At 28.5% G+C, this 52300-nt stretch overlaps 3 protein-coding genes and 1 pseudogene across 6 annotated transcripts; all 4 read left to right on the top strand.

Moving 5' to 3' along the window:
• Positions 1–19911: 19911 nt before the first annotated feature.
• Positions 19912–24629, top strand: LOC8284751 (probable inactive receptor kinase At5g58300). 4 transcript variants are annotated; one of them, XM_048371130.1, is made up of 4 exons: positions 19912–19928; positions 20455–20526; positions 22203–23540; positions 23697–24629. In XM_048371130.1, exons 2-4 carry the CDS (start codon positions 20499–20501, stop codon positions 24323–24325), a joined length of 1995 nt encoding a protein of 664 aa, XP_048227087.1. In that variant the 5' UTR covers positions 19912–19928; positions 20455–20498; the 3' UTR covers positions 24326–24629. The 4 variants fall into 4 exon arrangements, with proteins under 4 accessions (XP_048227087.1, XP_015583628.2, XP_048227086.1 ...); XM_015728142.3 differs by lacking the exon at positions 19912–19928 and adding an exon at positions 19935–20324; XM_048371129.1 differs by lacking the exon at positions 19912–19928 and having other exon boundaries at positions 19935–20526.
• Positions 24630–25048: 419 nt separating this feature from the next.
• LOC8284750 lies at positions 25049–27103 on the top strand. The gene is made up of 2 exons (XM_002533790.3): positions 25049–26021; positions 26639–27103. Exons 1-2 carry the CDS (start codon positions 25162–25164, stop codon positions 26646–26648), a joined length of 870 nt encoding a protein of 289 aa, XP_002533836.2. The 5' UTR covers positions 25049–25161; the 3' UTR covers positions 26649–27103.
• Positions 27104–29142: 2039 nt separating this feature from the next.
• Positions 29143–40137, top strand: LOC125369262 (annotated as a pseudogene).
• Positions 40138–45518: 5381 nt separating this feature from the next.
• Positions 45519–46370, top strand: LOC125369263. The gene is made up of 3 exons (XM_048371273.1): positions 45519–45840; positions 45954–46000; positions 46132–46370. Exons 1-3 carry the CDS (start codon positions 45519–45521, stop codon positions 46327–46329), a joined length of 567 nt encoding a protein of 188 aa, XP_048227230.1. The 3' UTR covers positions 46330–46370.
• The last annotated feature ends 5930 nt before the right edge of the window (positions 46371–52300 follow it).

Genomic DNA, 52300 nt, shown 5'->3' on the forward strand with positions numbered 1-52300 from the left:
GACATTAAAAAGTCAATTTTTTATTTAAGATAATCAAGTTAGATCTTTTTTTATACTTTCTTGAACGTAGTTATTTTTATTTTTAATATTGACCAGTTGCAACCTTATTTTCTATTGAATGAAAATTCATAATTTCTCTTTTATAAAGAAATATAATTAATTATTCCGAAGAAAATATGAAAGGAGGAATGAGAACAATTAAGTCCATAGTAATTGATTAAAAAAGAGTAGGGGAAATGTAACTATCAAAGTTGAGCAAAGACTTAAAATTTGGGGGATAGAAGATTCGTATGGTATAGTTGAGGACAACACTTGGAGTTAAAAAGGAGGACAAGAAAGAATCGTCACCATACGCTTACAATTGGTTTTTGTCTTTTTGTTGTTGCATGCCTTGTACTCTTTTATCCAATAATATTATTTTAAAATTGTACTAATATATAATATATATATATATATATAAAAAATCTATGAGATGCTATTTTTGCTGACGTGTTTCTTGCTTTATTTTCCATTTTAGTACTAATTCAAAAACAATTTCCATTTTAGTACCAACAACTCGAGCTTAAGGTGTTCATTTTTCTATGGGCTAATGTGCCCTAAGATTTAAATAATTTAGTTTCTGACATTCCTTAACTTATATATTTGACTTATTATTATTATTATTATTATTATTATTTAATTTTCAAAAAAAAAAAATAAGTATGTCTCTGTTCTTTACAGTAAGCCTATAATGTCAGAACTAGTTTAATAGCAGCATACTACTGATAATTTTAATTTAAAAAAGAAAAACTTTTTCTTTTTACAACATTGAAGAACTTTTTAAAAAAGAGATAAATAATCGTTAAACTATTTAGCTAAAACTTCAAAATATGTTTAGTTTACTTTATTGCTACATATAATTTTATTTTATTTTCTTAAGAAAATTATATACTGATTTTATTGACAAGTCATGAAACTAACTTTTATTTATATTAGAATAAATTTTAAGAAAGCATATTAATTTATATTCTAATTTTAATCAATATATCAATTAATAAATACATTGTTTTTAATTAAATAAAATTATATCAATGAATAGTAACAAATTAATTATTTTTAGGATAATTATATTTTTGGTGTGTAAACTTGTCAAAAAATAACAATCAAGCGGTTAAATTTTTAAAACTAATAATTAATTATGGTAATTTATAAAAAATAATAAAATAGTACTTTTATGTAAATTTTTATATTAAATGAGATAAAAAAAAAGACATGTTGAAAAGATATGTTGTAAAAATAATAAAATGATAAACTTATCAATCGTATACAAACATTATCAAGTCATTAAAGTTTTATAGTACAATAAATATTAAAATCATGAATTGAAAATTGAAGATTAATAGATATTAGAAAAAGATAGTTATATAATCCTACGGGTATATCACTAATGAATCCACTTAGTTTTTCACGTGTTCAACAAATTTTACTCTTTCATCTATATTTATAAAAATTTAAGAAAAGCTTAAAAATTACTTGCTAAAATTATTATTTTATTATTCTTTTACAGGTTGTCCCACTCAATTATTCAATTGTCATTTCTTGAAAAGTTCAAATACTAAAAATATAATTATTCCATTATTTTCTTATATCAATTCAGAAATGTAATTAATATAATTAATAAATTATCTTTTTAATTAAATAATTTTAATTATAAACATAATAAGTATAATTTTAGTATTAATTAATAAATTATCAAAGTTAACAGTAAAGAATTGTAAGATATTAAGATTTCTACTAAATCTTTTATTAATATAAATTACATTATATATATATATATATATATATATATATATATATAATGAGAGCACAAGCAAACATTGAATTTCCATAGTGTCCTATTATGAGCCTCTATTAATTAAGATTATTGAAGTATTTTCAGTCGCTAATTTCTTTTTTTCTGTTTGGAAACAGAAAGCTGAGATATTTCATAAGCAGATATATAATCATATTTAAAAAAAGAAAAACAAAAATCTACATTTTATGGAAAAATATTAAATTTTCAAAAAAGCTGCGAAAACTACTTTAATTTCTTTGATAATCAAATAATACTAAAAAGGAAAAAGAATAACTCTTTTATTAAGCTAATTAAGTGGATGTCTTTTGTTTCTTATATGATAAAGTTTGAGAGTCAAAAAATAACAAAAAGAAAAAGAAAAATTATATCTTTAACAAGCTAATAAGAAAATTTCATTTTTAATAAACTCTTGTGTTTATTAAAAGATAATTACATTTTGTTTTTGAGATTTACCTTATTCACGTGTCATAATTTTTCTTGTTGGAACTTAAAATCCTCTTAAACATTTTTTAATTTAAGAAGATGAATTGAAAAAAAAAATTCATTAGGTAAAATAGTAAAATTAACTGCCACCCATATATATAATTTGAAGAAAGAGAAAATAAAAAGTTATTTACCAATCACTAAATTCTAACTCAACAACTAATAACAAACTAATGTTGACTCATCATTAGTCTAATTAACTAATAAAATATAATAAATATATCTCTTTATCTTCCCCTTCGAGGTTGATGAATGTCAACTAAACCCAATTTGAATAGTAAAAATGGGAATTGAAGAGCAACGATTTGGTTAACAAGTGAGCTAGTGTCAATTTGGATGAAATGTGTTGAGGAAACATGAAACCTTCTTTAAGCTTGTTTCTCACCAAATGGCAATCAATCTCTAGATGTTTCGCACGTTCATAAAACACATATTGCCTTTATATGAAGAGTTGTTCGATTATCACACCAAGGTGCTCGATTATCACACTAGAGAGTGATTAGCAAAGTGAGAGGAGTATGTAAGTCTTGAAGCACATAAGTCACTCATTGCGATTCACAAATTGTGGTAGCCATACTTTGATACTCTACTTCAGTAAATAATTGAGAAATTATAGCCTGCTTCTTGGTTTTCCAAGTCACCAAAGCACTACTAGGAGAGATGTAGTAACCAGTAAGAGAATGCCTTGTATCAATGCATGATGCCCAGTCAGCACCACAGAAAGCCTGGAGCTAGAAGTTATTGGAATTAGAAAGTAAATACCTTCAGGTGGACAACCTTTAAGGTGTTTGAGAAGATAAACTGCAGCATCCCAATGAGCATGAGTACACTAGTGCAAAAACTGACTAAGTTGTTGTACAAAATATATAATATTAAGGTGTGTGAGAGTTAAATACAACAACATGCCAATAAGTCTTCAAAACTTGTTTGGCTTGGTAAGTGGTTGGAATATATCTATAAACTTTGTACCTTTGGGCATGTGAGTGGCAGTAGGTTAAGCAGTAGTTAATCCAACATCCTAAAGTATATCTAAAACAAACTTGCATTGATTGATATAAAGACCAGAGGCATCTCTAATCCTAAAAAATACTTTACATATCCAAGATCCTTGATAGTAAAAATCTTATCCAAATATTGTTTGACTGTTGTTATCATCAATTCACTAGTGCTAGTGCTTGAAACATCATCAACAGGGCCAAAAGAGAAGAAGAATTATGTTTAATAAAAAGACAATGATCATGAAAAGATTTTTAAAATTCATAAGCCTTCAATTTGTTGCAAAATTCACTATTCCATTACTTTGAGGTTTGCTTCAAGCTATACAAACTTCTTTTTTATTAAACAATCCTTACTAGGTTTAGCCTTATTGTATCCTTAAGGAAGTAGCATGTAAACCTCGTTAGTTAGATAACTATGCAAAAAAAGCATTATCAATATCTAATTGGTGTAAGGAACTGCCAATAAAATTTTAGCAATAACTAACTATGCCACTGGTGTAAAACTACGTGTGTAATCATTTTCAACAAGTTGCCAATAACTTTTAGTCACAAGTCTGGTATTAAATCAATTTATAAATCCATCAGACTTTAATCTAACATAAACCTATTTGGAGCTAATTAGAGTCTTATTTGGTGGTAAATTAGCAAATTCCTAAATATGATTAGCTTTAAAGCTGATATCTCCATATCCATAGCCTGTATCCATCAAAAATATTTACTTGCTTGAGAATAAGATTATGGTTCTTGTATACTAGACATATTTGCTAGAAAAGACATATATGCACTAGATAAAAGAAGTGGGGTAATATAGGAAAAAGTTGGTAGAGTGTAAGTGGAATTATGATGAGTGAAGAAACATTAATTGTTGATTGTGAACTATCAGAAACTATGTTTATTATAAAATCTTGAAGCCAGGCTAGGGTGGATTTGGTTTTAGAGCATTTTCTAAGTGGTAAGGTGTAAGGGAACAATAGATGGAGGAACATCAGATATATCACTAGACTTGGGAAGATTAGAAGAGGATCGTTGAGATTCAACAACAGAAAATGAAGGATTAGAAAGAGAATAAAAAGAACTTGTATCAGAAGAAAGGTCATTATAAACAATAGGCAAAGATAAAGAATCAGGAAAAAAACTGTTAGAGACAAACGAAAAGATGTGTTCATAAAAGTGAAGATCTCTCGAAATAAAAATTTTATGAGTGTCAAATGTCATATTATTTATAAGCATTTGAAAGGTCTACTGTCAAAGTTATCTTCGTAAGTTTGAGTGTTAAAAGCAGATGCCAATCATCCAAAAGGTTTGATGATTGAAAAATTAGGTGTATGACCATGCAAATACTTAAAGGTATTTTCTAGTTTAGTACTAAGCTTGGTAATTTATTAAACAAGAAAGGTGGCTATTATAATTGAATAAGGTCAAAATTTGGTAAAGACATTAGACTAGAACATCAAGGCACGAGCAATTTGCAGCAAAAACTTATGTTTTCCTTCTACTACTCTATTCTATTGTGGAGTATAGATACAAGACCCTTAATGAAGTATGTCTTTATCTATGAATAATATTTGACATTCAAAGCTTGTAAACTCAATCCCATTATCCATTTTAATACTCTTTATTTATTTCCAAACTAGGTATAGGTAATATGGTAAAAAATATTTCTAAGGTTTTAGGTACCTATGACTTATGAACTAATAAAAAAAGTCCATGTAAGGTGTATCTATCATAGAAAATTTTCTATAAGGACCCCAAACATCCACACGAAGCAAATCAATGACACATTTAATATGTATGGAACTAATAGGAAAAGTCAATCTCTATTGTTTAGCCTTATAAAAGATTTCACAATTTTTTAATTTCTCAACATCTTTATCATTCATTACAACTTTCAAAAACTTCAAATGCTACCATACGATAAAAGAGACATATGACAATCAATAAAAAATGTATTACAATTATTTAAAACTATAAATATTACAATCGAAGTAGAATGATTAAGGTTTTGAGATCGAAGATTTGTTCAATGACAAACATGATTCATTAAGTACATAAAGCATTATAATCATTTTAAAAAGCATCCACGTGATCTTTTATTATCGGATTTAAAATCCAAGAGCTAACCATGTTGTTCGTTAATTTTTATTGATCGTAAGTTGGTAAATCATCATATGGTAGTTCACTCTATATCAATCTCTAATTTTTTATTTTTTATTTTTATCATTCGTTCCAATAATCGAATAGTGTTTCAAATCTTAGATTCGAAAATTTCAAACATAAATATAAAATGCTTATGCATGAGTTTAAGTTGACTTAATAATATTCCTTACCGCTGAAAATCATAGGCAAGATAAGTAATTTTTTACTAATACTCTTTTGAGACGATAAAATCAAAATTAATACTAACTTACATTATTAATATTAAAATAAAAAAAATTATTATTATATTTAAAAACCAATAGAAAGTATTAAGCCAAAAAGAAATAGTGTTCAACACAAAATTAACTGTTAATTAACATAGCATATTATAAAGAAGGGACTTATTATAATATAATAAAAGGCAAAAACGTTTTAATATATATATTTAAAGATAAAAATGCTAACTAGTGCAGTATAGATGAATTATAATAACCTTTTATTGAAATAATGAAATTTTATTTTTTTTAGAATAAGGGAATAATATTGAAAACTAGGGAACATAATTACATTATTCTTCAACTAACACAGCAATAAAAGGAGGAAAATCCTCAATAATAAAATTACTGAATGTGCAATCTTGTTGCAGTCCACAAAATAATTTTATTTTGTCTTAAAAGTTAAACCGAATCAGTCAGTTTATTCGAAAATAAATAATCACTTCGATCCAATTGATCTATAAAATCAAATTTATAATTGAACCGAATTGGAATAGGTTAAATTGATTAAACTAAAAAAACTGATATTTTTACATATATTTATAAAAAAATTAAAAATATATATATTATAACACCAAAAAGATCGAATGAACTAATATCAAAACTTAGATTTAAAATAAAAATAAAAATATTAACAAAAGTTGATATTTGTAGTTAATTTTAATACAAGTCATATGTATTATGTAATATAAGATATGATTTTATTAATATACTATACAATTAAATTTTTGTTTATATTATTTAAAATTCAATATGTAGACTTTAATTAGAACTATTAAAAACTAATAATTTACTATCAGTTTATTATAATTATTATTTTAAAACATAATAAATAAAATGTAATTAAACTTTTACTTGATGGATCTAATTGATAATCAAACCGGTTTGAACTAATAAAACACTGACTTCGCCATTCGTCTTTGTCGATCCTATTTTAAAATCCTGTCATACCATATGGATTTTCAAATTAAAAAAAAAAGAAAAGGCAGAGCAAAAAGTCAAAAGAAATAATAAAAGAGAAAAACAGAAAAAAAAAAAAAAAGAAACTGTAGCACTGGTCATTTTCATATAAGATTCATGATTACTATTGCAACACAAATTCAAATTCTTCATAATATCATAAAAAGAAGAAAACTCCCACACAGGATAAAATGTCAAATTTGATCTTGAAAAGTATAATCCCAAGTCAAACATTTGAAACCCACGTGGACCCTATTCTCTTTCTTTCTTTCTTTTTTTTTTTTCCTTTTTTGCAAAGATTTTTATCTTTCTCACATATATTTCTTTATATTATTTACTTTCTATAAAATCTACAGGTAAATTATAATATCTATATTGAAAATTATTAGTAGAAAAATAATAATTCATCCAACTATAAAGTTTCCACTTGTATAAATAATTAAAAATTATTTATAAATTTATTGACATTTAATATTAGTAAGAAAATAAATTATTTAAAATAATATTAATTAATAGTTATAATTAAAAAATAGACTTAAAATAGAAAAATATTATAATAATACTCTAATAAAACCTTATAATAGTATCTAAGAAAAGAAAGAGTGGGTTAAGATAAGTATAACAATATTTAAACAATTAGAAAAGAGACGAAACATTCTTCTGCTACAATTCGGGAGCCATGCAGAATCCACTATCTGTTAAATATATATATATTTACACCATAATAACTAAAAAATATATATATTTTATATATATAATTATTATTTTAAAATTAAATAATTAAAATATATTTAATTATTTAAAAAAATTATAAATATATATTAATAATTTATTAATTTAATATATAAATAAAAACATTCACTTAGATTAGATAATAACTTTCGCCAAACATATAGTGTTTCGTGAGGTTTGCCCAACATGGCAAATATTTTATTAAGAGTCCTGGATTCTGGTTGATATAGCTTTGTGAATTTAGAGATCCATTCGACACTGTTTTATTTGTATAAAAATTTAAGTCAATATCTGATACAAGTGACAGATATTGACGCGCGTCAGACACTATGCAATGTTTTTTTTAAAAAAAATAATTTATATTTATTGATTTTGTAATAAATATTTATTAAATATGTGTTGAATGTTCATTATTTAAACATAAATGCTTATTATTTGTTAATTTAATTTTGTTAAAAAGATATGTACTACAATATAAATATCTAAAATATAACTTTAGCTTGATGAATATCTATTGACTAACTAATGAATATTAAGCCTATAAAATGATGAATATTTATATCAATCATAAATTTTTTTTCAATATGCATCACAAAAATAATAAAAGCTTTCATAAATATTCAATATTTTTATTTGAGAATATTGATAAAACATAATATATACAGATAATGAATATTGATGAATAATACATTAAACAAAATGAACATGAACATTAACTATAATGAATATCAAATTCACTAATAATGAGTATTTCAATGCAAAAGAAAAAATTAATTATTATGGAACATTACATGAACATTATACATATAGAAAATGAATATTTTAGTACATGTAAATGAACAAAGAATATTAATATATATATATAGTCTAATAAAATTTTGTTGACATATGTTATTATATTTTGATATATATATTTTTTAATTTTAACATGTGTACTTATTATTGATACGTAAAATTTAAGTTTATATATAATTTTTAATAAATATTAATTTTTATAAATTTATTTTATTATAATTTAAAATTTTAAAAAATAATGAAGAAGAGTGAACAAAAGTTCATGCATTATACACTTTAGAAGTGTAACGCACCATACATCTTAAAAAGAAAATGCACCATATGCAAATTATAATATAGATCCCTATTCACGTAGTATTATAAACCTAGAGATCCATCCGGTATCGTTTTATTTGTACAAAAAACTGTTTTATAAATTTTACATGTGGTTAGGCACTAACGTACCTCAGATGTTGATGCAAATTTTTTGAAAAATAATTTATAGTCATCATTTATTTATTTAATTTTATTGAAAATGTTAAATATTTATTATTTATTAATTTAATTTTATTGAAAAGATATGTATACCACAATATAAATATTTGTAGTATAACTTTAATATGATTTTTTTTTATCAATTGTATGAGGACGATTTATGTTATATCTATATTATATATGTTCATTTGAATGAATTAGTGGGTATGATTTTTATCAATGATCGAATATTCATTGACAAACTAATGAATATTATGCCTATAAATGATGAATGTTTATATCAATCATAAGATATTTTTAATATGTATAATAAAAACAATACAAGCTTTCATAAATAGTCAATATTTTTATTTAAGAGTATTAATGAACATTATATATACAAATAATGAACATTGCAGTACTAGATAATAAACATTAATAGTAACACTAATGAATAATACATTAAACGAAATGAACATAAATATTAATCGTAATGAATATTAAGTTTATAGATAATGAATGTTTAAATACAAAGAAACACATAGATAATGAACATTTTAGTATACGTAAATGAATAAAAAAATATTAACATGTATCTAGTCTAATAAAAATATTTTGACATGTGTTACTATATTTTAATACAAATAATTTTTAATTTTGACACGTGTACTTATTATTGACACGTAAAATTCAAGTATATGTATAATTTTATAGTTTTTCTATTAATTTATTTATAATTTTATATTTGTATATTGATAAAATCTTAAAATATAAAAAATAACAAAGACATTAAAAATATTTAATTTATTAATTATTTTTAAATATTTTAATTAATTATAAAATATTAAAAGATCTATATAATTTATATTATTATTTATAATCAAAATAATTACGACGGTCGTACAACAAGCGAGTAAATAACTAGCTTTTATAAATATATAAAAAGATATACTTAGAATATTATTTCTAAGATAATTTTAAATTTATTTTATTACAATTAAAAAATAAAAATCTCATATGTCATAAATAAATACATATATCAAAACAAAAATCTTTCAAATAGTAATAATAAAATAATTATAACAGTCATATAACACGTAAATAAACGACTAGTTCTTATAAATATATAAAAAATTTATTCAATATATAACTTTTAATATAATATTACTTTTTATAAATTTATTTTATTATAATTTAAAAAATTAAAACGGTAGAATTTTTAAAAAAATATAAAGAAACAGGAATAAAAGTTTCCGTATTATACAATTTTTTTTTTTTTTAAAGTAAAGAACTGTTATACTTTCTCTCTTTTCACACGCACGAGCTACTTATAGACCCTGGTCTATATAAAATCATGAACCGTGTCCATGTTATAAGCAGTAACCAAAAAGATGGAAAAACTTAACCTTAAAGGGGAAGAGACAATGCGCAAAGGTATTCCCCAAGCCCTAACAACATTTGAAAGACCTTGAATTATCAAGACCGTGGAGACCGGCCTAATTAGAAATTTTAGGTAGACCGGCCTATTGCTTCGGATTTTGAATTGAATTTTAAAATTAATTTATTAAGTTTTTAAGATTTCGAATTAAATAATCTAATTTTATTTCTTGATATTATAAACTTATAAAATAACATCCTATAAATTTAACAAGCTTAGGGATCACAGATATCTATTAATTAAGCAAAGTATTAATTAAAATATTAATTAGTAAATGATTTTAATTAGCCGACTAATAAATAATTAGCTGATTTATCAATTATCAAATAATCTAAAAAAACCAAAACTGCAATAAAGTTATAATTATACTTAATTATCAATGTAAATTTAATAAATTTCTAGTTAATTTGTTTATTAACATTTAATCAATAAATTATATATTTTGTAAAAGTTCATTATAATTACCACTTAATTTCTATTTAATTATATTTTTTTTGATAAATCGATTAAAAATGAATTCGTCTTAATTATATAAAATACCTTAATTTTATTTCAATATTTTTAAAATAACAATATTATTGATAAAAGACTTATAATTGAGGGGTAGAATTGTTGTTTTATGAATTTCGGTGTTTAAAAAAATTTAAATTTTTAATTACCACACTCTGTTGTTCGTTTACTTAAATACATTTTAAAAAATATTTATTAATTAAATTAGATTAAAACTAGGGATAAAGTAATATAAAGTGAAGGGACCATTACAAAAAATACCATGTAGTTTTACAGTTGGGTAAATTACTACAACCTCTTGAGATTATATGAAATACACAAGTTGATCCCTCATTTTTTAATAATACATTATGACCTCCTTAATGTTTACTTTAATATACTTTTTTACCCTTTCGTCAAAATTTTAGAGAATATTTTGTTAGTCAAAGCATAATAATTTTTTATATTCCAAAATGCCCTCGAATTATATTACTATTTCTAATCTCAGTTATGATATAATACACTAATAGGTCCTTAAATTTTAAAACTGAAATTAATTTTTTCACTTTTTATCAACTAGTGAAATGCGTCAACATAACAAAATAAACTATAATAAAAATTTATCATAAAATTTAAATTTCTTGTAAATAATTATAATAAGGACTTTAAAAAAATAATTATAATAATAAATTTTTTGATTATTATTATTATAAATTATAAAAAATAAGGCGAGCGTGATAAGTTTATTATGATATATTTTTAAATTCAAATTAAGTGATTTTATATAAATTCTTTGTAATTTATTAAGTTATTAAAAAATTAAAAAATTTAGTTTCATAATTACAATATAATCAATAAAATCACAAGTTTTTGTTTATAAATTGTATATACAATATACAATATTAGCTTTCTTTACATTTATAAATATGTATTTTTAGTGAAATAAAATTGAAATGATAAAAATATAATCGTAGATACTTTGTGAAGTTTTATAAACAATATTAAGTATAGTTATATTTAAGACTTATAATTAAATTATCATAATTATAATTTATCTTGAAAATATAATAAAAATTTTAAAAATTATTTTTAAAAATTTATAAATTTGATATATAGTAATTTTAATATGATGGGGGTCATAGTAATTCATCCTATAAGATTTGATAACATTTTAAGGGTAAATTCGTATTTTTACATTATATTAACAGATTATTTTAAGGAAAGGAAAAATAATATATTAAACTAAACCTTAAGAATGTCAATGTATTATTGAAAATGAGGGATCGACTTGTATGTTTTACATAATTTTAGGGGGTTGTAGTAATTTATCATTTACTGTTTTATAACTTTTAGTATATGATATGTTCTTTTTATAAAGAGATGTATGTGGTAAAAAATAGTGATAAAAAAGTATCTCGCTGTTAAAAAAAAATTATTTATAAGAATTTAGTCATGTTCCCTCCGCTCAAATATCAATATCATGTTGTATATATTTGATAACATGAATTTAAAACTTAATAACTCATAATTTCATTATTTGAGCGTCAAATTGTGGTTTAATAAGTTACTAATATGATGAAATCGATGAAGGTCAAATGATAAAATTATGAATTATTAAATTTTAAACTTATACTATCAAACACAGACAATATAATAATTATGGCTGATCGGAGAAAAGGTAGCTAAATTCTTGCAAACTAAAATTTTTTAACGCCGAAATATCTTTTTTTTGTCATGATTTGTAATCACATATTTTACTTTATCTAAACAAAATATATACTAAGAATTATAAAACAGGCAAACCATATGGTCCTCTTTATATTTATTTTTAAAGTAAATACAATAAATTATTTTTAAAAATTAAAATAATATAAAAAAATACATTAAAATAATTAATCAATTGAGAAAAATATTTAACAGTTTAAAATATATTTTAATATTCGAGTTTAACACCAAAAAAGTGATTTACTAAATTACCCTCAGAAATTCATAATTAAACAAAATTGGAAATTCATATTATTACATCACCTAACATCTTTATTTATATTCAGAGTAAAGTTGAATGTGGCTACTGACCTTGTTGTCACTCATGCTCAGTTTAGTTATTTCTTAAATTTATCGACTTTTAACTCAAATATTTGAATATTTTGCTCATATTAGTTCTATTTAGAAAAAAATGAGTCACTCTTTCTTAAAAAAAAAATCACTTAAAAGAATTTATAATAATTTTATAAAAATTATAATTTTAATATAATTAATATAATTAAACAATAAATTTAATAAACACCACCATTACAACTTCTTTTACTGGCATTATTAGAAAAAAGAAACGAACACTGATATGTAAAATATTTATTTTTCTTATTATATTTTATTTAAGATATTAATAATATATTTTTTATTAAATAATTTAATTTAATATAAAATTTAATATTTTTATTGTATCTATTCTCCTTTTTAAAAAGTGTGTAATTCATTCTTTTATTTATATTAAAAAAAGTTAATTTAAGTTAAACATATACAAATTTTAGCTAAAAATTTCTAAATAAAAAAAATAATTAAATTAAACCCAAACAACAAAATTTACAAACATTTATTCCCTAATGTGAAATCCCAGTGACTACCAAATAGACATCAAAGTTTGATTTGTATATTATATGACTTGCACAAACATTTAGAAGATGAAGATTACTGTCTGGCAACGAATGCAATAAGTCAATTTTATTTTTTATTTTTTATTTTCTTTATCTTTTTTTGTTTACAATATCAGAAATTAATTGATTGATTAAGAAGAGAAATAAGAGCATAGACTCTAATACTTTCAACAAAATAAATAAATAGAAAAACTGTTGTTTTCATTGGGTCATTGACACCAAAGATCTGTTATAAAATTCAACAACTATAGAAATCTAGTCAATTATCATTCATTGACTGCTTTTAAAAGTAATCTCAATTTTGTATTACTAGTGTTAGCTACTTGGAGTCTTTTTCCCCTTTTTTTTTTTTAAATAAAAGAGTTTTTCTTATTCATAATAATAAATTAAGCATAATTTATAATAAATATATAAATTTAATTATATTTAAAAATATATACTAATTTATCACAATTACCAAGTCTTATTAATTTAAATAATTTCATCACAGCTTATTTTACATAATTTCTTTTTATATTTCTTTTTAAATTTTAAAAATTTATAAATCAATATCTCTTCTATATAATTTGTAAAAATATAATTTATTAAATAAAAAAAATAGTAAAACCTACTTGTTAACGCTCAATAATTTTATTCAAGTTGAAAGGTTGCATGAACAGAAGAAGCAGCAGTGGAATTTATTTGGTGGGAGAAAAGTTAGTTGGCTAATAAATGAAAGGAGGTGCAGTAGTTGGATCAATCTAGTTAGTCATTAATCAAATCTTTCACAGTTTTATTAGTTTCATAATTATATATAGAATAATATTATATTCTAAAAAAATATTATATAGCTCATATTTTTTATCTATTTCATGCGGTATATAATATATTTATAAAATTATTATTTAGTATTTTAAAATTAAAAAATAATTTTATAAAAACTATTAAACGCCATCTCAAATGGGCAAAAAATAAAAATAAATAAAATATTTAGCATATATATATATATATATATATATATATATATATATATATATTTTAGTAATTATGGAACAACTATTCTATCTCATATCAAAATTCATTTCTCTAATTATGAATTAATTATTGTTCATAATATGAAATTTATTTTTCTAATCAGAATGAACATAATTTCTTTTAAAGAAAACTCAATATTCTTTTTATTTTTTGAAAAATAAACTTACAAGACAAATTTAATTAATTCTTTTTCCCATCCATCAATTTTTTTAGAACAATAAATTAGAATTTCCCAAAGTAATATGAATAATATGTAGGTATATTTTGATACTATTCAGGAGTTTTGGGTTCTTTCTTTTTCTTTTTTCCCTTTTAGATCACATTGCTACATATATTCTTTATGAATTTCTCAATTGATGATTCCCTTTTTTATATGTAAAGAAAAGAATAATAAATTGAGTATAGATATTTTGTTATTTATAAATAATAAAGAAAAAAACTGATATTTATCACTTTAATTTTCTGGATACTAATTCAATATTGGTATAAACATATAATCTGATACCACTTTTTAATTCATACTTTCTTTATTTCTTTTTAAGCGATATTTTTTCAGAAATTTTTTAAAAATATCTGTCGTTTTAGAATTATAAAAAGATTTTAATTTTTTTTATTTTATCCTTATAATAATGCATTTTAGTTTGAGTTTTTTTCATAGACAAAATAATCTAATCATTGTATTAAAAATATAATCCAATTAATATTCTTGTACAATAAATTTAAAAAAAAAAGAATGTAAGATAAAAAGGAATAAAAGAAGTAATAGCATAGCCATAAATTGTGTGAAAAAATAGGCAAAAAAGAGTGAAACTTGGTGGTTGATGCATTAATGGAGTTCAAATTATTAATGGTATGAAACCATTGTGGAATTCCATAATGCCATGAGCTGTTCAAAGTGTCAGAAAAACTGCAACCCTGGAGTTACCCCCACATTCCAACAAACCCTTTAATGAAAAAGAAGACATAAAATAAAATAAACTTTAGTTGTATAATTGGTGGCTTGCATTTCTTGTTGCTGTGTGTGTAGGGTTTTTACAAAGTTGAAATTGCCCTCTTCTATTTGAGATTCAAGGGTCAGTTTGGCATTCCAATGATTTACATCTTATTCTTTTTATATAAAGTTTGTTTCTAAAACTATAGTCTACATTTTTTAAATCAAAACTATGAAAAGAAATTAAAAGATAAAAATAGGCAGAAAAGGCAATTTTAGACATTAAAAGAAAAAATAAATGGTCAAAAACCGCATCAATTTGTAATTCAGAAGAAAATAAATCTAATTTCAATTATTTTAACAAATAACTTCATAATTTCTATTTAAAAATCAAATAGATTTTAAAACAATTATGAATATATCCATCAATTCATTATTTAAATTAATAAAATAAAATAAAATATTTTAATATTTATAATAAAATTTAAATTTAAATTCTTAAAATTTTATATATTAAATTCTTTTATGTTTGATAAAAAAATTAAAACTAATAATTATTATCTCTATTTCATTAACATTGTTAATTTTTTAAAATTATTACTAACACAGTTACTATTAATTTTATTATTTTTAGTTAAAATCAAAATATATTTAATTTTTAAATAAAAATTATAAATATATTATTAAAATAGTACTATAAATTCAATAGGACATTTGATCATTTTCCTTAAAAGAAATTAACGCAATGCCCAATGAGACATTGGTGGCGACTGTATACCCATATGGCAGCAGACACAATCATTTTCTTTTGGTTGGCTTCAAGTAGAATTTTTTAAAGAAATAATTTAAAGAAACAAAACTAGATAATAATAATAATAATAATAATAATAATAATAATAATAATAATAAACATTCTTTGAAGGCTATTATTATATTAGCTAATTAATGGACATACCAACAGCATAGAGAAAAATTAAATAAATAAGAGAATGAGAATCTAATTGAAAAAAATAAAAATAAAAAAAAAGAAGTGAATTTGGAAGAGAGAATTTTGTTGTAAGGTCATTATCTTTTCTTATTTTTTATTTATTTTTTTATGGAAGGGCCAAATGGATTAACACTTTTTAATTAATGAGCCAAACCTTAATTACAATAATTGATTCTGAACGTGTGATTGACTTTACTTTGAAATTCTTTTTAAGATGTGACATTTTAACAAACAAATTTTATTTATAAATGCCATTAAGGCATTAATAAAGGACAAAAGCAGGTTGTGAGGATTTTATCTTAAACTTAGTTTGCTATCTTAAAAAAGCAACTTCTCATTTTTTATTTTATACATTTTACTTTTTTTTATTATAATTTTATTTTATAATAGTTGCTAATCACTTTTAAATCGATATTAGTCTCTTTTTATTATTATTTTATATTAATTATTTTTAATAAATAAATATTAACGTATTTATTAAAAAAATTTATAGTCATCCATTATAGGTGTTTTGAGTTGTCTTTTAATAGGAATTTTATAGTTTTTTTACTGTGGATGTGTTGAGTTCTCCCTTTATGGGAATAATAAGGAGAAAAAAGAAATTCAATCTGACATTCAAATAATCAAACTCGTTAAAAAATATTTATAAAATCAATACGCAGCTTAGTGTCACTGAGTGGAGCATTCTTCCCGCAAAAATAATAATCTACTACTCCGTCAATAAGATTGATGATTGTTAGAAATAAATTTTTTTATATATATCTCTTAATGTTGGATATTTTTTTTGATCTTTTATATTAAGCATGTTTGTTAATTTTCATTAATGAAAAATTCATATATTTTTTTTAAATAAATATATATTCTAATTTTTATTCTATTATCAATGAAAAGCGCATGCTTTAAAAGAAATTAGGGGATTTTATGACATACAAGTTAGAGAATAAATTATAATTGAATTTCAACTTTAAGAATTAAAGGGTAGTCAAATTTTAAATGTCAAATACATGAAAGTATAATGAGATTCTCTTTCTTTCTTTTTTTAAATAATCTTTTAGCAAAGGACAAAAATATAGAGATGCTAACAAATTTTAGGAATGATTTGTTTTAATAATTAAAACTAATGAAAAATAATTGGGTGAAAATTATATGTACATATCTCTCATCACAAATTGACCATATGAAAATCCATGAAAAAGAGGACTAATTGAAAGAGATAAGCAATAATAGGATGAGACAATATAAAATGTGTTGCAATGTGAAACAACATAAACAAAACTTTTAAAGCAAAAGTTTAAGTGATTCATAGTTTTATAAATTATGAATTTTTGTCACAATGATTATTCTTTTTCTTGAACAAAGTAAAAGAAATCTATATTATTTTTTTTCTAAAGCATATAAAACTAAAGCTAAATTTGAAAGAATTTTTTTTTTGGAGAAATGAAATTATTTAAATGTTACTTTTGATAATTTTAATGCATTCTACTCTTTTATTGGATGAAATATATATGAAATAAAAAATAAAAATATTTAAAATTTGTATAACTCATTTATGATTAGATGCATTATTACATTATATACACTAAAGCATTTTTTAGTTATAGATTCTTTCTATTTGCATTTATATTTTATTTAGTTAAAATTTATTTATAAATCCAATATTTATGTGTTTTAAATGAAATTAAAGTTAATTTAGAATTTTATATAATTAAATTTGTCAGTAATTGATTATAGTTAAGATAATTTTTAATAATAGGTAAAATTTTATATTAGTAAGTCAATATGTTCTATAGTATTAAAATATCTCTTTTAATTTTATTAATCTTATTTTATTTTTCTTTTATATCTTTATCTCAAATGAAATAATTTTTTTAATAAATTTCAACCAAATATAGTATTAGTTTTGGTTATTTCAGTTCTGAAGAAAACGAAGAAAAATTAAAAGTTAGAAATTAATAATGTGCTTCTATAATGCCATGCATGATAATAAAGGAAAGAGAACGGAAAAGAAGGTATTTTAAAAAAAGAAAAAGAAAAAGGAGTTAAAAAAAAAGAAAAAAATTATTTACTTATATTTTCTTGTATAAAAGTAATTAATAAAACGGAAGGAAATTTAATAAAATTCTTAAATCTTACAGTAATAGCTAAAAAAATACAATTTTAATAAATTTTTAGATATCTTTGCCTTAAATTGCATCATAATCGATTTTTCAACTATTATAAAAATAAATGAAAAAAAATAATTTTTACTTTTAAAAAAGAATTTGATAATTAAACACGATTAAAAACTAATTTTTTAATTTTTCTTTTTTACTTTTTGTAATTATCTTCCATTCATCTACAAGGCAGATGCAGCAAAAGCTAAGATGGAGAGCTAGATTCCAGGCATCAAATAGCAGGTGAAAGCTAGAAGTTAGAATGTGTTTTTTGTACTATATAATAGATGTAACAAGAACAAAAAAAAAAGAAAAGAAAAAGAAAAGGTATTCATTATTAATTTGTCTTCTTATCTATATTTATATAGCAATGGAATTGATGGAACTGGTAGCTTAAAGAATATTAAACAGATTTGTCATGGAAATGACCCTTTGTATCCAAGGTTGATAGCATTCTTGTTGGCAAATTTTCCATAATAGAATTCAGTTAGGCTTGTTGATCTTCCTTGGAAACAAATTAATAATAGGACTGCAAATGAATCTAACATTTCTTGGACTATTCGGAGTTCAATTTGGTAAAATTCGTTTTATGAATAGAGCGTGCTGGATAAAATTCGATTCTTAGATTTATAAATCGAATTATAAATTAATAATATTAATAGCTTAGAATATAAAAATATTTATTTAATCAAATTTGTTAGAATAAAATCATAAATTTTATTAAATGTATAATAATATTTAATTTATTTTTTAATAAATTAATAAATAATTTAATTTCTAATACAAATTGGACTTATTTCAACTCAATAATAAACAAATCAAGCTAAAGCTAATTAAAATTAGTTTTTTTAAGTTAAAACGTCTTTATGATATAATCGGACTATGTATTTATTTATATATTATTTGATTAAACTAATTCGGATTCGATTCATAATAATGAATACTAATTAGTTATTATGTCCATTTTGATTAGTGATGGGAAATTGACAATTTAGCGTAAAACATGAATGTGAATTTTACGTCTTTATATAAAATCCATCTTCATAATTTCTTTACCTTCAAGAACATTTTCTACTTCTCAATAATTTATCATAAGCTTAAAGCTAACAACATTGACCACAATTCCACTACATCTTTTTGCTACTTCATTTGAAAGAGTTTAAGCATGTTTGGTACACTTTGAAATGTTTTTTCTAAATACAAGTTTTAATGATTTTTTAATATAGGTTCATTCAATTTTTGATGTTATAATGCATATTTTCTTATTTTTTAATAATTTTTTAAATATATATAAAAAAATTAATTAAACCGATTGTATCTAATTTAGTAATTTTAATTTGGTTCAATCCAATTCAAACCGGTTCAACCATAAATATAAATGTTTTAGTTAAATTACATCGAATTGACCACCGGTTTTCATTAAATCAGCTAATCCGATCCATTATGTAAATGTATTAGTCAGAGTCAATGCATCTAAAACTCTAAATTAACAGATCACATGCAAGTAAGAAGTTTTCTAACATGTAAAATTTATATATATATATTTATAATTATGTGTGTACAAAGTGGAGTAGTTTTGTAATGAGCTGGTCAAGGTGAGAGCTTTTTGGTTTTGTGTGCTTCCACTCTCTCACACTCACTATCTCTAAACTTTCTTTATTGTCTTCTCTTTTCTCCTTTCTCTCTTCTCCTCTCTCTCCTTCCTTTTTCCTCTTCTACCCAAATCGACTCTCCAAACTGAAAATCTTTTTCTTCTTTCTCAAACTCTTCTTCTTATTTTTCTCAAGCTTCAAAGTAAGAAAAAAAGAAGAAGAAAATTTCCACCTGAAACCAACAAAAAAGAATAATAATAATAATACAGAAACTGCTGCTTCTCTGAGTATCTTAAATGCAGCTCTAATCTTTGAGTCTAAAAATGCTTCCTTACTACAAGAAAGAAACCTCAAAGTTTGTGAATTCCAATGTTGTTAATGTTAGCTCATGTTTCAAAGGTTGCCCACTTCTGCTAATAGACATTTTTAATGCTGGATCTGTACTTACTTTCTTTCTTCCAGATTCATTATTCTTCTAGTTCTCTCAGTTTTTATGTCCCTTTTTTTTAACTTCTGTTTTCTTAAGCAGCTTAATGGAGCTTAATTAGCTAAGCAAAAGGCATTTATTGGGGTATGGCAGAAAGCACCTGCATGCTTCCAGGTCAGTACTAACTTCTCCTTTAATTTTACTTTCTTGGGTTTTAAATTTTCTTTAGCATTGTATGTTCTGGAATGCATTTTGTAAGCTACATTCTAGATCTGTCTCTTTTTGGGTAAGGATAAGAGTTGGTAAGATTCTAACAAGAAAAAACTTAACTTTCTTAACTAATGTAATGAATTAATTTCTGGGTATAGTTTGGTTTAGTTTTAAAGATTATTTCTTTACTTGTAAAGTTTGATACATACTTTCAATTGGGTTTAGATCTCAGTATGCTATTTAAGCTTTTTAGGTGGTGGAAAAGATTTTTTCTTATCTGTTCTTTGCTTTTTTTGTTGCTAATTGTACCTTTAGTTGTTGAACAACTCCAGCTTTTTTTTTTTCTTTAGTTTAAATTAACCTTCTTTATGTAATGGCTGCACTTTTAATACCAATACATACAGTTTCTGCTGTCTCTTTGTCTATCTTTCTCTCTTCAACTTTCATAATTCATGCCCTTTTATCCCCTTTCTCAAACAATATGTTAATGGGACTAACCGTGCTAGCTTTTTCCTTTTAATTTAGTCACAATTTAGGCTCTTGTTTGTTCCGGCCATTTATCATTTCCCTGGGATTCTCATTTAATTGTGTTCAATTGATTTTCATGTAAGTGTGATTTGCTTTAGTGCTCTTTGATGACCAAAGTTATATATTGGCTTCCTTGTCATTTGTTTTTAGTTTTTCATTATTTAAGTTAGTAATTATCCCTTCTTTTATTTCCTTAACTTTTGGTTTTGAATCTTTATCTTTTGCCCTTTAGGTACCACAAAAGAAAAATGAGAATTTCATCTAAGGAGCAATAGAATGTGATATCAAAAAGTATTATGCTTTTGTTTGCTTTATTTATTCTATAGTGCCTTTTTCTCTTGCTTTTGGTGTATAATTACTTTTTTTTTTCAAATTATATTTAACATATCTTTAGAAGTTGGATATAAATGACAAGTGGAAAAAACAATTAGCTTAAAGTTAAAGATTTAAGAAATGGAAAAGCATTTTAGTTTAAGATGTTTGAGTTCCATCATGGTTGTGGTACTGCATGCATTTGCCCCTGTTCTGGGCGCTTCATAGACAAGATTCTCATTCTCATTATTGCTATTTCTTTGGCAAACATGTGTTTGCAGATGCTGCGAAATTGCACTATCAAAATGTAAATGTCACTTGTGAAAACATAAGTAGGTGGTACTTTTATCCCACAAAGAAAAAAAGCTACATTACCTATTTCCAGCAATTAATGTTTTCCACATTTCAAGTGTTTGTCTGTCTTACTGTTATTCGCTTGTGGTAATCAGATTATTTACTGGTTCATATCAGTGGGGTAGAATTCTCCCATGAAGACTAGAGTTCTAACTTTGAGATTTGAAATTCAACTTTAAACTTCTCAACAGTAAATCAAGAAGAAGCCTTCTTTTTAACTGAAAGAATGTTGGAAATGCAGTTTGTGTGAGAGGTTTTATTAACTAGCTAAAACAATTACACAAGAAATCTTTCACATTTTCAACTTAGGCTACGACTTTGATAGTTTTTTATTGCAATTTAGTTTGCAAGTATTTTATATCCGTAGTCTTTTCTCGCAAGTTTGATTTATATCTCTTTATTTGCTGGCTGCCTAATCTTATTTTATTCTCTTTGTTCTGGATCAGGAGGAAAGCAAGGCCTGCAGGCTTTACATCATCATATACCCAGTGCAAATAAATTCTCAATGAAGTTTTTTCCAGCTTCAAGTTTTCGTTTAATTGTCTTGTTCACTCTTTTTTCTCTAGCTATTGCTGACCTGAACTCTGATAAGCAGGCTCTTCTCAACTTTTCGGCCGCTATACCCCACTATCGGCTCCTTAACTGGAACCCTGCTTCTTCAATCTGCAAGTCTTGGGTTGGGGTTACTTGCAATCCAAATCAGACTCGTGTGCTTGAACTCCGACTCCCTGGGGTGGGGTTTATTGGTCAAATCCCAGCCAATACACTTGGTAAACTTGATGCCCTTAGGGTTCTCAGCCTCCGATCCAATCTACTTTATGGCAACCTTCCTTCTGATGTTACATCTCTTCCATCACTCCGAAACCTCTACCTCCAACATAACAACTTCTCTAGCACAATTCCTACTTCTTTCTCCTCACAACTCAATGTACTGGATCTCTCATTTAATTCTTTCTCTGGCAGCATTCCTCAAACCATAGCTAATTTGACACAACTAACTGGTTTGAGCCTCCAGAACAACACCCTCTCTGGAGCCATTCCTGACCTCAACCAAAGTAGGCTTAGACATTTGAATTTAAGTTACAACCATCTTAATGGCTCCGTCCCATTCTCCCTTCAAAAGTTTCCAAATTCATCCTTCACCGGAAACTCTCTCTTATGTGGACTGCCTCTTAATCCTTGCTCCCCCATCCTTTCTCCGCCTTCTCCCTCTCCTGCTTCCTCTCCTCCACCAGAAATGCCTCATAAGAAAGGTTCAAAAGCAAAGCTGACGTTGGGAGCCATAATTGCCATTGCAGTAGGAGGATTTGCAGTGCTCTTTCTTATAGTTGTAATTATCTTGTGCTGCTGTTTGAAGAAGAAAGATAATGGAGGCAGTAGCGTGTTGAAAGGGAAGGCTGTTAGTAGTGGGAGGGGTGAAAAGCCCAAAGAGGAGTTTGGAAGTGGGGTGCAAGAACCTGAGAAAAACAAGCTGGTGTTCTTTGAGGGTTGCTCATATAATTTTGATCTTGAGGATTTATTAAGGGCTTCTGCTGAAGTGTTAGGAAAGGGTAGTTATGGCACAGCCTATAAGGCTGTCTTGGAGGAATCAACGACAGTTGTAGTGAAAAGATTGAAGGAGGTAGTGGTGGGGAAGAGGGAGTTTGAACAGCAGATGGAGATTGTTGGAAGGGTTGGGCAGCACCAAAATGTTGTACCACTCCGTGCTTATTATTACTCGAAGGATGAGAAGCTTCTAGTGTATGACTATATCCAAGGAGGCAGCTTATCTACACTTCTGCATGGTATGCCTATAAGCCTTGGTAACAAGTTGCCTTACAAACTAATGACTAATGATTTCACTCAATGAATAGAGGATATTTTATTTGCAGCACCTTCTATCTGCCTGTTGGTTGCTATATTTGCTAGCATTCTAAATTTGTTATCTACTTTGATGACAGGAAATAGGCAAGCAGGAAGAACTCCACTAGATTGGGACAACAGAGTAAAAATTGCTCTTGGAACTGCACGTGGCATTGCCCACCTTCATTCTGCAGGTGGTCCAAAATTTACTCATGGAAACATCAAGTCCTCAAATGTCCTCCTGAACCAAGATCATGACGGGTGCATCTCTGATTTTGGCCTTACCCCTCTAATGAATGTTCCTGCAACTCCATCTCGGAGTGCAGGCTATCGAGCTCCTGAAGTGATCGAAACCCGTAAGCACACCCATAAATCAGATGTCTACAGCTTTGGTGTCCTCTTGCTTGAGATGCTGACAGGTAAAGCTCCACTTCAATCTCCATCACGGGATGACATGGTTGATCTGCCTCGATGGGTCCAATCAGTTGTAAGGGAGGAGTGGACAGCTGAAGTTTTTGATGTTGAGCTGATGAGATACCAAAATATTGAAGAAGAAATGGTCCAGATGCTGCAAATTGGGATGGCCTGTGTAGCGAAGGTGCCAGACATGCGACCGAACATGGATGAAGTTGTTCGGATGATTGAAGAAATACGGCAATCTGACTCAGAGAACCGGCCATCTTCCGAAGAGAACAAATCTAAGGACTCAAATGTCCAGACTCCATGATTGGCCAAAAGTCATTGCATGATTTCGAGATCTCAATTGAACATTCCCAATGTGCATATGCCTTGTAAGGTTTTCCAAAGTATTGTTCAAAACCTTACGTGCATGTGCAGCTTCATAGTGTGAATTTGTCCAAAATTTTTCTCAGTTCATTTTTTTTTTTTTTCAGATTTGTAGTCTTGATTTTTTTGTTCTCTTTTAAATTTCAATTAGGTGGGTTTCTCTTGATCTATTGTAATATTTAATTCAACATTGTGAATGAATTGCTGACCTTGAATCAATAACTTCTCACAACTTCCTCCCTCTTTATTTGGCTTGTGGGGTGCTTGTTGCCCATGAATGGTTGGACTATAATATACAAACCTAAAAGCAGAGCTTGTAAAAAGAGAATGCTAAAATTAAAAGGATATATATGGTGATTATGGCTTATGCCCAGCTTTCTTATTTTTTCTTTTTCTATCAAATTTGTCATCTCTGATATTGTTCAGAAAATATAAAGATTGTGCAATTTCAGTTGTGAAATTCTATAACAAAGTTTTTCAGAAACCATTTTTACAAGAAGAAAAAAGGAAAAAATTACAGGAGGCAGCTGAAATTATAGAAATAGCACCTCAACAGAATTAGCTGAAGTTGTCTTAACAATAAAAAAATCTAATGCTGCTCTAATTTTGCTTTAATCTACCTCCATAATTCAAGGCAAATGTAGGGTGATCCTGCTCCTGATAATATGCCAGGAAAAGAAGGCATGCTGTCCCGTCTCCAACTCGGAAAATTTATCAAACATTTATTCTAACATACATTTTGGTCTTCCTTCAGCCTTGGAAGGATGACCTCCAGCAATGGTGGATTCTACGTACCATCTATTTCCTCCATTGCAAAACCCTCTTCCTCCTCCCCCTCCTCCACCTTATCTGTCCTCCTCTGTTTCCAACGGTTTAACCTCGCAAAGGTCAATACGTTCGGTTGCTTTGTCACTCCCTTCGGTGACAGAAGAATCCGAGCAAGAACTTGAAGGACAAAGAGAAAACCAACATGAAGACATAGAAAACGAAGAAGAAGCAAAGCTAAAAGAAGAGGAAGAGGAAGAAGAAGAAGAAGATGAAGAAGAAGGACGACATCGTCCGCGTTGTTCCCTATGCTGTGCATGGATGTTCTTCGGATCACTCGCTGCTGTTCTCATTGTCCTGATAATTATCCTAATATTCGTTGTCACACTTCGATCAGCATTGCCTGAATTTTATGTTCTGAGGATGGATTTTCCTAAGCTACATTTGGCAAGCGAAAATAATGAACTCTTCTTGGATGCGGATGTTCACATAAGAATCCAAGCACTGAACATTAACGAAGAGGTCGAACTCGAGTACAGCGAGCTAAAGGTTCAGGTATCATCGGAGGATATTCCACTAGGAGAGACTAAGATACCAGGGTTTTCCCAGAACCCAAAAGATAAAACAGTTCTGAGAATGAGAACTCGGGTTTGGAATTCTCCTGCTAATGAAGATGATGCCAAGGCATTAAAAGAAAATGCAGAGAATCGTCAGACAGTTGTTGATATTCTTTTGAACGGTAACATTGGCTTCCATGTTGGAGTAGTTAAGTTGAATTGGGTGCCTGCTCTTATAGCATGCCAGAAAATCAAGCAAGCTGAAGTTGATTTTGCCCAGAAACCCAAGTGCAACGTTAAAATCTTTGGTTTCAGGTAATTTACTTTCTCTGTTGCATTGCATGCATCCCATCTCTCCTATCCATTACTCAATCAGCTATGTTTCAGAATAATTATATCAATTGCCACTTAATTTTCCACTTAGTTTCTAAAAGAGAGGCTACATTGTTAGAAGGTCATTGCCCTCTCAGACCTACTAGTTGCAGCCATAATTTAGGTCCTTAACGAACGCAATCGATCATTTGAATAAGATAGTTTTGATGTCATCTATATAAATGCAATAATTAATAGATAATATTATATTATTATTATATAATTATTATTTTTTTATGAATGATGTTTCTGATTGAGATAGGATGTGGTACCAAGTTTTTTTGGAGTGATTTTCCAAATTATTGACAAGGCAATGGAGTATGTAACAAGATAATTATAATTAAATTATGTTTCGTTACTCAAGCGCGTGTAAATGAGATAGTAAAAATTTCTTCTAATTGAATTAAGGTCTTAAGTTTAAACTTTAAGTATATAGCAGCGTTAAAATTCTTGAAGTAGTACTCTGCCACCTATAAAGATACTGCCGGATACGCTCTAAATTAATTCTACATACATGTATACTGAAAAGAATCATGTTGGTGTTTGGTGTTATTATGCAGGGCGCAATGATGGAACATTTTTGAGTTGGAAGTGGCAGTGGAGTGCTAGCATCAAAGATTACATATATTAGGTTAGTCAACAGAAATTATTTATTCTTCAGGAACATGTTAGAAATTATTACAAGTTAGAACTTTCATCCATTTGGAAGGAATTATGTGATTGGTTTTTCTCTTTTTCTTCAAAAATAAAACAAAAAGAAAAAAAGAAAATAAATGGATAACTGAGTTTGGATCGTCCAAATAACTCATTCAGACTTCATTGGTTAATTGACTCCATTTTTTTTGCCCGTTAGGAAAAGTGATACTAGCATCAACCTGAAGAGATTCCGAGCACTAGGTTTTAAGTTCTTGCAAGTGTAGTCTTGGTTTTGCAAATAACCTTGGGGTTCGATTACACGATTAGTGGGTCTTACGACCAATAGATGGATTTACTGTTCTGTAAGAATTTTTTTTTTAAATAGATTCTTTCTATCTCGTTATCAGATCCATTTAATAAAAATGAGTCACATCTATTAAAAGTATTATACTACTTAAGATAATTAATTCTATAATATAAATATATATATGTAATTAAAAAATATCTAAAATCAATTACTTCTAAATGATGTGGCAACTTTAATTGATATGGCTCATTTTCATTGGATGCATTTATAAATGACGTAATAATTAAAGTATATTTAAGAATTTTTCATATGATATATGATATGCCAAATAAATATACTTTTAATATACTTTGATAATACTTTTTGTATACTTGAAATAAATTTGGCATAAATTATGTACTTATAATATATTTAAAATATATTATATGTTGTTTAACTATGAAATTTAAAATTTTTTTATCCCGGTACGAGAATGCTCGTTTAATCAAAGTTTATATACCTTATTTTTTTTTTCTAATGGCTAATATGATGAAGAAAATAGGTAATGTATCCATATTTATATAGAGAAAAATACAAAAAATGATTAAAAATTTGAACAAAAAATAGGTTTGAATCAAAATATCATATACATGAAATAAACTCATTCTATATTTAATATACTTTGATGATACCTTTTGTATAATCAAAATAAATTTATATATTTATTATATACTCATTATATACTATATATTGTTTAACTATGAAATTTGAAAAATTATTGTCCTTCGGTACGAGAATGCTCATTTAATTAAAGTTTACATAACTTATATTTTTTTCAATGTCCCATGTGATGTGATGAAGAAAATAGGTATTGTATCCATATTTATATAGAAAATATAAAAAGATAATTTAAAATTTGAATGAAAATTAGATTTGAATCAAAATATCATATACCTAAAATAAACTCATTATATATTTAATATGTATTGTTTATGAGTCATTCTAATGCACTATAGGTGTACGGTACCATATAAACCTATAAATATTGATTTTATTTTAATTTTAATAATTTATTAATATAATTAAATACTAGATTAGTTAATTATATATAGTACTTAATATTGATCAATTAAATATATTATTTTTATTTATTAAAATTATTTATCTATTTTTAGAATTTAATTAGTGGTACTTGACAATTATAAGATTCAAATATAAAATTTGACTCATATAAATAATTAAGAATTTATATATAAATTCATTAACAATCTATATTAGTAGAAGAACACAAAATATAAATAAATTATTTAAAATAATATTAGTTAATAATTATAATTAAAAAATAGACTTATAATGGTAGAATGCCACAATAGTACTCTAACAAAACCGGTTGTTTATTGTATTTTTTAAATCTTTTAATTTCGTTTTTAGTTAATAATCTATTTCCAAAATTTAAAAAATTCATAAAATGTGTTAACTTTATTTTGATAATATCATCCACTTTAGAACAATAGATAATTAAATGACATGTTGAAAACGAAAGTAGATAATTAAATCTTGATACCAATTGATAACATTCCTCATTTCTAGTTCAATTAAGAAAAACAAGTTCATTCAAAGTTAGTTCACTCTCTGTATCATTGGAAGCACGCCTCAGATATGGTCTCACTGGTGCGTATAAACTTGACTTGGCCACCCCAGCAATATCTATGAAGTTAAAAAGAAACTGTAAGTTTTACACTTTATTAATATTCAAAACTATTAAGAAAATATAAAGCAAATGAGCTTAAATCTATCAATTTTTAATTATTTTTACAACATAATAATTAAACTTGCTATACAAATTCAACTTTAAATAATTAGCATCTTTTGATAATTATAAAAAATAGCATCTACAATCCTATGGATACCATAATCTATATTTGCTTAATATCGTTAAAAGACAATTGCTTTTCTTTCTCTCCATAGAAAATAAATAGTAGTAATGATGTCCAATCTTCTGATACAACAAATATTAATTTTGTACTCACCGGAATGACATCATCACCTCTTTGATTCTTAACGACCACCACTCTCCTACCTCCACCACCTTCAGAAATTTATGTCTTTAGACATTTTTATCTTTTTGAAAAATCTTAGACGATGTCCTCTATGGTGGCAGCTCCTGCTATCGCCACCATTGGAACGACTTCGCATTCACCACCACAGCAACCATTATCACAGCCATCAGCATCACCACAAGTGCTATCAGGAAGACAAGAAGAGTAAAAAATAGAAAATCAAAGAACTAGACAATGAGATAGAAATGAAAAATAAAATAGAAAAATAGAGAAGCTAAAAAGTAGAAGAAAGTAGAATAATTCCGTGAAAAGCATAATAGTCAGTGTGTTGGTTTTTACCGTAATTTTATGAGTTATGTTAGTTAGTTTAATATTTTAGGCATTTGTGTAGAACACCTTTTAATTTTTACGTGAGCCATAGCCCTTTATTAAAGACTAGGGGTTCTTTGATCTAAAAGTATATAAAGAGTAGCACTTTTAGTTCTTTGTGGATGAATGAGGGATTTTACATTTCTATATATATATATATATATATATATAAAGAGTAAACAAACTAATATGATTCAAAGTCTTTTTTTTTGGAGGAAATATGATTCGAAGTTAATAAATTTAATTTTCAATAATATATGATCTAAAAAAAAGCTAAATCGTATATGAAAACTTCATTCTAGTTATATTTCAATTCTTAATTTAAAATAACTATATTAGTTGGATGCTATTTTTTTAATCAATAAAAGTATTTATTATTATAAACTTAATAGAACTTTTTTTGATAAAATACATCTATTGGCACTTCAATTTCCATGAGAAAACCCATCATCACTCTAAAATTTTAAGTTGAACCTATTGAGCACCTCTACCGGCATAATTAAATATTAATAAATACTTGTGTGCTTGTGGTGTAGTGTGTAAAATGAGACGTTCATGAGCGAGTGAAAAGAAGTAAAAGAAATAAAAAAGAATTTATGTACACTATTAACAACTTTATTCTCTCTCTATTCTTAAATCTTCTTCCTTTTTCGACTTCTTCCTCCTTCCTTCTTACTTTTTTTAGTCAGAATTGAAGCAAAACCCCATAATATATATGAACAGAATTGACAAAATTTAGTATCTTATTTTTGGTAATAAAAGTCTACCATATACAACTGTTGCACCATTTGAAATACAAACTACTGCAAATGAACCTTTACTACATCAACTTCCATCTTTTCTGTTTTTCTTTTTTTAGAAAACATCAACTTCCATCTTCATATAGATAATATAAATTATGGGTTTGAATTAAGTGTATTGATAATGTAAAAAAGAGGGTAAAAAACTAACAAAAGGACTAATTAATAACACCCTGCAACAATTGATCATAAAAAATAGAAGATGTTGTTGCTATTGTGAGACTGAAATTCACGAAGAAGAAGTTGATGCAGTTGTAATTGCAAGGTGGTGCCATGGAGGGCAACGCATTTACCTTGAGGATTTGTGACCATTAGATTAAAGAAAAAGAAAGTAAAAAAGCAAAGATGGAAGAGGAGAAGGAACAACATTTTATTTTGCAGATTTTCAAGATAGAGTGATAAGAGACCGAAGAGTAAAGTTGTGCCACGTCATTGTTTTCTTTCTGATAAGACAAAAGTTATCAATAGGTTAAAGCACGTGTCATACACGCATGATTTTATCACCTACAAGGGGTTTATTTGTATTCAATTCTGCAAATCGATGTACCTAATAGGTTTAACTTAAAATTTGGGGTGTCAATAGGTTTTCTCATTCTAATTGAAGTGCCTAAAAATGTGTTGGGCCATTTTTTTTTAAATTTCTTATGAGAATATAAGGAGTCCAATTCTCAATATTTATGTATAAAGTACTTGGATAAAAAAATTAGTTCATTAGAACAAGAAATTTCAAATTTTGAAAATCTCTCATTTTGAGATTTGTGGATGAGCAAGGAATTTTTATAGATTCATGGATTTTGCAAAATTTCTTTTAATCAAATGATCAATTTTGACAAAATTTATAAATTTTGCAAATAGCTTAATCGAAAGCCCATAAAACAAAAATTGCTTAAAATAAGTATATTTTTATTTTGTGAAGAAATTTTTACGAGTTTTTAGGCCTGATAGTTGATAAATATGAATTCGTTGTTGTTAATTTTTACTGGTATTTGAAATAAAAGTTAATACGGAGATGATTTTGAATTTTGTGTTTGAAATATTGAGTTGTGATTTTCAGAAAAGAAATAAAGTATTTTAAGCAAAAAGTGTTGATCGGCTCTTGAATTATTTATCAAAGTGCAAATAAACTCTTAAAGCTTTTAAATAGTTCAATTACACCTTTAGAGTTTGAAAAATAAAATTATCATATCCTTGAAGCTAACTCCATTTTTAACTAATGATAACAACATTAATTTTTATTTACCAAGTGAAGGAGAAATTACAATTTTATGATTTAGTGAGTACTTCCTCATACAAAAAAAAAAGTGAATTCGAAAGAGTTATGCAGTTTCTATTAGTGCCTAAAATTAACTAGATTTTGCGCCATTACATGGTGAAATAGATAAAGTTAACTTTAAGGATATATTTCTTTTGTTTTTAAACCTTAGTGGTGTAATTGAGCTATTGTGAAGTTTAAAAGTTCAATTGTGCTTTAGTCCAATATCCAAAGACTTAATTGTACTTTTCGTCAATACTTTTTAAACATAAGAAGAAAATCAGTAAAAAATGTCCAAATACAAGAAGTAAATAGTAATTATTCCATAAAATAAATATAATTTAATGATTCTTGTTTCGTTTCTTTAAAGGTGAATAGTGTTTGTTTTTTTCTTTCTTTTTTTGTTTGGTTGAATGAAAATAAATTTAGTATTGTTCTTTTTTAATTTCTTGAGAATGAACATAAATTTTTATACGATGGTGACCAAGAATAGAAGGAGAAAGAAGAAAAAAAGAAAAAGATTATGGAATTATATACAAAGAGGGTACCCATGTTAATTAATTATTTATGGCATAAATACAGATAAGTGCTTAATTTTTATCTAAAACACAATTAATTATCTAATATTCATATTTTATTTAAGTTCTAAATATTTTTAAAACGGTTCAATTAAACCTAAATCTAAGCTAATTAATTTAGATTGGACTAAAAAATATTGCCACTCTTATCAATAGTATAAGAATAAAAGAGAATAGGCATATGAACAATGTTTTCTACAGTGCCAATTTCAATTTAAAGGGTAATTTTGTACTTTTAATGCACGTATGGCAATATGTAGAACATCAAACGGTATTGATGAATTAGAAGTGTTTTATCCTATTGAATATTTAAACAGTTTAAATTTTAACGGGTTTCCATAATATGAATTAAAATTAAAAATAAATGCCTCTATTATGTTACTGCGTAATATTAACCCAAGCATCAATTTATGCAATGATACCAGATTGATGATAACTAATTTAGGAAATAAAGTCATTGAAGCTATTATAATCACCGGTTTGCACTGTGACAATTTTTTTTTTAATACCATGCATTGTTCTTTCTTATACTGAGAATAAGTTTTCGTTTATATTAAAAAGAAGACAGTTTCCAATAAAAGTTTGTTATTACATGACGATAAATAAAAGCTTTCCTAAGACATTAAAATGAGTTGGTTTATACTTACACGATCATGTTTTTTGTCATGGGAGTTATATGTTGCATTATCAAGAGCACATAAAAATCTGCGTATACTAATAAATAATAATAAAGAAGATAATGATACTGAGTTCTGTGACTGTATAAAAAAGATTGTATATACCATGAAATTTTTGATGATTTGTTGACTAATAATTGAGTTTATATATTTATATTTATATATTTGGTATTCTTTTGTAGATATATTTTGTTAATTGCTGGCTTCCAGAATTATGCCGTACACATTGCTCTCGGAGGTGAACAGTGGATGCAAGAATGTTCGAATGAAAGTTCGCATTGCAAGAATGTGGGAGTTTGTGAATGTTTCGAATCCTGATGATCTATTCAGCGTTGAGTTTTTTATGATAGATGAAAAGGTGCTACATTTATATAATGCTAATTAATTTGATTTATGTTCATTCTTTAGCTTTTAATAAGACTGAATTTTATGCATGTTTATTTACCATTGTATTCATTACAATTTTTTTATCCGGTCACACAATGTAAGGGACTATACTCAAATAATTTGCTGATCATTTTTTAGAGTTGCTAAAGGAAGGAAATATATATCATATATTATACCTGCACAATTGAATTACAAAATCAGCAACCATGCATTTCGTATTAGATTGTCGAGGAGCACCTTTGTGAAATCTATTGAAGATGATTCAGTTATTCCATTCGATCGTTTTGACTTTATTGATTTTGAAGCAGTCAGAGTAAGAATAGAGGATGAGACACTTCTCACAGGTAATAAAATGTTAAATTTTGAATAATAAATTTAAAATATGTTTAAATACATCCTTCTTTTTTTAGCAGATGTCTTCGAAAAATAATCTCTATTGGAGATATTGAGGAAACAAATATCATCGGCATGATTGCAAAGCAACGTCGTATTCAGATAAAAAAATTGATGTAATTTCGATTTCAGATAAAATTTCGGTTTAATCAATTTAACATTGGATTCATTATCATTACGAGTTAACCTATAAATGATGCAGTGATGAAAATTAGATATTACCCATTGGGATAAATGGGAAGTCCAATTTCTCGAGTATGAAGTTCTTGTAGAAGAATCTAATGGTCCTATTATTGTTGTTTTCTTATCAATGATAATTAAGGAATTTAATGGTTTTTGTATTCTTTCCAACCTCTATCATGTTGATAGGTCATAAATAGTTATATTTATTGTATTTAATTCCCTTGCGATTTGGTTGAATAATGTACTTAATTATGGAAATTATGTTTATTCTAACTTAGGTGATGAAATATCAAGGATGGAGCAAAATTCAGCTTAAAGACATGTTTTAAGTCTTCATTTGTCAAAAACCAAGTCTTTTGGAGGAGGTGCAGAAATCTGCACAGAAGATCACTGTCGACAAGGCGTGACCCGCCCAAAAGCTCCGCAACTGCGGAAGCAAAGGCGTGACCACGCCTTGCGTCCCATGAGCTGCTAAAAGATGTGAAAGAGAGCTTCGAAATTTTTAGAGATTAATTTGTGGTGGACCTATCCCTAGATAATTTCCTTTATTTTTGGAAGTGTTAGATTAATAGAACTTTCTTCTATGTATTTAGGGTTTTAATTTATTTAGATCACTCTTAATCTTATCCTTCCTTATAGGGATAAGATTAAATAGGAAGTATATTTCTTTTTTATAAGGATTCTACTATTAGGATTTAGAGTTTTACTTCCTATATAAGGACGGCTAGATACTTTGAGCATATAATTCATATTCTTATTCTTCTTCTATTCTCTACAATTCTTGTGAATTCTTACTCCACCATGAGTGGCTAAAGTTCTTAGTTTCTAATTCAAGAGTGAATAAATTCCAATTGTGATTTTGTGAGGCTTTATGCTTAACAAAATTCTTCTTTAATTCAAGTTTTTTTTATTTCTTGTTCTTATTATTTATGAATTATTGATATTGATTGAACTGACAACTCAATTTTGATATTGATTTTTCTATTGCTAAACTTTGAATTTGTGATCCGTAATTGTCATGAACGATTGACACAAGTAGCAAGGAGCTGGCTCATGTGTGTGTGATTACGGCTTATTCGAATTGCATAACTTGCATGATAGGCTCTAGGGAAATAAAGGAACAAGATTATTTCAATTGCAGTTATCTCAATTAAATTAATATTGGTTTAGTCATTCTCATTATTCTTAATACTATCATTAAGTTGATATGGAACGCTATCGTGCCCAGTTGACTAATGGTAAGTTTTGATTTGGATGTTGAGTTCGAGTCAATTATATTAGGAGAATTATACTTGTTGTGGCTTTTTCGAATAAGTAGACTAAGTACTTGAATAGAAGAATTGATATTTTAGCCTATGATCATGATTACAATTGGATGGAATTAGCACTCTTGAATTAGAAATTTGTTAAGACTGATTTTTATTTACTTTAATATTCAGCCTTTATTATTTTTCTGCTTATTTATAATTTTGATTCAAACATTCAAAATCTCCTTTTTATTTTATTTTGAGAAGCTATCCACATTGCTTCCCTTAGGATTCGACCTGGTTTCACTATTTCTACAAGTTAGTTTAGGACAATCAGTAATTTATATTGAAGGGCTTCGACAACCCGTTCAAATTTGGCGCCGTTGCCGGGGATCCTATTTTAGTTTCTCATTGTTTAAATTATTTGTTTATGACTCGTTCTTCTCAAGATATTGATTTACAGTTTAATCCTGAAATTAAGAAGACAGCGCATCGATCAAGAAAGGAGACTAAGCAAAAAAAAAGTTGTCTCATAGAGGAGTTGGAGATAGATTTGGCTATTGGTGACACGTCTATCTTTCAAGAAGTTACAGAAAACATGGCGAACAGAACTCTCAAAGAGCTAGCTGCACTGGATTTAAATCAACAACCTTTATGCATTACAATTCCTAATATTGCAGTTGATTTTGAATTAAAATCTGGTTTAATTCACTTACTCCCTTCTTTTCGTGGATGTGCAGGTGAAGATCCTCATAAACACTTGAAAGAATTCCATATTGTATGCTCCGAAATGAAACCACATGGTGTGACCGAAGAGCAAATAAATCTTAGAGCTTTTTCCTTTTCTTTGAAAGATAAAGCAAAAGATTGGCTCTATTATCTACCTTTCGGTTCAATAACAACATGGAATGAGATGAAAAGATTGTTCTTAGACAAGTTCTTCCCTGCAACAAGAGCCGCCAACATCAGAAAAGAAATTTATGGCAAAACACAATTCACTGGAGAAACGTTGTATGAGTATTGGGAAAGGTTCAAGCAACTGTGTGCTAAATGCCCACATCATCAAATCTCTCTACAACTCCTAATCCAATATTTCTATGAAGGATTATTGCCAATGGATAGGAGCATGATTGATGCAGCAAGTGGTGGAGCTTTGCTAGATAAGACGCCTGAAGAAGCCAAGCAATTAATTTCAAACATGGCCGAAAATTCTCAGTAATTTGGTACAAGGGCTGATGGAGCTACAAGGCGAGTTAATGAGGTAAGCACTAAAAATCTTGAAAATTAAATTTCTGATTTAACTGCTTTGGTTCGTCAAATGGCTGTAGGGCAATTGCAAATGGCAAAAGTTTGTGGAATATGTTCCTTGCAAGGACATCCCACCGATATGTGTCCAACATTGCAACAAGACTCTATGCAAGAAGCTAATGCTCTAGGCGGATTTACTGGTCAATTTCAAAGGAAGTATGACCCTTTTTCTAATCATTACAATCCTGGATGGAGAGATCACCCAAATTTAAGCTATGGGAACCAAGGAGGACAACAAAAGTATCCTTCCCAGAATATTAATAGACAACCTCAAGCTTCTAATTCAGGTATGTCCTTGGAAGATATTGTTAAAAATCTTACTAATAATAATCTTCAATTTCAACAGGAAACAAGGTCAAGCATTCAGAATTTAGGCAATCAAATAACTCAATTGGTTATGTCAGTTAGTAAATTGGAGGCCCAAAATTCTAGAAAACTACCTTCGCAACCAGAAATAAATCCAAAGGAGAACGTTTGTGCAATTTCTCTAAGAAGTGAAAAGGAGATTCGTTCAGGCTCGATTCCACTTAAAGAAAGTGAACTTAGTAAGGAAAATGAAGAAGAAGCTTCTTCCAAGGCATCACGTAGGGTAAAATTTGATCCTCCCCTATCTCTTTCATCTCACACTCCATTGCCTCCTTTTCTTAGCAGATTAACAAAACCAAAAGAAGATGAGCAAGAAAAGGAGATCTTGGATACATTTAGAAAGGTGGAGATAAATATCCCACTATTGGATGCTATCAAACAAATCCCTAAATATGCAAAGTTCTTGAAGGAATTGTGCACCAACAAAAGAAGAATAAAGGAAAAGGAGAAAGCAGTGGTAAGTAGGAATGTGTCAGCAATCTTGTAAAAGAATATGCTAGAAAAATGCAAAGATCTAGGTATGTTTTCATTACCTTGTGTTATTGGTAATATAAAAATTGAGCATGCCATGTTAGATTTGGGAGCTTCTATTAATGTCATGCCATTTTCTATTTATCAAGATCTAAAACTAAATGACTTGCAAAAAACTGGTGTAGTGATTCAATTAGCTGATCATTCTTTCATTCATCCCCTTGGAGTTGTTAAAGATGTTTTGGTGCAGGTTAATGAGCTCATATTTCCTGTCGACTTTTACATTTTGGAAATGGATGGTAATTCTTCATCAAAATCAGCTTCGATTTTGTTAGGACGACCATTCATGAAAACTGCCAAGACAAAGATTAATGTAGATGAAGGTACTCTCTCCATAGAGTTTGATGGAGAGATTGTTAAATTTAATATTTTCGATGCAATTAAATACCCTAATGATGTACATTCTCTTTGCCATATTGATGTAATTGATCCAATTGTGCAGGAAGTTTTTGCAGAAGAAAGTGTTGGTGACGAACAGGAATTAGATGAAAATTCCAATTTTGAAGGAAATGATTATGAGATTGGTGTAGAATAACTATTCTCAGCAACAATATCTGAACCCACAAATCTCAATGCTGAAATCTCTAATACTAATGACAAGATGTTACCTTCAATTGTGCAGGCACCAAAACTAGAGCTGAAAGCCTTACCGGATAACCTAAAATATGTGTATTTAGGTGACAAGAAAATATTGCCTGTTATCATCTCAAAAGGACTAACAATGAAACATGAAGGAAGATTGATTGAAGCTTTGAAGGAATACAAGGTTGCAATTGGTTGGACGTTGGCTGACATAAAAGGCATTAGTCCATCAATTTGCATGCACAGGATTTTGCTAGAGGATGATGTTAAACCATCAAGGGAACCACAAAGGAGACTAAATCCAGCCATGAAAGAAGTTGTCATGAAAGAGATACTCAAGCTGTTAGATGCAGGTATAATCTACCCAATCTCAGACAGTAAATGGGTAAGTCCAATTCATGTTGTCCCCAAGAAAATTGGAATGACTGTGGTAAGGAATTCAAACAATGAACTTGTACCAATGCGTGTGCAAAATGGTTGGAGAATGTGTATAGATTTCAGGAAGTTTAATCAAGTAACTAGAAAAGATCATTTTTCCCTACCTTTCATTGATCAAATGTTAGAACGATTAGCGGGAAAATCTTTCTTCTGTTTTCTTAATGGCTTTTCAGGATTCTATCAAATTCCTATCGCACAGGAAGATCAAGAAAAAACAAAATTCACTTGTCCTTTCGGAACCTATGCTTATAGGCGAATGCCTTTTGGCCTCTGTAATGCTCCAAGTACGTTTCAAAGATGCATGATGAGTATTTTTTCTGAATATATTGAGAAATGCATTAAAGTGTTTATGGATGACTTTACTGTGTATAGAGATTCATTTGATGAATGCTTAGAAAATTTAACCAAAGTTTTAAGGAGATGTATAGAGACAAACTTGGTTTTAAATTATGAGAAATGTCATTTTATGGTCACCCAAGGCATTGTATTAGGGCATATGGTCTCCTCTAAAGGTATAGAAGTTGATAAGGCAAAAGTAGACATAATTGCAAACTTACCATACCCTACCAATGTCAGGGAAGTGCATTCTTTTCTAGGACATGCAGGATTTTATCGCAGATTTATTAAGGATTTTTCCAAGATCGCTTTGCCATTGACAAATTTACTGCAAAAAGAAGTTCAATTTGAGTTTGGAAAAGAATGCAAAGAGGCATTTGTAAAACTCAAAGATTTGTTGACAAGCACGCCTATTATTCAACCACCTAGATGGGATTTGCCTTTTGAAATCATGTGCAATGCAAGCAATTATGCAGTGGGAGCAGTTCTAGGGCAAAGGATTAAGAAGAAAAGTCATGTCATCTATTATGCTTCCAGGACGTTAAATTCCGCACAATGCAATTACTCCACGACAGAAAAAGGAGCTTTTATCAATTGTCTTTGCTTTAGATAAATTTTGATCTTATGTGCTTGATTCTAAAGTTATTGTATACTCTGATCATGCAGCTTTGAAGTATCTTTTAGCAAAGAAAGAATTAAAACCAAGGCTAATTCGGTGGATTTTGCTTCTTTAAGAATTTAACTTGAAAATCAAAGATAGAAAAGGAGTGGAAAATTCTGTTGCGAACCATTTGAGTAGGTTGATAAGGAAAGAAGATGACCTACCTTTCAATGACAAATTTCTTGATGAACATTTGTTCCAACTCAAGGGTATGATTCCTTGGTACGCAGACATGGTAAATTACTTAGTCACAAGAAATCTACCTTATTGTCTTAGTAAGTCTAGGAAGGTAAAGATAAAGAGTGAGTCTAAGTATTATGTTTAGGATGAGCCCTTCTTATAGAAATTTTGTTCCGATCAAGTAATTAGGAGATGTGTGCCTGAAAATGAATTCCAATCTATTTTAACCTTTAGCCATAATTATGCATGTGGAGGACACTTTGGACCTAGATGGACTGTTAGAAAAATCTTAAATTGTGGTTTATATGGGAAAATTTTTTTAAAGATACATATCAATTTTGCAAAAGTTGTGAGAGATGTCAAAAAGTAGGAGCACTAACTCGAAAGAATGAAATGCCTCAAGTTCCGATTCTCATCTGTGAAATATTTGATGTGTGGGGGATCGATTTTATGGGTCCTCTACCCTCTTCTTGTGGTTTTTCATATATATTTTTGGCTGTAGATTATGTATCAAAATGGGTGGAAGCTAAAGCCACCAGAACTGATGATTCTCAAACTGTTGTAGGTTTTATCAAGGCTAACATCTTTAACAGGTTTGGAATTCCAAGAGCAATCGTCAGTGACCAAGGAACTCATTTTTACAATAGATCGGTTGCAGCTTTGATGAAGAAGTACGGAGTAAATGATAGAACAACCACCGCATATCATCCTCAAACCAATGGACAAGCCGAAGTTTCCAATAGAGAAGTTAAATCCATCTTGGAAGAAAGGATTGGAGCCTTCATTTAGATGATGCTCTATAGGCATACTGTACAGCTTACAAAACTCCTATAGGAATGTCCCCTTATCGGTTAGTCTTCAGAAAAGCATGTCACTTACCGGTAGAAATTGAGCATAAAGCCTATTGGGCAGTTCGGCAATGCAACATGAACATGGATAAAGCAGGAATGTCAAGGCTACTACAATTGTAAGAATTAAAGGAGTTGCGATTAGATGCCTATGAGAATTCGAGAATTTACAAAGAGAAGTCCAAATCACTCCATGACAATATTCTTATATGGAAACAATTTAAGATTGGTCAAAAAAGTATTGTTATATAATTCTCTATTGAAGCTTATGCCTGCAACATTGACTATTCACAAACAGATCATGGTACGCCTTAAGACTACCGCCCGAAAGAGAACCTCCACCCATCGGCGAAGTAAAGCGACATCCTCCAATTCCGGCAACGCGACTGCAGTTCCTCAAACAAAACATAGCGAAGCAGAACACCCTTTAGACGCCACTGCCGTCCCTCAACCAAACCCTAACAACGCATATCCACCTATGAAGTCTAACGCGATAGTCTCGCCTGACATCGGCAAAACCATAGCCCCACCCACTGCCGACGCAAGAGTTCATCGAGAAAAAGCAACGGCAGCCGCTCAGAACAGCGGCAAAATCTCATTTAGGCGAACTCGCCTAGGGAAAGGAAAAGCTGTTCTACCACCATCAGAAGACGAACTGACTGGATTTTTGAAATTCACTACTAAAGCTAGAAAGGACAGGTACGCCGATGTGCAGACGCGAGCGATTTACCCAGGTAAGTATGTCAACACTCATTCTTTTGAGATACTGGATATAAAATAGGATTTTGATGCTTTGATAGCTAGTATGTGGTGGAAAGCCTTAGTGACTGTTAGATACCCCACATTTGTTGAATTGATTAGAGAATTCTACACAACCTTTCAGTTTGAAACACCAGAGAATTTCACATTTGATAGTCTTAGGGTTGTGCGATATAGACTCCTAGGCAATGAATTTAAGCAATCCATCACTGAATTCAATTTGGCCCTAGGATTTATTAACACTGAATTTTCTCTAACCAGTCAATACAAGAGCTCTGCTATAGATTTTGTTGATAATTTTGATCAGGCAAAACTTTGGAAGACCATGTCTTCTGACCCAATGCATTACGATTCTAGCAACTCCAAAGGTGGGTATCTTAATAAACCTGAATGGATTTACATGCAACTATTTTTAGCATTCAGCTTTTCTGGTAGAAAAGACACAGCCAATGTATGTACAAAAGCTGAAATTTATTTTATTTGGTCCATGTTGCATAATAACGCAATTAATTTGGGTTTTTGGTTGGCTTCGCAGTTCAAATTTGTGCTGACTCGTAAAAAGCATTTATGCTTAGGATTTTTAATTACTCATTTGGTTGTTCGCCTTCAATTGCTTGATCTCGATAATAATAACTTACATATTGCTTGTGAGATGGAACCATTGGACATCGCCTGCTTGATAAAGATGCACGTGCTTATAGAGCATAATGGGGCGTACTCTTTCTAAAGGCCTTCTTCGCACGGTCAAGGTGATCCTCCAAGATCTAGGAAACGATCTTGCCCAACGAGCAGTCTTCGCGATCTAGAGGATTCCATTGAACCAGATTTTGAAGCTCAATTGGACAAGATGGAACAACAAATTTCAAAGATGGAGAGAAATTTAGACGCCTTAATGAAACACTGGGGAGTTCAACCCCCCTGCCCTTCGTCACCATAGACTACTCCACCCAAGTGGCTCACAAAACACAGGAGTACCACATCTCTTTTCATTTATTTTGAGAGCCATTTTTATTTTATTTTTTTTATACATTGAGGACAATGTACAGTATAGGTGTGGGGGAGGATAACCACATGATCTCTTTTTGAAAACATCTTTTTATGCTTACAATTAGGTATGCTTTAATTCATATGTGCTACTTTTTCTTTTACAACCTTGAGTTTTATTTTGATAACCTAGAATACCATGTAAGTTATAAATACATTTTTTGTTTGAATTTCAATGCATGAAAGGGGATAAGCATGATTAATGTTTCTTTAAAACTATCTGAAGGTATCTCATTAGTTTATTGATTGAAAAATGCACAAGACTTGATACAAATGTAAACATTCAAGTGAGCTTTTGAGCCTTAGAGCAGTTCATTATATTTTGCTCTGATTGTTTTTTATGAGTATTATCAAACTAGTATGATTATTCTAGAACTTGCTTCTGAATTCATGTTAAAACTACAGTTTTGGATTGATGTTTTAATATGATAAGGGCATTTAAGATTAACCTATTCTTAGACTTTTAAAAGACCTACCTTGTTGATTTTCCTTTTAGTTAGCCACTTTGAGCCTATTTTCCATTTTCTTTTTTATTTTTAACACATATTGTTTAACTCAAGACCTTTCGTTTGCTACCTCTATTTTTTCTACCCTTGTCAAGACAAGAAGGGAAGTGTTGCATGGTACAAATGAAACAAAAAAAAAAGGGAAAGAAAAAGAAGAAAAAGAGGAAAAGAAAGTTGATATCTGTTCCTTTCATGAAGAGGAGAATTGAAGAAGTATTCATCAAATATACTGAATTAAATTGTTACTCCTTATAAGTTCTCATATAAATTGTGGGAATAAATATCAACTTTAGAAATTTTTTTTGTAGTATGTTTCATGGATGTGGCATAAGTTATCATGTGAGAATCTAATATTTTTGTCTTGATTATGAAACATTTCAGCTCTTCCTTTTATCACACCCTTTTCTAAGCCCCATTACAACCCTTGTGAAGTCCCTTTGATTTTTGCATCTAATTCATATATAGTGGTGGAGACTTGATTCATTAGCAAGTTTATGGTAATAACATGCTATGTTTTGATTCTGAGAGTAAATGCACCCTAAACACTTTGAGAGTATTGAGTGAAACCATGTGAGGGTGTTAAGTCTTGTTACTTTGATTTTGATGAATTATTGAGATACCTATTCTTTTTATAAAATTTTTTCTATGAGTGCTAATCTCTTGATTGTCATTATTATTCAGCTCATTAATGTATGTTTAACTTATTTGGTATTTGAGGAGATTAAAATAGATGAAAGGGAGGTTAAAAGGAGCATTGGTATGTTGAATTGAGGTATGCTTGAGGACAAGCATAAATTAGGTGTGGGGGAATTTGATAGGTCACAAATAGTTATATTTATTGTGTTTAATTCCCTTACGATTTGGTTGAATAATGTACTTAATTATGAAAATTATGTTTATTCTGACTTAGGTGATGAAATATCAAGGATGGAGCAAAATCCATCCTAAAGACATGTTCTAAATCATCATTTGTCAAAAACCAAGTCTTTTGGAGGAGGTGAAGAAATCTGCACAGAAGATCACTGTCGATAAGGCGTGACCACGCCTTACGATATAAGCTCCGGCAATCATGCGAAGACTGCTAAAAATGTGAAAGAGAGCTTCGAAATTTTCAGAGATTAATTTGTGGTGGACCTATCCCTTGATAATTTCCTTTATTTTTGGAAGTGTTAGATTAATAGAACTTTTTTCCATGTATTTAGGGTTTTAATTTATTTAGACCACTCTTAATCTTATCCTTCCTTATAGGGATAAGATTCAATAGGAAGCATATTTCTTTTTGATAAGGATTCTACTATTAAGGTTTAGGGTTTTACTTCCTATATAAGGACGACTAGATACTTTGAGCATATAATTCATATTCTTATTCTTCTTCTATTCTCTACAATTCTTGTGAATTCTTACTCCACCATGAGTGGCTAAAGGTCTTAGTTTCTAATTCAAGAGTGAATAAATTCCAATTGTGATTTTATGAGGCTTTATGCTTAACAGAATTCTTCTTTAATTCAAGTATTCTTTATTTCTTGTTCTTATTATTTATGAATTATTGATATTGATTAAACTGACGACTCAATTTTGATATTGATTTTTCTATTGCTAAACTTTGAGTTTGTGATCCGTAATTATCATGAACGATTGACACAAGTAGCAAGGAGCTGACTCATGTGTGTGTGATTACAGCTTATTCGAATTACATAGCTTGCATGATAGGCTCTAGGGAAATAAAGGAACAAGATTATTTCAATTGCAGTTATCTCAATTAAATTAATATTGGTTTAGTCATTCTCATTATTCTTAATGCTATCATTAAGTTGATATGGAACACTATCGTGCCCAGTTGACTAATGGTAAGTTTTGATTTGGATGTTGGGTTCGAGTCAATTATATTAGGAGAATTACACTTGTTGCGGCTTTTTCGAATAAGTAGACTAAGTACTTGAATAGAAGAATTGATATTTTAGCCTATGATCATGATTACAATTGGATGGAATTAGCACTCTTGAATTGGAAATTTGTTAAGACTAATTTTTATTTACTTTAATATTCAGCCTTCATTATTTTTCTGCTTATTTATAATTTTGATTCAAACATTCAAAACCTCCTTTTTATTTTACTTTGAGAAGTTATCCACATTAGTTTCTTTGGGATTCGATCTGGTTTCACTATTTCTACAAGTTAGTTTAGGAAAATCAGTAATTTATTTTGAAGGGCTTCGACAACCCGTTCACATGTCATCATGTGCAATGGCATAAATACATGGCAATTTTCTTCTCCAATGTTCTGCAGATATAATTTATGTGAATAGTTCTTCTGCAACAATTTTTTTGTGAATTTAGATATTCCTTATCTGAACGACTTTCGATTAGATAAACTCAAAATTATTTTCTAGGAAAATAATTCATACATTTTTTATAGATTAGCTGAAATGGATGAAAAGATTACAAAACTACACATTGAAAATTGGCCTGTTCGTGATGACGAATCCAAAAAAGATATTAATAGGAAAACAATTGCCTAGCTATTGACTTTTGACATTCATATTGATAAGATATTAGTGAGAAAATGCTCGAGTATTTGGTTTTGGTTTATTTTTGATCCATTACTCACAAAAAAATTCCCATTAAAAATTTGTAATTATTTTCGTATTTTCAAAGGGAATAAAAAATTCACGTGTAAAGGTATAATAAAGGATATCGATGTAACGACAGGATGGTGGTATTGAGCATGCTCCAAGTGCAAAAATAGTATTCAAATTTACAATTCACAAATCTGGTCAATAACTGCTGCGAATTAAAAGACCCACCAGTCCATTGGTGTATATATATATATATATATAATTTTAATATAAAATTATTATTAACATTGTGATAGGTACAAGTTAATCTCTGTTGTTGAAGATGATACCAGATCTACAAGGTTCCTCATTTTCGGACGTGCAGCAACCGAGGTCATTAGATTACTAGCAGCGAATCTTGCTCAAGGCTGTAAGGATAAGTTTGTTATCCCGCCATTAATGACGCGAATATTGGGAGTTGACAATTCTTTTCAAGTTATGTTAAATACTAGAGCGAAAGATCCTTACAATTTGTCGTTTAAAGTCACTCATATCTTTAAAGACACTGAAAAATCACGTGCGGTATCTTTGTCTCACGTGAAACACATTCCTACAGGGTCCACGCTCATTCGAAGGCCTATTGGAGTTGGTTCTGAGCGAAATGTGAAAAGATCAGATGTATGCGGTAGTTCTTCAAAAGAAAATCCCAAATCTGATCGGGAAAATGAAACTCAGAGTGCTGACACTGATACCAGAGATCTGCATCTTGATCTCTTCGCAGGTGATACCCCTGTCAAAAAATTATGTACCAAGTATTACAACTTATCTAATATTATACGCTACTCAATATATGTTCTGTTGATTTCTCATTACTGTTATACGTCCATAATGCAGGCCTCCTTCTTCATCGTCCACTGAAGATGACGATATTTAGTGGAACGGTAATAATAAAACATATAGTAAGTTTAAATATATATAATGCTATATATGTGTATATATGTGATTATTATCATGCTTTTATTCTATACATATGCATTACTATCTCGCAATTAATACCATTTTTGTCGTACAGCTGCGACAATCGCAGATTGATGAATCATGCTCCACTAAATGTCTATTAAGACATTCATTTAAGCAATCTGCTTCTCATCCATGTATGAACAATTTACTTTTGTCAGTCTATGTTATCTCAAAATTTCAAAGTACTATTGTTTATGTGTGTACTGACGTATTAATAACGTATATTGTAGGGTTTTATGAGACCATTTAAAACATTGCCATTAATAGTTAATATGTCCAAAGTTGTTAATATTTATAGAATTCGCAGCAATACGGAGCAGCACACAATACATAATTTTGTTTTGAATATTTTTATAAAATAAACTTGATAAACCTCTATTGATTATCCGGAAAAAAAAAAAAAAAAACCCACAGCATCGCGCTGAAAACTTTCTAGCAATGAATAAAATGCAAAATATGAAATTACACATTCAAGTATCGAAATTTCATCTTCATTCTCGAGCCATAGCGCGTAGGCTCCCGCATGTCCTTTTGACAGAGTTGGCGACCAATTTTCTCGTCGTAGATTGTGTAATCATAGCCTCAATTTTCTTTTAAATACCTTCTTAATCGGTAAAATTAAAATTTAAAGTTGATATCTAGTTTTTGAATAAAGGTTAAAAGCTTGCTTACACTATTTATAAAAGAAGTCGTATAAATATTTTAATTAATATGTAAAATAGCACAAAACACCAAATAAATATAATTATTTAATTAAATATTTGATTCTTTCCTTTTATTTTTCTAAAAAAAAAAGGGGGTTAGAACACCAAAATCGCACTTATCAAAAGCCTAAATCATCAAACTTAAAATTGTCATGCCAACCTGTGCCTTTGATATTTCATGGAATTGAAGATAAGAGACATGGAAATGTGATTGAGACATCACATACATAATGAGTCAGATGGGTTACATAATTATGTCCTCCAAATTTACAACTTCTTATGGCCCCAGGACCTGAAAAGAGATTTTGGGAATCAATTTTTCCTTTGGATCTTTACCCAAAATTAGTTGAGGAAATTTACACGTTTTAAACGTTGAAACAGAAGTGGCTGTTTGGGAAAACATTCTAAACGTTGTTCTGGGAATGCATTGTCTGTTTCTGTTGCCAAGGGCTTTAAGCAAATAATTGAGTTTGTTGGGGCCTTTGAGACTTTAATTGTATGATATAATAGTTTTTGAGAGAGAAAGAAAAAAGGAAAAAAGAGAGTAAGGTGAAAGAATTATTTCACCAATTAGCTTAATTTGTTAGGTGAGATTTCAAAAATAATTATATGCACATGAATATTTATTAGAGCGGAAATATTTAAATGTTCATTTTATATTATGTTGAAATATTTAATTAATATTATAAAAGTGGCTAATAACTAAATTCTCGATTTTATTATTATAAATGTTATAATATCATATTAAACCATTATTTCATTTGAAATTTTACATTATTAAGTAAAACTATATAAAAAATTTGATATCTCATCCAATTAAGGAGGAATAAAAGGTAGATTTCAAGTTCGAGACCCACTTCGGATCATGAGAAGCCCTAGCCACCAGATTACATGTCTAATGGTTAATATTAAGTGAGGCTTAAAAGATATTTTTATATCTCTAACAATTTATGCTTTTCACTTAAATTTTAAGCAATGACTCATTGATCGGTTGTTGTTTACCCTCCGGACTCTATTACATCATTTGCTTAAACTTATACATGCTTGCCAGTTGGACTGTCCGTCCTGCCTTTGCTTCTTTCCTAAGCCAATGGCCAGCTAACATAGATGACTACTCTTTTTTGTGCTTTTACGGGTTTTTCAATTTTACTTTTATTCAATTGCATTACCCTTTTTTATATATATATAATTATCCGACTGCTTATATAAATGGGTAAGATACCTACTACCTATTTAAATATCCATAAATATATTTAATAATTATTTATTAAACAGATTTCAATCTGTTTCGGTTAGTATACAGGTATTTCTAATCGGATTTAGATAACAAATATAATTTTTTAAACGGGTTTGGGACGGATTCGGCTACGTGTATTTTAATTGGGTTTGAATATCTTTAAATGGGTGGGTACCCTACTTGTTGCCATTCCTTGTACAGTGGAAATGTTTGACTTAAACTTCAATCATAAAATCAAACCCATGTGCATTCTTATCTCCCAAAATAAAACTAACTTTGGATACTTATAACAAAATAAAAAGCAAATTAAAGTAGTAAACATGGTGTTCAGACTGTAAATGTTTTCCATGGTGTTCAGACTATAAATGTTTTCCATGGCTGAAAGTTGACAATATTTATTGTAAAATGGAGTGATAAGTGTTAAAAGCACTTACTTTTGAGTATTATTTTATATTATTTTACCTTCAATTAATCATTATTTTGAGTATTATTTTATATTTATTTATTCAAGTTTGATTTTATTATTTTAGGCATTTTAAAGATATATATGTCAATGAGTTGAATGGAATCGAAAAGCATGAGAATAGGGCAAAGGAAAGGCATATTTATCTAAATTTAAGTCTTCACACGGGCATGACACAGGAAGCTACACCCCCGTGTTACTATTTGGAGTGGATTACATAAAAGGGCAGAAACTCATTTGAATGGCACGAGGAGCACACCGTTGTGTGGCTGGCCCATGTAAGTTGCAAATGTTGGCCAAATGGAAGATGCCTCCACACTGAGCTTGCACTGTTGTGTGCCTTCCTGTGTCACTTGTCTAGAAGGGACTGAAGCTAGAAGACTCCACACGAGGAGCTTACACCCAGTGTGGCTTAGCCATGTGACTTAATGATCATTCAACGTTTGTGAAAGTCAATGGACCTTACACCACCGTGTGGTCCATGTGTTGAATGTCTTGTTTTCACTATTTAAGGATTTTTAAGTTTTATTTTTTGGGATTCTGATTTTTATATTATTTTAGAGAGAGGAAGATTTAGCAATCCGAATTCTCTCGATTTCTAGAGTTTTTTCAAGGTTATTCAAGAAAGAAACATAAATTTCCTTCTTTGTTTTCAAGAATTGAAGATTCAAGATTGAGGATTTTTCTTGCTTTTCATCTATAAAAATTTTGTAATTTTCTTTCCTATTTCTTCTTTCTTTATTGCAATGTATAGGAACTAATCTCTATGCTATTTGGGTGTTGATGAATTCTAACTTGTTTTACATGAATTGATTCAAGTTTTATGCAATTAAATCTTTTTCTTGAATTATCATATTCCTTTGATTGCTTTATTATTTAATTCCATTAATAAGTCGATGTATTAGTTAGGTATTATTTTTATGAATTAATTAGAGATAACTTTTTATAAATTGATCACTCTTAGAGATTGAGAATTGATTGGGATACTAGAGATAGATTTATAAGATTCTTTAATTTAATAGTTCCATAATCGTAATGCATGACCTAGGAGTGGGTTTGAGAAGAGATTTCTTTCCTTCCTCTTAGGAATTAGGGGTTTAATCACTTGAAAAAGGTTTATTACCTAATTTTGTGGAATACCAATTAATCACTTGGTTTTTATTTAATTGCCATTTATTTTTTGGATTGTTTAACTTGTTTACACTTGAATAGATTCTTTCTTGATAAATCTTATTAATCGTTTTTATTATTGCTTTCAACATTAGTTTATTATTTATTTACAATAAATCAACATTTTGTTTATTATACATTAATAAAAGACTAAAAATAGTATTCATAATTAAATACCCAGTAGAACAATACTCGTACTTATTTACTTTATTACTTGATACAATCAGTGCACTTTGCCGTATGTGAATAGCAGCATGGAGCCTAAACAAGTGAGAAATAATAGGGAGTATGTGTCAGTTTTACAATACTATGTTGCCTATGTTCATGATACTCTATTATGTTAACTCCCCATTTCAAATGAGATAAAGAGGCTTTAGTGGTTATTTCCCAACATTGGAAGAACATGGCAATTCAATGTCAATTATTTTCCAATATAAGCAGTTAACTTCGGTACTCTATAAATTAAAGGCTCAAGGAGGGGACAACATAAAATAAGAAACTTAAACTCAATAAAAACATATAAACTCCACAACAAATCATTCAACCATTCAAGCATATTTTGACTTCTCAATCTTTATTTATTTCAATTCTACTACTTTTCAAATACAAGCCTTTTTATTTCAATTTAAGCATTTGAATTCCAATTGTTATTTAAATTTTTATATTGTCATTAACGTCATTTTTATTAATCAAAACCTTTAGCTTTTATTTTAAATTTAATTTCTTACGCTAAACATATTATTGCACTTGGTATTCAATTAGGATTAAGCAAATTGTAGTAAAGGAGCTTAGGGACTCATAATCAATCTAACAAGAACTTAAAATGCGCAATTCAATTTTGAGACTTTGTTGTACCTTACACACGTCACATGCTCAACAAAATTTATAAGCCAAACACATTGAAATAAATTTGTTCCAATAAATAGTAATAGGAAAACAACAGCTTGTAAAGGTAAAACAAAAGACCATATTAGCAGTAGCATCCTAGATATTTATATTTTAGAAACTCCCCACTTGAAATATAAGAATATATCATATCAATATTGTATTAATAAAATAAGCAAATATTGATATTTATGAGCCAAAAAAATATTTAATAAAACAAAACATATGAAAAAATAATTCAGTTTCTTTATTCTATAAAAACTTTACAAAATATGCAATTAATCAACATCACATAATATTCAAAGAGTTGAAGATATTCATCTTAAAATAAAAGGCCAATATTCTTCAAAGTACATCTCATAGTATGCAAGCAAGTGATAAAATAATAGGGTATAAAGTTTAAAGTTTGGCGAAAGAAAAGTTTTTTTGGTAAAAAAAACTCAGTAATAACTACGTGAGTTCAAACTTTCAGAAGTTCGAAATCGCTAAGATGGTAAGAGAAAACAATTAACAATAATACACGGGGATATTAAGATTGAACTCGTGCAAGTATAGGCTAAGCTTGTATGAGTTCAAACTTTCAGAAGCCCAAAAGTGCTAAAACAACTGCGTTTTATACTAATGACTTAAAATCGAAGGGTTTGAAATTGAACCCGCGTGTGTTCAACTTATAGAGAGGAAAACAAATGGGTTTTGTTACTCAAATCACAAAAAAAAAAAATAAAACAAAATATGAAATAAAATATGATGAAGAACATAAATTAAAACACACACAATATGCACCAAATATCAAATAAAACTATATTTGGGCCCTCAAGTGATGGGCTTGAATGTGAAAATCAAAAAGATGCTTTGAAATGAAAAGAAAAAGAATATAAAACCTTTGAAAACACTTCTTAAGATCTTTTTGGCAGTGAAGAGGGTTAGGTTTCTAGTGTTTTTGGAGGAGAATGAGTGTAGAGAGGAAATGGGGCTATGAAGAGGTATGGAGTTAAAGAGAAAGAGAAAAGAAAATGATGAATTTATACCGCTTTTTAGGGTTCAAAATGAAAGGTTAGGATGTATTTTAGGATTAGAAATTGGAGAGTTAGGATTGCGCCATTTCATCTAATGAATTTTTGTCTTAAAATGACATGGCGTAAGGTAAGAGAGTCTCTACCTTGGTTTGAATGCGAACAGGCTTAGCCTGAGTGTGCGCGAGTTCAGCCTAAACATGGGAAAGCTCAACCTGAATATGGGCAAGGTCAGTCTCTTAACTTTGCCAAAATATAATTTTTTGTGTTTTTGGGGCTTTAGGATCGATACTCGAGGTTGTTTCTATAGGTTTAACATATGTCATTCATTCAAAAGCATTCCACCAAGTAAAATGTCTTATCATTAGGCTTATAAAAAAATTTATTTGAAGAATTTGGTGCTAACACCCATCTTCTTCTACATTGACTTTTACACCAACCCTAAGGTCACTATAGCCACTACCACACTGCACCACAATCACAGCACCACCACCTACTACTTTTGTTCTACCGCCCACCACTGTTGTTCCACCTCCTATTACACCAGTGCCACCACTTAAGGGGACCTCACTGGTCGGATCTTCATCTAGGAGTTCCAAGCCCCAAATCTAGATTGAGAATAAGATATAATAGATTTAAGTATTTATTTATTAATAATTTCTGTAAATAATTATTCTTGTATAAACTAACATAATTTTATTCTCATATACAGGTTGTTACCATCTCGTTTGTGTTCGGCAAGGATCTTG

The sequence above is a fragment of the Ricinus communis genome, chromosome 2, assembly GCF_019578655.1.
Source record: "Ricinus communis isolate WT05 ecotype wild-type chromosome 2, ASM1957865v1, whole genome shotgun sequence".
NCBI lineage: Eukaryota > Viridiplantae > Streptophyta > Magnoliopsida > Malpighiales > Euphorbiaceae > Ricinus > Ricinus communis.

Coding starts and splice junctions, on each gene's coding strand:
- LOC8284750 (XM_002533790.3), top strand. CDS start 25,162: ATGGTGGATTCTACGTACCATCTATTTCCTCCATTGCAAAACCCTCTT.
- LOC125369263 (XM_048371273.1), top strand. CDS start 45,519: ATGACGCGAATATTGGGAGTTGACAATTCTTTTCAAGTTATGTTAAAT. Junction 45,841..45,953: donor GCATCTTGATCTCTTCGCAG/GTGATACCCCTG, acceptor TCCATAATGCAG/GCCTCCTTCTTCATCGTCCA. Junction 46,001..46,131: donor TGACGATATTTAGTGGAACG/GTAATAATAAAA, acceptor TTTGTCGTACAG/CTGCGACAATCGCAGATTGA.
- LOC8284751 (XM_048371130.1), top strand. CDS start 20,499: ATGGCAGAAAGCACCTGCATGCTTCCAG. Junction 20,527..22,202: donor AAGCACCTGCATGCTTCCAG/GTCAGTACTAAC, acceptor GTTCTGGATCAG/GAGGAAAGCAAGGCCTGCAG. Junction 23,541..23,696: donor CTTATCTACACTTCTGCATG/GTATGCCTATAA, acceptor CTTTGATGACAG/GAAATAGGCAAGCAGGAAGA.